The 70,685-nt window shown below is 34.9% G+C and overlaps 7 protein-coding genes and 2 long non-coding RNA genes across 20 annotated transcripts in view; 2 read left to right on the top strand and 7 right to left on the bottom strand.

The window, feature by feature from the left end:
* Positions 1–1,220: 1,220 nt before the first annotated feature.
* LOC136224429 (uncharacterized) lies at positions 1,221–3,879 on the bottom strand. Its single transcript, XR_010686422.1, has 3 exons — positions 2,980–3,879; positions 2,742–2,897; positions 1,221–2,664 (listed from the first exon to the last, which is right to left on the bottom strand). It is a non-coding gene; the product is annotated as an uncharacterized lncRNA (long non-coding RNA).
* A 1,841-nt stretch (positions 3,880–5,720) lies between these two features.
* LOC136223164 (protein SRC2 homolog) lies at positions 5,721–7,154 on the bottom strand. The gene has a single exon (XM_066011032.1). It carries the CDS (start codon positions 7,016–7,018, stop codon positions 6,122–6,124), a length of 897 nt encoding a protein of 298 aa, XP_065867104.1. The 5' UTR covers positions 7,019–7,154; the 3' UTR covers positions 5,721–6,121.
* Positions 7,155–7,356: 202 nt separating this feature from the next.
* On the bottom strand, positions 7,357–9,600 carry LOC136223162 (pentatricopeptide repeat-containing protein At3g26782, mitochondrial-like). The gene has a single exon (XM_066011029.1). The coding sequence runs from the start codon at positions 9,467–9,469 to the stop codon at positions 7,361–7,363; it is 2,109 nt and encodes a 702-aa protein (XP_065867101.1). The 5' UTR covers positions 9,470–9,600; the 3' UTR covers positions 7,357–7,360.
* Positions 9,601–15,593: 5,993 nt separating this feature from the next.
* LOC136223163 (probable magnesium transporter NIPA8) lies at positions 15,594–22,103 on the bottom strand. 2 transcript variants are annotated; one of them, XM_066011031.1, is made up of 14 exons: positions 21,776–22,103; positions 21,183–21,457; positions 20,664–20,751; positions 20,494–20,555; positions 20,201–20,286; positions 20,013–20,086; positions 19,255–19,357; positions 18,987–19,115; positions 18,791–18,890; positions 18,541–18,660; positions 16,642–16,732; positions 16,507–16,567; positions 16,085–16,181; positions 15,594–16,014 (listed from the first exon to the last, which is right to left on the bottom strand). In XM_066011031.1, the coding sequence occupies exons 2-14, from the start codon at positions 21,273–21,275 to the stop codon at positions 15,892–15,894; spliced, it is 1,227 nt and encodes a 408-aa protein (XP_065867103.1). In that variant the 5' UTR covers positions 21,276–21,457; positions 21,776–22,103; the 3' UTR covers positions 15,594–15,891. The 2 variants fall into 2 exon arrangements, with proteins under 2 accessions (XP_065867103.1, XP_065867102.1); XM_066011030.1 differs by having other exon boundaries at positions 15,594–16,004; positions 21,776–22,100.
* A 7,897-nt stretch (positions 22,104–30,000) lies between these two features.
* On the top strand, positions 30,001–33,390 carry LOC136224823 (DNA cross-link repair protein SNM1). Its single transcript, XM_066013252.1, has 9 exons — positions 30,001–30,595; positions 30,705–30,885; positions 30,969–31,208; positions 31,293–31,437; positions 31,863–31,997; positions 32,081–32,147; positions 32,238–32,315; positions 32,568–32,620; positions 32,750–33,390. The coding sequence occupies exons 1-9, from the start codon at positions 30,118–30,120 to the stop codon at positions 32,846–32,848; spliced, it is 1,476 nt and encodes a 491-aa protein (XP_065869324.1). The 5' UTR covers positions 30,001–30,117; the 3' UTR covers positions 32,849–33,390.
* LOC136224824 (uncharacterized) lies at positions 33,091–33,918 on the bottom strand. Of its 2 annotated transcripts, XR_010686631.1 has the most exons (3): positions 33,793–33,918; positions 33,525–33,659; positions 33,091–33,215 (listed from the first exon to the last, which is right to left on the bottom strand). It is a non-coding gene; the product is annotated as an uncharacterized lncRNA (long non-coding RNA). The 2 variants fall into 2 exon arrangements; XR_010686630.1 differs by lacking the exon at positions 33,091–33,215 and having other exon boundaries at positions 33,296–33,659.
* Positions 33,919–36,214: 2,296 nt separating this feature from the next.
* Positions 36,215–38,378, bottom strand: LOC136223916 (uncharacterized). 2 transcript variants are annotated; one of them, XM_066012087.1, is made up of 3 exons: positions 37,137–38,378; positions 36,612–36,680; positions 36,215–36,507 (listed from the first exon to the last, which is right to left on the bottom strand). In XM_066012087.1, the coding sequence occupies exon 1, from the start codon at positions 38,215–38,217 to the stop codon at positions 37,315–37,317; it is 903 nt and encodes a 300-aa protein (XP_065868159.1). In that variant the 5' UTR covers positions 38,218–38,378; the 3' UTR covers positions 36,215–36,507; positions 36,612–36,680; positions 37,137–37,314. The 2 variants fall into 2 exon arrangements, with proteins under 2 accessions (XP_065868159.1, XP_065868158.1); XM_066012086.1 differs by having other exon boundaries at positions 36,215–36,680.
* Positions 38,379–51,806: 13,428 nt separating this feature from the next.
* On the top strand, positions 51,807–59,576 carry LOC136222342 (large ribosomal subunit protein uL14mz-like). Of its 9 annotated transcripts, none has more exons than XM_066010005.1 (7): positions 51,807–52,062; positions 56,763–56,828; positions 57,030–57,108; positions 57,386–57,437; positions 57,529–57,589; positions 58,730–58,817; positions 58,935–59,576. In XM_066010005.1, exons 5-7 carry the CDS (start codon positions 57,579–57,581, stop codon positions 59,307–59,309), a joined length of 474 nt encoding a protein of 157 aa, XP_065866077.1. In that variant the 5' UTR covers positions 51,807–52,062; positions 56,763–56,828; positions 57,030–57,108; positions 57,386–57,437; positions 57,529–57,578; the 3' UTR covers positions 59,310–59,576. The 9 variants fall into 9 exon arrangements, with proteins under 9 accessions (XP_065866077.1, XP_065866073.1, XP_065866071.1 ...); XM_066010001.1 differs by having other exon boundaries at positions 58,726–58,817; XM_066009999.1 differs by having other exon boundaries at positions 57,366–57,437; positions 58,726–58,817.
* Positions 59,577–67,542: 7,966 nt separating this feature from the next.
* Positions 67,543–70,685, bottom strand: part of LOC136224767 (syntaxin-22-like) — a 3,739-nt gene continuing 596 nt past the window's right edge. Inside the window, exons 3-7 of the mRNA XM_066013186.1 lie at positions 70,556–70,685; positions 70,366–70,437; positions 68,629–68,786; positions 68,416–68,516; positions 67,543–68,107 (exon numbers count right to left, since the gene is read on the bottom strand). The exon at positions 70,556–70,685 is cut by the window's right edge and continues 10 nt beyond it. Coding sequence (XP_065869258.1) covers positions 68,042–68,107; positions 68,416–68,516; positions 68,629–68,786; positions 70,366–70,437; positions 70,556–70,685 — 527 coding nt within the window. The 3' untranslated portion in view covers positions 67,543–68,041. The remainder of the gene's footprint in view (positions 68,108–68,415; positions 68,517–68,628; positions 68,787–70,365; positions 70,438–70,555) is intronic.

Here is a 70,685-nt window from a genome sequence, read left to right as displayed (position 1 = left end):
ATCCCTAAATTTATTTAAAGTGATTATAAAGTGTTCATACAAGCATGAAGTGAGACAAAACATTATAAAAAAACTAATAAACTTAAAACCACCCCAAGTCAAGTAATATGTTTTGAATAAGGATTGACATAGTACTGTTGAGACTTGCATGTAACAATGTTTTCTGTCGAGACAGAGAGCTGATCTCACAAGCTTCAAATATGCAGATATCTGGACAGTTACATGAATCCAGTGAAAGAGTTCATTAGGATTGGGGACCCGACTTGAGATAATAGGATGGAGAGATTTATCCTTGTCACCTGTTCATCTCATTGGTATTAATAGGTATAAGTAATCCTCAGACTCAAAAGAATGTTAATTAGTAATTCTAGATTATGGAAAGTGATGCTTTGATCCCGTTGTAACACGATCCATAACAGGGATGACTCTGGGATGTGTACGGCAGACGTTGGGTATCACAGGAAGTAATTGCAGGATAGTTAACATTGGATTCAGCATTTGTCACTCTTGATAAATGGGAGATACGTCTAAGGATCGCTTGTGGAAGACTTGACTCTAAATCCTTGCAAGGTGATAGCTTAAGACTTGAAATTAAGATTTCACTTAACCTATCTAATTGGAGTTAACTCGGCCTGTACAAGTAAAACGAACGTCTCGCTATATGTGACTTGACATAATCCATAGTCATAAGATTCTGTTCAAGGATGTAGTTGATAAAGGATCGAATTATACTGTAACTAATACGGAAAGGTCAACCACGGAATCAACCTGTCTTCTTATAGCTCTGGGGGAATGTTTCGGATCTGCCAATCACAGTTCGCGCACTGATTCCGTTATACAAAGATTGAATGTAATTTTGAGAAATTAATTTAATAGTTGTATACGGCTAGAAGCAATAAGAACCTAATGGGTCACACATGAGACTTGGAACCAAAAAGAGGAATGGATATTAATTAATTGCTGGAAGCCCAACTTAGTCCACTAAGGCCCATATATGGAGGGGGCGAAATTCATGTGTTAGGACACATGTGGGAATTAATTTAATTTCGATAATTTTAATTAGATTATAATTATGGATTAAATTAATTATAGGATAATCAAGTTAGAAGGTTTATTGAGATTAAATTGCTTCTAATTATTATCCTATTAAATAAGTTAATATTATCTTTATATATTTAGATATAATTATAGATAATAATAACAAGAGTATTATTCCGAATATAACTCTTAATAGGTAACCTAATTCTATTTAACTAGGGTTTAGATACAAGAGGTTATATATACCCCCTCCCATTGCAAATTTCGGCCAACCCTAGTCTCTCCCGCAGACTGAGAATTTCGACCCCTACAGTAGAGGACAGAATTCCACCGATTGCTTCCATTCGATAGATTTTATCTCTTCCTCTTTCTCCTTGATCTTGTGTTGATTAATTAGAGGCAATCTATCTTGATTGCTATTACTTGGTTGAGTTCTAATCGTTTACTTATATGTTTTTATTATGTTCATGAAAGTAGAATACACATACAAAAGGAGAAATTCGTTTTGCTCCTCCTACATCGGGTCAGTTCACGATTTCGCAGATTCCCGGAGATTGAACCGTCGGATCGTCACGATTTTTGGACAGGAGCTTCTAGACATATTCTTCCTTGTTTTCACCGTTGGGATTGTCGTTCGGAGGTCTATAAGGTCTGTTCGGGTATGGGAAGATTGGTAGACAGTTTCTATCTCTTTTGAAGTTGTGGGCACTTCGTTTGCAACGGTAGATTGATCGTCATAAAGGTATTTATGTTCAATCCCTCCTTATATGAAATAACGATTAACGGATCTTGGGGAAAGGAAATAGGTAAAAAATTTATATTTCCGCTGTCAAATGTTTGCCTTTTTTTCCTTCAGAATTCCCCTAGAAGATGAGCTTCAGGAACATCCTCATTATCTTCGAGGGGGAATACCCTTACCCAAAAATCAAAGTCTGCTTCGGGATGCTTTTCCCGAAGAAGACGAAGGAACCGAACCCTGAATTTCAGGGAACGGCTAAGTCCTAAATCCTTCACTTGCACAATTACTCTTTGCATCTCTTCATTAAGATTAGAGATGGTGCGAGCAAAAGAGCAGTGTCTAAAAATTTATCTTCTTGAAAGGCTTCAATTTTGGCACGAAGGGTAACGATGGATTCTTGAGCAAGCTTTATGCCTTTCTTCAGGAGTTCAGTTCGGCCTTTCTCTGCATCTGCTTCGTCATGAGCCTTGGCCCATAATATCTCAAGACTACCACACTTCTCATGGAGAAGGTTCAAATCAATGGAGAATTGGGTAAGGTTATCTTGATTGGCATTGTCTCGAGCTTGTAGCTGATTGTAATTTAATTGAAGAGTATGAAGCTGCTTTCGGATAGTTTAGTCTCTTTCTCTTATGACTTTGTTCAAGTCATCCACTTCATTGGCTTTTTGCAGAGCAAGCTTTTCTCTCTTTCGTGCAGTGATCCTCTCAGTCTTCTCCCTTTCAACTTCTTCTCGTGCTTCGGCTAGTTCTTTTTTCAAAGAAGCTAAGTTGGTGGCTTGTTGTGTGTTCAGCAAAATCTGTTTTTTGCAACTCTTCATGTTGCTCATTGAATCTTTCAGCCGTCAGTCGGTATTGTTCTACCAAAATAGTGGTAGCAGCTTGATCCTGCCAGAAAGAGTTCATTGAATAGAGGGTACAAGTCAAAAATGAAAGGAAAAAGAAGTTAAAAGAAATATACTCACTACAGCTTTTCGTTTGAGAACTTCTTGACAGGCAGAAAGGACACTTAGCTGTTCAAAATGTTCTGCATCCTTCGGCATCACCAAAAGATGAAAAATGTCCTCAAGAATCCCGAGGATTTTAAGAGAGACACTCTCGCCGAACAACTTGTTCCAGAGCTACAAAAAACGAAAGTATTTAACAAAGAGCGAGAAATTGAAACACCCAGAAGGCAAATCTTAATGTGCGGTATTTTTTTACCTCAGGACGATCATACTAATGGAATCTTTGCAAGTCATCCAGGCTAACAGAATCGGTTATTTGATAAACCGTCCATAAGTTTACTTTAGAAGAACCTTGGCTTCGTTCTCCGGTCTTCTACTTCATCTCAACCTCCCTCCTCTTGGCATCCGGTTCTTTGGTCGAAATGGTAATACCTCTATTCGAACGTTTCGTGGAGATGGCACAATCCGAAGGGAGAGAAACTACCATTTGATCCAAGATTCAGCTTTGCTTCACTTCCCTTTCAGTAAATTACTCAAATCGAAGCAATCGTTCAGTATCAGATATGTCAGAGTCCGTATCCGAAATTGAAGGATTGCTTCCTTCAATAGCTGGCTTGGAAGAGGAAGAGGCAATTTCTTTCTTCTGAGGAATTGCAGAGGAGGCCATTCCTTGAAAATTTTCTTCCGAAATTTGGAATGTGGAAGGAATGTCTGAGGATGAACTTACCTCAACATGTGGAATTGAAGGAATCACTTCAACTTCTGGGATAGTGTGTGTGTAGCCCTGAATGGTCCAAGAGGAGGAGTGTCCACGTGAGTTCTGCTTTCAGAGGGTGGAGTAAGAAAAGAAGCCTGAGGAATTATGCTCTCAGGTATGAGGGGCTTTGGAGCAGATAGAGGAAGTTGTTTTGATTTTTGCTTTGGTGCTACCGGAAGACCTTGTTTCAGTTTTTTGTTCGGCTTTGACTTTACAGCACCCGAAGAAGTTGGTTTCGGCTTCAGCTTTCGAGCATAAGGGTCTTTGGAAGTTCCCATTTCCTCAACCACTAGCGGACGATGTTCAGAATTCGGCTCTTTATTCTTTCGGGCAGCCTCTAGTGCTTTCTCCATTTCCTTCAGACGGGCTATCATGGCAGCATGAATAGACATGGTCAGAATTGCCTACAAAATAAAAATTCAAAAACGAAATTAAAGTTCGAAATAAAAGATCATCTTCGGCGTCAACAAATAGCTCAGTTCCGGGGTAGATGAATCATAACGGCCAGAATAAAAAGAAGTCTTTTCAAAGTTCCGGAGGAATCTAAGCATTTCCTTATATTCCCATTGATGGGTGTAGGCTTCGATCCGAAGGCGAGCAGTATTTTCAATTGGAAGCAAAGCTCGTTCCAGTTTCAAGGTATATGAGGATTTTGGATCGGGATTCCACTTTGTAGGAAAGGGAAATCCACCCAAGGCATAAGGGTTATTCGGATTTACGCCATTAGGTTCAATCTAGAACCATTTCGGCTTGAAATCCTTATGACTCTGGACTTTGATTTTAATAAAGGCTTTGCGTTTGGAGCTCTCCAATATATCATGTCTTCGTCCTCTTTTTTCATCGGCCGCCAGTAAAACCGAAATAAGGGGCCTGTTAGGTCAAATCCAAGATCAGTACATACTTCATTGAAGCTAAGTAATTCTAACCAGGCGTTTGGGGTAATTTGGCAAGGGCTAATATTAAACTCCTGAAGAACCGAAACGACACCATCGTGAAGAGGAAAACTCATTTCCCAGTCTAAAAATTGGAGGAAACCCTTAATTTAAGTTCAGATAGGGGATTGTGGGCTCTTTCGTTCGGTTGGGGAAGAGAGATGGTCATCGTATTTAGCCATTCATATTGTTCTTTAAGTTCTACCAAATTTTCCTGAGTAAGGGAAGAAGGTTGGTTAGGAACCCTAGGGTTTACCTTTTTGGGTTTCCTAACTTCTTCGTTCTCTATAGAGGGATTTGGAATGGGATTTGGAGCTTTAGTTTGGCGTATTTCTTGGTGGTAGCTTTGGTATGAAAAATAATTTGCAAAGAAGAAAAAGAGAACTTACAGATTAATCGAAGGTAGCAGAAGAAAGAAGAGGCTGAGAGAGTTTTTCTTCGGTTATATGCTTTAGAGAGAATGAAACGTTTTTCTAGGGTTTTAATCATTAAAAAGTTAATGATTCAAAACGGCGGAGCAGCTGAAGAGTTTCAAAGAACTGATGTCATTATTAGCAGTAATGAGAATGACAGTTCGTTACTCGAGAAAGTCCTAAAGGACATTTTTTATCACAAAAAGGGGGGGAGCTCTTGATATGGTACAATATATGGAATGGGCTTAAGAAAGTTAGTCCGAGCCCATTATTCCGTGCCATTGGTCAGCCCACTCAGGATTCAAAGGGCTTTTCCGGAATCAAAAAGGAGAAAAGACCTTGGATCTCAAAATACACGCCAAAGTCACTCATTACTGGAATTTAGCTTCCGAACCAATCTAATGATGACACATGTATCCAAGTACAAACTCAAATATCTATAAATAGCGTCAAGTCCAAGAAGGCAGGTACACAATTCTAAATACCAGAATACTACTATATTCTTCCTAAATTACGTATTCCCTATACTGATTTAGGTATCGGAGATGGTTCAACGGTCTCTAGCCCCTGTCTGACTGTTTTCTCTCTTTCGGGTCTTTGGAAATAGCAATCATTAAATCATTAGAAATCATTATTTTGTAGAACTGTGTTGTGTTGGATTTAGAATTCATCAGAAATCATTAAATCAAGCTAAGGCTATTCCAAAGAAATAAATAAGAAGAAGAAGAACTAGAATTGCAGATCAGAGAAGAAGGTGAAGCAAAAATACAATCGCAGGATCAGAGAAGAAGCAAAAAAGATGACAATGAAAACAACTGAATTGTTGTTGAATCTGGAAATGTAAATTTTGAGCTCCAATGTTGCAATAGAGATACTAAAGAATCTGAATTGAAAGTGAAGAAGTTTTACTGTTCGGAACAACCACAGCCACAGGACAATCTTTTTACTTTACTAATTTAAGGCAGATGCAGATTGGGGAAGTAAAAGCTTGTCTTGACAGATTCAATTTGGTAAATTACTTCATTGTTTTTTTTTTTTTATGTGACATTAGGAATCATTCTCTACTATTATTTATCACTTACTGCTAATTTCCTATCCCAATTTCTGCATCTCATTATACAATTCACAACAATATTTGCTAACTCAACTTATTAATTAAATAGATTAAATATGTAGTATACAAATCAGTGCAAAGCTTAGCTAAATCTTCTCACCTTGCTTGCTGCCATAGAATTGTCTGCAAACCACCCATAAAACCATCCAAATCAGCAACAATCTGCATTTCTTTTTCCTCACCTACCTACCGTTCCAGTGATCTTGAAAATCATTTCTCCCTCTCTCTACAGATGGTCCACCCGTTGGGCTCCAGTTCCTGCCTGTGCTGTAGTCATAAACCAAACCTGGTGGCCAAGGGCCCAACCCAGGCGGATAAGGAGGGTGGTAACATGCCCCATATGCCGGATTATGCTGCAATGGAGGTGGCACAGGCTGTGATGGTGGATAATATCCATAAGGGTTGGGAGCATAATAACTTTCTTGAGAGGAATATTGGGTTTCATTGTATGGGTAGCTAAGTGGAGGGTGACTTTCCTGTTCTAATTCCAGTGATGGATACTGAATTCTAGGTGATGAGCTCTGAACTTCCGGTAATAGATTTTGATCCTCAGGGGGCGAGTGATGTTGATGTTGATGATGATGAACAACTACTGAGTATCCTGTCATCCCACTTGTTGGGAAATCAATTCCCAAATCTTTAACCTTTCCATTCACTTTATAGGAGAATTTCAGAATCCCATTAGGCTTCCCATCCGGAGTCTGGACCTGATAATTCACAAACCTCACAATCCCACTGCTCTGTTGGATCATATCCTTCAACGGAACACGAACTTCCCCAATAATTTTATCTCCAAAATAAAGTCCTTCATGGCATAAATCAAAACGAAGAAAGAAATGATCACAATCCACAAAAGAAATCTCACTCAGATCAAATTGCATCTCATGCTTCCACTCAGGATTCCCATCTCCTTCTGAATCAGTGGGCGTTCTCTGTTGCTGATTCTTGTCTAACTTCTTCTTTGGATCATCGCTAACAAGGGAAACAAGGACGTACACCAACAGTTTCTGGAAAAAGTTGAATGCGTTCAGATCTTTGCAGTCCAGGATTTTGAGCTCCAGCGATTTTGTTGAATCCATTGATTCTCAACCTCAGATTCGCTCGATAGAAATTCAAGAAGACAAGAAAATAATTCGCCCAATTGTAAAAATCTCAAGAGTAACATACCATATAAAGCAAACCCCAATAAATGTGTGAAGATGGGCCAATTTCACATATTGGAGAAAGCTTTCAAATTGATGGTATTCAGTGGGCCTAGATGTGGTTGTAGATGAAACTTCCTGTAGTTTCCATCTTTGGAGATAGAATGTCAGACAGAAGAATTCCGTTGAAGGTGGCCCCACGTTGAACAGATCCTCATTGGAAACACCGACAACAAACTTTAAAAGGTAAAGTATCAAAGCTAACGGTCTTGGCTCATTTCACCAATAATCTCCACAAGAGCATGCTCCATCTTTGAAATGGTGGAACCTACGTGCATCTCTCACTACAATTTCCCTTCTTGTAACCTTAGAGATAAACTTGGTAGCAGTATGGCAATCCCCACAAACTCTGAGATTTTTCCTAATTCTAATCACACTCTCTGCCCCTGAATTCAAGAGCCCAAAAACAATGGCCAACTTCTCACTATGAACATACAACATTTTCTCCTTAGTCTCTTCCTCCACATCATGCAAAACAAAATTTGTATCTGGGGTGTACCCTTCTTCTCGAATCCTGTCCATTAATCTCTCCAACTCTAAATAAATCAGACCTGTTTGTGGTTGAGACCTATCCCCTGCCACAAAAGTATAAACCTTGTTTTTAACCTCTATAATTGTGTGGCCGGCAATTTTTCTTATCCCTCTATCCTTCATTACACTTCTGATCCTATTAGCATCCTTTATTTTGCCAGATGATGCATAAATGTTGGACAAGAGAATGTATCTTCCTGGGTTACGCGCATCTAAATCAAATAATGCTTTTGCTGCCATCTCAGCCAGGTCTACCTGTGAATGTGTTCTACAAGCCCCAAGCAGTGCACCCCACACAGCTGCATCTGGCTTTATAGGCATTCTTTCAATAAAATCATGAGCTTCATTTAGCTTTCCAGCTCTGCCTAAAAGGTCAACCATACATGCATAGTGTTCTGTTCTTGGTATGACCCCAAAATCTCTAGCCATGGAATTGAAGCAATCCCATCCTTGATCTACTAAACCTGCATGACTGCAAGCTGACAATATCGATACAAATGCTATATGATCTGGCCTTATTGAAGTTTTCATTTGATTAAAGAGATTGAGAGCTTCTCTCCCATCACCATGTATCCCGTATCCAGAAATCATGGTGCTCCATGAGATTATGTTTCTGTCCTGCATCCGGTCAAACACTTTTCTAGCATACATTAAACTACCACATTTCACATATAGATCAATAACGCAAGTTTGCACAGCTAGTTTATCACTGAAGAATCCATCAGTTACAACAATGATTCCATGAGCTGCTCGGGCACGCTGAAAAGATGCTACAACAGAACACGCTCGAACCACACTACGAAGGGTAACAGAATCAGGGAATATTCTTCGTGAGATCATTACTTTAAAAAGGCTCAAAGCTTCAAGAGACATATTATCAGTTTGTGCATAAGCTTCAATCAAAGATGACCATGTCACTAAATCCTTATTAAAAATCCCATCAAATATATTTCTAGCCAAATCCAATCTTCCACACCGTGCATACATTCCAATTGCAGCACTAAGGACAAACTGATCAACATCCAATCCATTTGCTACAGCGAGTCGATAGATGTCATGAGCCTGCTTCTCTCCTTGAATGCAAGTCATGACGTTCAAAATGGCAACCCTGTTGGGCCGAAATCCCTCTCGCAACATCCGCCAGAACAAAGACAGGCCTTCTTCATAACGAGCGTTAAGCGAGCAAGAACCAATAATTGCATTCCAGCTAACGACATTTCTGTGAGGCATTGTATCAAACACTAGACGAGAAATTTCATAAGTTTGACATTTAGCATACATAGTAATAAGCGAATTGGCAACAAACAAATCCAAGTGGTAGCCAAATTGGAGAACATGATGATGGAGCTGAAGAGCAAGACGAATATCTTGAAGAAAGGCACAGGCCTTTATAACAAAGGGGAAGGTGAAATTGTTGGGTGGAATTGCAAGGTGTAACATTTGATGGTAGAAATGAATGGCACGATTGTAGTAGCCAAGGTCGACGAAAGCACGTAGAAGAACGTTCCAGAGGAAAGGATCAAAGGAAAGGGAGGAAGAGAAGAGGGAGTAGGCATGAGAGATGGAATGAAGGGAGATGTATTGAGAGATAAGGGTGGTAAAGAAGAAGGGGTTTAGGTGAAGGTGGGATCTGAGCATGGAAGCGTGGATCATTTTGAGGGAGGTGAGAGATAAGCATCGCTTGATCACTGAAATACATGTGTTAGGTTTCAGTTCAACTTGCTTCTTCTGTGCTTCTGCCCATAGAAGACGACACTGGTTCAACTTCAGCTTCTGCTTCAAATTTACAAATTGCATTTCACCAACCAAATGAATTATATTCTCAACTTACGTTTTTTATATTTTATAAACCTTACCTTACATTACATATTACATGTTGTTACTCTTCACTTTAATTTGGTTTTATTAAATCTCTAAATTTTACATGATTCAAATTCATTCTCCTCAATTCAACTTTATATCCTTTATCTAAATTGTTTTTCCTTAAAAATAAATAAATCATTGGCTCTAATTTTTCTCTTCATTTTATTTCCTTATCAATGTCAACTCAACTCTATATGTTGCAAGTAACATTAGTTAAAATCTTCTCAAATGAGTGTACTTTACAAAATTATAAAATTAACTAAATTCTAAAAATTACTTATTTATTTATTGAATAATTAAATCTCAATCGTAAATTTTAAAATTATTGATTAATATATTTTTTTAATAGTTTATCCGATTTTTCAGTTTGAGGCTCGTGCACCTTTATATAGATTTTTGCTCAATTAAAGCTTTTTACATACATTAAAACTCAAAATCAATATTTAACTTAAACGACGTGAGACTTTTAACCACTCAAACCAGTATGAATTTGTTTGATTAATATATAGTAAACATAACCAATTTGATTAATTTTCAGCTTTTATAATCCTCTTGATTTATTATTATGTATTAGTTTTGCATAGCTTTTCTCCCACCTGATCGCTTTTCTATTTTAAAAAATTCTAATCATTGGCTGAAAATGAAATAAAGACTAAAATGTTAATCACTAACTTCATTAATAATGGGAAAAAATAGTGGTTTATGTAACAGGAGAGCCTGTTACAAACAAATGTGTTACTGATCAAGCTTAAACAAGAGGCAAAGGTAGAGGGGTCGCAGAGGATCGGTCGATCCTTCAGCTCTGATCCCATCCCAGTCTACCATTGTCATTAAATCCAGCCCCAATTTCCCACTTCTAGTCCCGTGAAAGGACGAAAGTACCCTTTGAGGCTTTGAGGTGGGAAAATGAGGAAAAAAACCTCTCCCGACACGCGGACGTGAGGTAATCACGCCTCACCACATGGTGAGGCACGGTGAGGCGTGATAGCATCACGCCTCATCATGTGGTGAGGCGTGATTACCTCACGCCCGCATAAATAAATCACAAAAAAAATAGTTCATAATTGTGGTTAAGTCGAATTATCCGTTTAGAAATAAAATTACGGCATTTTAACTCGGATTACCCTTTAACAAATAAAATTTAAAAACATAAACATTAAAATAAAAATTAATAAACATAAAAATTACTAAACATAAAAGAGTACATATAATATCAAAAGTGTTAAAATGTATGAAGTTCTACAAAAATAATTTAGTTCGCCGACGTCACGCCTCCATAAACTCATCCATCTCCCTCTTAATGCGTGGAGCATCCTCGTCAGATCGGTGGGTAGCCGCTAGTTGGGTGACACGCCACAACCAGCTAACCCACTGCAAAAAAAAATAAATAAATAAATATTAAAAAATAAACACATATAAACTAATACTAAATAATAATATTAAATAATAATAAACTTACAAATTCGCTGTTAGCGCGAGCATGCTGGACCGGTCCAGCCTGTGGTGCATGAAGGAGATGAGGATGCAAATATCGCATATACCAGTCCATATAAGCAGGATCACAGGCAGTGGGATCGTATCCAACTGGTCGGCATCTCCTCCTATCAATGTCCCGAGCCGATGGAAATCTCCGTCAGGTATCCTCAATTGTGACAAAGGAATGCGTGAGCTTGTACGATAAAGATCTCCATGGTCGTACTGCTTTATCAGGTCTAATACGCTCAGGTGGGATAGGCTGAGTATATCTGACCTGTCGCAGCGCTCGATCGGGCATATACGGCTCGAAGATGTCTCTACACCGTATCCAACCAGCGTAGGACACTCGAAGCCGATCATCATCGGGGACAGGACCATAAGACAACCACGTCACCTGAAAAAAATAATACTCAATAATAAATAATAATAATATACTATAAATAATACTTAAATTAATTCTAAAATTTTATAAAAATACATCTGCTGTCGTCATACGGTCTAGCTGCCCGCATATGGTATCTAGTCGGGCGGTCGTCTTGCCTGGTACCCCGACCTCCCATCTCAGTGCACGGGCATGGTCAGCTGGGTTCACGTGAGCTAGTCTATGCGGCCGGAACACCAGAAAATACTCGTATATCCACGTCTGTAGTAGGGTCAAACATCCGCATATACCAGAACAGTCTCCTTTGCTCGCTATCCCCAGCTGTCGGTACAACGTGGCAAGTGTAGCAGACCCCCATGAAAATCCAGTTGCCCCTCTGACACCGCCGTAAACCTCAGCAAGATGGGCCGGCCTAATCCTATCTCCACTCTTGTCAACAAACAAAGTGGATACAAGCATAAGCCACATCCACGATGTGGCCTGAGTAGCGTCATCCCTACCCTGGATGACAAGCCTGTGTACAGCCTCAACAAATACACCTCCACCACTCCAGAAACGTCGAGTCGGCGACACAAGCTGCTCCCGATCCACCCCAAACATCATCATGCACATGGCATGAAGCCCGTCAGTAGTGGGAGACTCGGACACCATCGGACCGTCGATCGGGATCCGAAGAATCTGCCATACATCATGCAGCTGGATAGTCATCTCCCCGAACGGCATGTGAAAGGAGTTCGTATCGGGCTGCCACCGCTCCACGAACGCAGTCAACAGCGGAGTGTCGAGGTTCCTAAACATGATATGTGGAAGGTGAGACAAACCAGTCTTCTCGATCATCTCCTTCAGCTGTAAAATGACACATATACAATTTATACAATTACTGAATGTTTTTTATGTTTATAGTTAAAAATACAAATTACAATAAATGTTGACAAACTAAATTATTCTTACCTCGGGTGACGCACCAGAAAACCACACCCACAAATCTCGACATGTTGTTGATTTGTTGTAGCATGTCAGAAACGACCGAAGCTCTCCTCCCAGCATCCGTGAGGCAACATGTCCTAGAAAACTAGGAATCACGGAACCATCAATGGGGCCACCATCCACCGGACCACTAACTAGCAAGCTCTCGTCCTCACTAGCTTTGGGACGTTTGCTGGTCCCTGAAAGTTATAAAATTGTACTAAAGTTATACTCAAATTATACTAAAACTATACTAAAGTTATAAAATTATACTAAAGTTAAACTGAAACTATTAAATTATACTAAAGTTATAAAACTATACTAAAGTTATAAAATTATACTAAAGTTATACTAAAATTATAAAATTATACTAAAATTATACTAAAATTATAAAATTATACTAAAATTATAATAAAATTATAAAATTATACTAAAATTATAAAATTATACTAAAGTTATACTAAAATTATAAAATTATACTAAAGTTAAACTAAAACTATTAAATTATACTAAAATTATATTAAAGTTATACTAAAGTTATAAAACTATACTAAAGTTATAAAATTATACTAAAGTTATACTAAAATTATAAAATTATACTAAAATTATACTAAAGTTATACTAAAATTATACTAAAATACTAAAATTATACTAAAACTATACTAAAGTTATAAAATTATACTAAAATTAAAAAATTATACTAGAATTATAAAATACCTGTAGTCGCAAAGCGACCTCCTATGCGCTGGATCGGCTGTCTGACCGGGGTCGGCTGCTCATCGATATCCTCACCCTCGCGCTCACGTGCAACTGCAGACTGTCGCAGTACCTGGGCTACCACATCCAGGTAGTCCTCCACAGAATCTCTATCAGGCTCTCTGTCACCAAAATCAGTCGCCCCCTCCGATCCATGAATATCGGGCTGATCCACAATCGGCCCCCTCCTCACTTGCTCCGTCTCCGTCGCAGCCCCTCTCCGCCTACGAGTAGATAGATCAATACCACGCAATCTCGTATGGCGTGGTGTATCATCCTCGTCGTCCATATCTAGACGACGAGCAGATAACGGGATGGATTTCCCACCCCTAGTAGGCCGCTCCGTCTACAAAAAATTACACTAAGTTAATCTAAAATTGTAACATATAAATTATAAATACACTAAATTAATTTAAATGTAAATAATGTAAATATAAATTAAAAAAAACGTTGAGCGTATGAACATCACGCCCGCACCACTGGTCGGGCGTATGAACATCACGTCCGACCTATGGTGCGGGCGTAAGAACATCACGTCCGACCAGTGGTGCGGGCATCTGGCTATCACGCCCGTACCACTGGTCGGGTGTGATGTTCTTACGCCGGAACCACTGGTCGGGCGTGATGTTCATACGCCCGACTGTGATTCTGGTGATTTTCAAAAAACGCCAAACAGATTCAAATCAAAGCGAAATTCAACAAAATAAAACCGTAAATCTTACCATTTTCGCTTTCCCTTTACGGCTTTTGTCACCGTCCATGATTCGGTTCAAAAATTAGTCCGGATTTGATCGAAGATTGTATAGGGTTCTTGAGAGGTTTTGGGTTTTTTCAATTTTGGTGCAAAGGGTAGTTCGGTCTATTTTCGAGGCTAGAGGAATAAATTAGTGGCTAGGTATAGTAATTCACTTTTTTAGTTGCTGGGTCTTCTAAATGTTGGGACTTTCATACTTAATAATATATACATATAAATAGAACTTATATATACTGCACTTTCATACTTTATATACTATATCCCAAGTATTTTTTTATAGATCCATCATAAGTAGGTTTTTTTAAATTCTTTTTAATTAAAATTTCATTTTAAACCCTTATATATACATATATTATATATTGAATTTGGTATTGGATTTATTTGAAATTTATTTTTTAATTGATTAAAGAGAAATTTGGTTGTCATGTTACCTGTAGAATTTCTTTTTCATATGCATGGCTAAATTCAGCCCCCTACTGTGGGATCCTGGCTCTACTATTGGCTTAAACCTATTACGTAATGGGCATTTGCAAACTACGTGATACATTTTTATTTGTGCCCACTACAAATTACGCATTATTTAACAAGCCAAAAACCACAGGCTCCAAGACTCTTTGAATTAATGTTTTCTATTCTCCAAAATATAATCATTATATGAAAATATGAATGCTTTTATTTTTTGAAAAACAGACGTATTTCCTACTCTCTCCATGAAAAACCTCTACATATTCCCTCTCAAACAATTTGCACAGCCAATTTCCAATTAATGTTTACTCTTTCCAATTAAATACATTCGAATAAAGCAATAACTAAAAGAATAAAATTTTGGATATTCATTGTTAATCTTTGCTATATAAATAACTGGAAGAATAAAATTTTGGATCATCGATGACGTTGCATATAATTATGAAGAGGTTAATCATGATGAAGTAGGAAACAATGAAGATGGTATATTGCCGAACGAAAATGATACTAAAGCATATATCAATACGAAGATTGGTGTTTACTAAGTGAAGATTACACTGAAGTATATAACAATACAGATATGGAAAAGTGTCTAAATGTAGATATGACATATCTGAGTTTTGAAACTTCGGAATATGCATGTAAGAATATGCTAAGTTAAAAGGTTTTTGCATTGCAAGGCCATCATGCTCCAAAAATGGAGGTGACTTTGTCAAATATAAGACACTCTTGCTATCACATAGAAAGGATAATAAATATTTAGAAAAAGACTAAAAGGATAGGTTATCCAAAAAAAAAATTAAGAGAAATGTTTAAAAATGGTCTTTGGAAAGTTACTCATCTAGTGCATGATCACAACCACGAGTTGCATCCAGAAATAATGAGAACAATGTCGAGTCAAAGGAATTTGGGTATTCAAGTTAAGAGGCAATTAGAAGTGAATGATACAGCAAAGTTAGTTTAGAGCGGTGGACCAAAATATACACATTACTCACAAAGATTGCAGAAATTTCATTGAAAGTAAGAGATGGAACTTGAAATTCATTCCATTAGCAAACAGAGTCTGAAAATGCTAATAGTATTAAAAACGATGATATGACAGTCAAAGTTAGTTAGTTAAAAGAGTCAAATAGAATGATGTTTATCATGTTTAGAAAAACAGCAGGATTTATTTTTACAACTTTCCCTTGTTTTTATACATTCATTATATGTAAAACGAGATAGGGATAAAAAAAAATTAAAAAAAAAAAAAAAAAAAAAAAAAAAAAAAAGTTCCATTCCATTCCTTTAAAAAGAATATACAATATTTTGGCGTTTCAATACTACAAATATGCTGCAGACTTTCCTAAAATTTCTACATTTGAACATGACAATTTAAACGGACTAAAATAATAACAATAATGATAAGAAAGGCACAAAAAAATCCTGGAAAATGTGTAATGTTCCTATCATAAACTTTGAGGAAGCTCTGGGTTTGAATTTAATACTTTTACACCATCTTCATCCATTGAGATCTTACTCCAACCAGAATTTCTCAGGGAAAAAACCTTTGGCCGATCAAACACATTTCCTCTGAATCCTGTAATCTTTGATGAAACCATAGGCATTACAAGTACTGCAGATGCATTGATCGACTCTTCTCCGATACCTAGAGATAGAGAACACGCAGCCTGCCAAATACTACAAGTCATTTTTCACTCATTTCTGTTCCATATTCATTCAAGTTTAGCAATCATGAAAATTAACCAACCTTGGCCTTGTTTAGCATCTCCAATACCTTCGCCATTGTTCCTTGCACAATGGATCTTGGGTCTTTACTTTGTGCATCTTCAGATGAGTTTATCAGTCTGAACCAAACAAAAGATACAAATTCTAGTCAACTCCAGAGATAACTTCCACTTTAACAACTATAAACATCTCCTGTTATTGTCCGATTTCAGGATGAGTGGTTTTAGATTTAGTTCTTTTAAGATTCTTTCTACAAGCTCATTTTTTGCCTGATTTCGGAGTAAATGGTTCTTCAAATTCGACTATTTCGAATTACAAGCTGCACTTCACATGAAAATGCATATCATATTCATATAACTAGAGAGTATCATCTGCACAAAGCTGAACTGTAAATTGGTGATCCATACTTTCTGTGAGGAATTAATTTCTGTAAGTGTATTGTACCTATGTGATTCACTTGAAGACACAACTGAAACTAGAGACGCATTATCTTTGATCTCACCACCTGAAAATTTCAAACATAAGTTTTAACTTTTCATCAGTAGAACTACAGTTAATACAAAACCTAATCAAAAATACCTCTTGACTCATCAGGTGCCAGCAAACAAATGCCTACAAAAACACACATCATTCCAAGGATGAACATTGTTATCCTCAGGGCATCAAATACCTGTCATAAGAAACAATAACCTTAGAAGTTTAATCAAATCCCTGCCTCAGATAATACTGGTGTCCATGAAAGAAAGACAGAAAAATAATAAGACAAGTTTAGCCACCATTGGGAAATGGACAATACAAATTTAATTGCAGATCACTGCTAGGTTATCTTGCACGGAAACTCTTCTTCATTAGCGTTTCTGCGTTTCATATCCATTTGCATTTCCATTACCGTTTACTAGCTACTTTTTCTTAGAATAATGTTTCCCGGTTTCCGTTTCCGTTTCCATTTTGGAACTATGGAGACAAACTCTAGAATCTAGAGGCTTTAAGTTGAGCCGAAGTAAGACAGCATATTTGGAGTGTAAATTTAGCGGCCATAGGAGTAGGGAGACATGGACAATCACCCTAAATGGGAGAGTTGTTCAGGCATCGGATTGCACGGTATTTAGGATCTATTATCCAAACGGATGGAGAAGTAGATGGAGATGTTGCTCATAGGATTAAATCTGGTTGGTCGACGTGGAAGAGTGCTACGGGTTTCCTTTGTGACCTCGGCATGCCTAATAGATTGAAGGGAAAATTCTACCGCACGGCAATCAGACCAGCATTGTTATATGGTACAGAGTGTTGGGCAGTGAAACACTGTCACATCCATAAGATGTTGGTGGCGGAGATCCGTATGTTGAGATGGATGTGTGGTCATACGAGAAAGGATCGGGTGGGTAATGAAATAATTAGGACAAAAGTAGGGGTTACATCTATTGAGAATAAAATGAGAGAAAACCGACTAAGGTGGTTTGGCCATGTGAGACGTAGAGCGCTTGATGCGCCGGTTAGGAGGACCGAAGAGTGGCAAAGGGACGTAGTGGTGAGGGGTAGGGGAAGACCTAAGCAAACTTGGAGGAGGGTGATCGAGAGTGATATGAGCTTACTGAGAATTGAGGAAAATATGGTAGTGGACGGAGTGGACGGAGCGAATTTGTGTTGCTGACACGACTTGATTTCACGGTTTTATATGATGGTTCATGTTAGCCGACCCCGAATCATTTCGGACTAAGGCTTTGTTGTTGTTGTTCCGTTTCCGTGAAACATAACTGCTAGGACAATTCCAGAAAATTCAAGGAACAAAATATCTCTCAGGGTGTATGTTAGCTAAATTTTTTGCATGGATAGAGGATATGCAATAGAAACCAACAGAAGACACACAGCAACAGAAATATAATTTTATTGATGAAAGTGTAAAGAAAGATTTGAAAATGGAAAATAAGTACAAATAGCAGCGGAAGAAACAAAGGTAGAATGGATTGACCCTCGGGAATTTACAATTCCCAACCTACCAAACTGTGCAGAGGCTACTGCACTAATGCAGAACAAACTGAAGTTCTACCTCTACCCTCCAGCACACTGCCCCTATAGGTCTGCTAGGAAAACTAACCTCCCTTATATTCCTGCTGAGCACCTACATTTTTTATCCCCTTATTTCTTCTAGCATATACTATCCTAATTCTCAGCCCACTACTAGTTTGATCCAATAGTTGATCCTTATTAGCTCGCTCTCTATCAATAAGTGGGCAAAAGAAGATACAGTTCCCCACAAGAATTCGTACAAGAATTCCTACAGTCAACAGGAAAACTTCCATTAAGGAATAGATTTTTTTCATATGGTTAATATTGACAGTCCAACCTGCAGCCTCATCGCAAAGATCAATAATGAAAGTTGAAAAACTTGATTTTGAAACTTGTCAAACTTGTTGGCCCAACAAGAGAACAATAAGTACCACAACAAACAGGAGAGAGAGAGAGAGAGAGAGAGAGGACCTGATATTCCTGAAAGTAGACAAATCCTGTACAAATAGAAAAGAAAGTCCAAACAATCTGAAACATTGGAACAATAAGGATTGCATCGAACAGTGACAATCCTTCATTCAACCTCGTCAGCTGCACAAATACAAAGACTGAACCTGAGTAGAAGTTTGGTAAATCATTATTTCAATGAGGAAGAGCAATTTTGCATTTAGATACATTGAGAAAGAAGAAGAAAAAGATCAAACTTCCACTACAATCTTACCCAGAATCCCGCTGTACTGAAAAATAAAAGCAGCAATGAGTATGTGAACCAGCCATGCAACTGATAACCATTAGACATGGCCAATCTTAGCAGATTAGATCTGTAAGGAAGAAACTCACAATCAGATTAATATAGGTGCACAACTTTCACTGTGCGTCTTAGAAGCAAAAACTGCTATCCACCGAGGCTAACGTACAGAGATTTTGCAAACAGCACAGAGCATGATCCTATTGCACCAGAAACCACAGCATATGAAAAAGGAAGAAGCATCTGCCAGTAAGGTCGAATGTCGTGTCCAGAATAAGCAACCAAAATTTCACCTCTCCTACACGTTGGATAAGAGAAATAAGAGATTAATAATATGAACTTGTCCCTGAATGGAAGAAGAAAAAGAGTAAGAAAAAAGAAACAGAATCAAGAACGTGGAGAAAATAACGAAACAGCCAAAAATAACAGAATGTCACCTGTAGATGTAATGATGTAGGGCAACAACTGTGACCAATATCATACAGTAAAAAAGGAATGTAATATTGCTGTATTTCTCTGCCAGTTGCTCTGGTGTGTACACTGATAAGGATAACAATCTATGAGTTCAAATTTGGATATACCAAGGGCAGAATGTTAAGAATTTGTTTAAATTCAACTTATAGAAGATAGACTTGTCATTACAATTTTTTATTTCAGTAACATATCGTTGCAAGGTGAAGGAATATTGTGCACTTTCCAGTCAATGCAATCAATTCAATTGCGATACAATGATTTTTGTTCCAAAGGAAAATAGAAGGCACAAATATATATATATATATATATATATATATATATATATATATCATGAATAGTGTGTGTGAACTAGAGTGTAGCAGAACCCTTTTCCTGTATCTCATTTCATATTAATATTTAACCAGAACTTACAATGATGAAAGCAGATTAAGCCATCTCAATATGAACACAATGTGAGCAAGCATTAGCGCAAACAAAACTCACCAGCACGAATTAAAGTGTTTTCTGTTCACAATATCTCACTTCTAATTATTCATTCAGCAATGCAAATAACTTCCCATACATTTGCATTTTCATGTTCAAATATTGGGAAAGTGCAACACATGTTCCATTTGATATTTTTGGATGACAATAAATATTGTTAAGAAAGCGTTGGCACAAAAGTATGCCTGCAAGGCTGCAATAGAATCTAACCGTGCCATGTTTCAAAAGCAAAACGTACCAGGAGACTGATGGTTTCCATAGGCAACAAGAAAAACATTCCCCAGGACAATGAAGGCTGTAGCAACAAGGACTCTGTCATAAAGAAAAGGAAGCCAAATGTTTGAGATTAACTTAGAATAGAACTGTGGCAAATGAAAGTTCATATTGTTATTGTACTGGATAAGCATGTCAGGCTTTAACACATACTTAACAGACACCATTTTGTTCAGCACAAAGTATGCAAATGCAATATTGGATACAAATTGAACTGATCCCAAAGCCGCAAGAAGAGACTGCACAACAAGAAGAAAGGTGTAAAAATAAATAAAGGAAAAGGAGTGAAATCTTGTCCAACTGTGTGTGTGTCTAAGTTTGGCAAGTATAACAATTCTGCATACGCCACCCCCTAGACTAGAACTCCAGAAAAAGCAGATGGCAAATCCTAGGAATATTTAGATCAAAAAACAAAAATTTCCTAGGAATATATTACCCAAACTAACCTGAGCAGCATATCCAAAGGAAATGAAATTAAGACAATTTCCTAGAAAGAAAAAAAGAATACCTGCATCAAGAATATGACTAATTAAAATGATGAAGAATATCACATATGTAATTGTACAGAAAATTAAAATCTTCTAGATGATTTAGCACCAGTAAAACAAGAACTAACCAATTCTCCAAGACTGGAAGTATATGATAGGTTTCAAGTGACTCTTCCCACTTGTTCCATTAAGGTCTAGTGTTGAATGCCTTTCTCTCTGCAAATAGTTTAGCCAGACATGATGTCATGATATAAAAGCATCACAATCAACAGTTGATAACAACAGGGAAAAGAGATTAATAAGAAGTAGCAGGTAAAATCTGTTTGTATCCATAATAAAGGCAAAAGTTATCAGCTCAGTGGATCTAAAAGCCATACAGCCTTAAGCATAGAAAGCCTAACAAATTTGGCATTTTGCTTGAAAATCTGGACATAGAACAGTAATGCAGATGGCAATCATAGCATCAGAATATAACTGGCTATAATTCATCTGGCGAACTTATAGCATGCAAGTACTCCATACATATACTCAAGCATGCAAACTTTATACAACCTAAGAGCGCTATGAAAATGTCAACATGTTCCCCATTACTAATAAGATACTAAACATTATAGAAGTGGTGAAATTAAAACAGAAATATGATATACCTCTGTATGACCCAATTTAAGAAGGTTAGTACCAAAGTTGATGGCAATGCTGCCAAATAGATTGATGAAAGCTCCAATGATCCAATCCCCCATGGATTAAAGCTTGTGAAGCTCCAAAGGAGCGCCCACATGCAGTTGAAAACCCAAAGCTACTCCAGGACCGAGAACTACAAATTCTCAAACCACAAAGTGCTGGAAGGAGGAGGAGTTAATTCCTCTCCTGGATTCAGAACATAAATTGCAGGTAGTGGCGATCACAAATTAATTGGCTATGCCTGCATATATCAAAGATGTCATAAATTGAGCTGTGCAGATGCAGAAGTGACAAAACATTTAACTTAATTACAAAGCACATACAAGATACCAGTAACAAGATCTCAAAGAACAACAGAAGGAAGTTTATGCATGCAAAAAGAAGGCAGTTGACAATAAAATCACAGATTAAATGAAAGAGAAACTGAAGCCACGAGAGAGAAATTCAAAATGGAAAAAATGGGGAAAGACAGTTCCTGATCTGATGAAATGCAGATGAATCAAAGGTAGGTTGGTGAAGATTATGTCAAAATGAATAAGAATGAAGTTTCTAATTTTACCTCGATATCTTCAGGGGAAAAGGAATTGAAACTGAAACAAGTCCGTTTGCGTGTATGTAATAAAATAGAGACGCAATGGATCAAAAGGAGAAGAAGTAATAGAAATGAATCAACTTAGTTGATAGATAAAAATGAAAGGTGGAATATAAATTGGTTGAAAACAGAAGAAAATGAAAGGAACAAAGGAAAAGGAAGAGAAAGGACGAAAGAAAAAGATAGAATTTTGACAAGTCTCCTCCGGCGTCTAGAGGAGGAGGAAGAAGATTGAAAAAACAAAGAGGAAGAAGAAGAAGAAACAAAGAATGGTAAATTAAATTGGTAATGGGTCAACAGCAGCATAGGATTAGGCGTGATGCTTTACCATATGCCCGCTATTGCGTACTGTCGGTGGAACAATCTGCTACATCATTCCCATTCCATATTTATAAATTGTTGGATGTCAACCGTTGGATTAGTAAATATGAATTATTTTTCTTACGAGTGAGTAACCATTGTTATTTGGGACTGCCCTAACAGTATGGAAATTTGGAGACTTATTTTACCATCGAATATTGCTGAGTAGTTCTTTATCTTACTGTCGTCGGACTGGTTTAATCGGTGCATAATGGATAATACGCTGGCTGGGTTGGAAAATAAAGACGAGTTGTTTGCAACGACTTGCCATCAAATTTGGAAGCTGCGGAATCAGCTAGTGTTTGGGGAAGAATCTACACCTATCTTCATTGTCAGGGATACGATTTTGCTGAATCTCTTGTGGTTTAGGGAAAGTTTTCAAAATGACAGAATCGGGGATAGAACTGCAGCTAAGGATGTTGTGTGGCTTGGCTGATCGAGACCTAGGGTGGGGTGGTTCAAACTTAATTCTGATGGCTCTTGTGGGTTATCGAGCAATATCGCGGTAGGATGAGTTATCAGGGATGATGTGGGGAATTGGGTTTCGGGGTTTGTACAGAACCTGGGGATCGGTTCTTCGTTTGTGGCTGAGCTTTGGGGAATTCTAGCAGGGATGAGGAGGACTTCTAAGCTTAGTATAAAATGTTTACAACTGGAGTCAGACAGTCTTGAGGCTATTCGGATGATTACCGATAATCAAGATTCTCGAGGTTTTTCGCACAATCTGATTAAGGCAATTTGGAGGATTCAGCAGGAGTTCGATCAGATTGAGTTTTCCCACGGTGTCTACCTTGCTTCTAGAGGATAACGTGGGAGCCTGTTTTCCCAGACTGATGTCTGGCTAGTCTTGTTGTGTTTGTTTGTTGCTTTCTTATCTTACCAAAAAAAAAAACCATTGTTATTTGGGAAAATTATAAAAGTGGATGAAATGGGAGGCGCATTTACGTATTTAAACCAATTATCCAAGTTATTACATATCTAGACTATTTATTTTTTATTTTTTCAAAATACCTCAAATATTTCCTCTTCCCATTTCTTTTATATCGTTTCATCATTTCATCTTTCCTTTCTTGTCTATCGTTTCATCTTCCCCTTCCTTTGTATTGCGCGAACGGTTGTCATTTTTTCATCATCTTATCTCTTCTTCCTCTCTTTCTCACTATGTTCTTATTCGAATCATCTTTCTGTTTCTTCTTCGTCACTTTTTTTTTCTTCTTGTGCGAATCGAAGGCATCATTATTCGATGTTCTTCTGCATTTATCATATGTTTATTATCAATTTCAATGGTAAAAGGCGGAAAGAATGTAAGTATCTACTGTATTTTTCCTGTTCCATCTTCATCTCTTTCTAGAAAATGGCTTCGCAAAACGAGTTTGCTTCACATTTTGAGAAGCCTGCGAAGCAAAATCATCCTCTGAAGTAGTATTTTCTCCAAAAAATAACTTCGCAGAATGATTTTGCTTCACATTTTGTGAAGTTTGCGAAGCAAAATCATCCTTTTTCAAGTTGTATTTCTCTTTGCAAACTTTGCGGTTTCGCTTTCTGGGAAGCATTTCTTTCATTATTTCCCTAATTGACTTAATTTTTGTGAAGATTGAATACAAATGCATCAAATTCAAGTATCAGTTTAGTTTGAATACAAAGGCATCAATCATAGTGAGGGGTGATTGAGATGTGATAAAGATGGTGATATCACGTTGATTTCTTTACACCGGATAATATCCTTGTGGGGTGCCGTTGTGCTCGGTCGGGGGCACTCCGATGCCTAAGTTAGTAATTTCTTGAATGAGAATAATCTGTAATCACAAAGGAAAGCTATAATTATGTGTACCTTTTGATGCCTTATTACATGGGTATTTATATAGGATTAAGTGATAACCATAATGGCTCCCCTTTAATGTCTTTAACGAAGTGTAATGCCCTTTTAATGTGACTTAACTCTGATCTTTACCCCCAAGCCGTTATTATCTTTAAGGGGTCATTAATGTTTATTAATGATGGTGATTCCGTCGTGTAACGGCTTAATGTCCTATCTTAGCGGATCGAGTAAGGACGTATCCCTCTATGTGGCGGACCCCGGATGACCAATGGCGTATCATCGTACAGGTATCATTCATCCGCCCTTATACTAGAAGTACGTCGTATATCCTGAGCTGGCGAGTCTCTTGTGGCTTTTCTTCCTTTGGATCATTCTTTCAGGGAATATTCCCAGCGAAGCCCTAACGATAACATTGCGGATGTTATCAGATAGTGAATACCAAATGTTCTAGTTCCTTTTGTTTATGAACTTCTTGACAAATGTTCTAGAAGCACACTTCCTTCCAAATATTCTGGAAGCACACTAGGAAGTATGCTTCTAGAATATTTTACTAATCATTCCTCCCAAATCTAGAAGCACACTTCCTTCATTGCTGAGGTTTAGGGTTTGAATTATTGTTGTAATCTTATTGTAAATTTTGATAATGTTATATTTTTTTGTCATTTTGCTAATCATGTTGTTTATTTATGTATATTTCCATCAAATAACAAAATATACCACTTCGCATTTTTTGAAACTGTGAAGCCTGCGAATGTAAATACTACTTTAGTATATGAATTTACTTCGCAGTTTGGGAAAATTGCGAAGAAAAACTCATTCTGTGAAGTAGTATTTATCCTGGAAAAACGTATAAAATAATAAAAAATGGAGTGTCAAGTTCGCAAGAAGAAAGATTTTATATATATATGAGTCGATAACTAAAAATATGAATCGATAATTAAAAACGGAGTGTCAAGTTCGCAAAGTAAGAAAGAAGCGAAGAGATAATGAATAAAGAGTAAGAAATTTCTAAGTTGTTATATATATATATATATGAATGACATTTTAGGAAATTCATAAATAAATAGTCTAGATATATAATGGTTTGGGTAATTGGTCAAAATATGTAAATAAACCTTTCGTTTGATCCAATTTTATAATTTTCACTTGTTATTTTTTTGATTCACAAAAGTAGTTATTCTACTTCTGTTTTTGGTAATATTTAGGTAAGTTCAAGCTCAAATATTAAAATGTTTAAATTGTAATTCTTCAACTTGTAAAAATAAGTTTTTTTTTTTACAGAAATTGGGACGAGACAGAACTTGGGCGGGGTGAGCACCCATGATCCAAGAACTGTCAAACCTGCAATATATTAAAACAGGAAAACGTGAGTGTTTAAACAAGAGAAGATGAAGGAGAACAAACAAAAAGAAGGGGGAGAAGAAAAGATAGGAAAAGTCAAGAAAAACGCAAGTATGAAATACTACAAATGTCATCATTGATAAACCTATGGCAAAAAAACAGGAGTTGAAGGCCACCAATTGATCACTGAGGAAGAGACTTCAAACTTTGTCAATGCATCAGCAACTCTATTTCCTTCCTTAAAGATGTGTTAAAAGAGAATGTTCATCTTATAGCAAATGCTGAGACAATGCAACCATTTTAGTCGAATACTCAAAATAAGTTTTATTTTAAATATTCCAACTTATTGACATTAATAATTATTTATTTGAAATCTTCTATATATAACCTTATGATTTCATAAACACCTACAATTATTATTTTATTTTTCAATTATTTAGTGAAAATTTGGAAAAATTTAAATATCAAATTCTCCTAATTTTAGTGAAAACGAAATTCTGAGAATAATAAAAAATTATTATAAAATTTAGAAAGTATCTATTAAATTCACTTGGTTATTAAGGTGAATATGAATATTATTACCTTTAACAACCATCAATTGTAATATATATTTAATATTAATATCTGGATTAAAATTTTGTATTCAAAATTATTCAGAATTTCAACGATTGATCTTCCTTTAAAAAAACATATATACTGTCATATTTAGGCTATAACAAAAAAATATTTATTTAAGTAGATAATTAAATCGGTAAAAACTCTTTATCACTCACTCTCATATATTTATTTGCTGCTTTTTATTTTAGGGTTAATTTCAAATATAACCCCTGTGGTTTCAATTCTTGACAAATAAATATATGTGGTTTGATTTCGAGTAAATGAATTGTTTTTCAAAAATGCAGAAATGGATGATGACGTCGTCTATATGCTGACGTGGTCGAGGGTAATTTAGTCAATAAGAGTTAATTTCAAATAAATTGTTGTGGTTTGCATGTTTTTGCAAATAGGTACCTATGGTTTAGATATTTTTACGAATAGATACATGTGGTTTGGATGTTTTTGCAAACACAAAAAAAAAAACACAACTTCAAAAAATAATTATTTTGTCTTGATAATTGAACTTGTAATCTATTATGCGGCATAAACAATAACTGGCTGCTTTGCACACCCACTTCCGAATTCAAATGCTCATTTAGCTGAGCTGCAAGCAATCATCTTAGCGGTTAATGCTGCATGAGAGAGGAACTGGAGAAATCTATGGATTGAATCTGACTCCACCTATATTGTCAAGCTTCTGAACAGCTTATCCTGGGAGGTTCCCTGGAGAATCAGGAGGGACTGGCGCAACTATCTTCACAAACTCTCCAGAATGAATTGGAATGCAACAAATATATTTAGAGAAGAAAATCAAGCAGCGGATCGTCTTGCAAGTATTGGGCAATTAGCAAATTCTCCGCTATGGTGGTCTCAGGCTCCGGACTCTTGCCAGAGTTTCGTTTTTGATGACGTCTGCAACGTAGCTCACATTCGTTTCCTTTAGTTTTGTTTTGTTTCTATTTTTCTGTTATCATTTTTTAATTTTTGATTCTCCCTCTGTATTCTTTTTTATTTTTTTAATAATATTCAGGTTGTTGGCTGTGCCGGGGGTGCCAACCTAGTTGGGATGTCCGGTCTGCCTTCGCGTCCCAACTTTCATTCAAAAAAAACGTGGCATAAACAATAAAGTCAGTTGCCGCATAGTTAAGATTTTTTTGGATAATGTGTGATCACTTGTTGATTACATGTTTTTATATCTGTATTATGACATGGAAATGACAAATTCTCTGGTAGCTATTTTGTGACAACTCATTAGTATGGAATTGTCAAAGTTATTAAGCTTTAGTTTTTGGACAATATTTGTCTAAATTAAGCGTTTGTTTATGGTTTGTTATACCACATGTACCTATGTGCAAAAACATCCAAACCACGGGTATCTATTCGCAAAAATATCCAAACCACATGTACCTACTTGCAAAAACACGCAAACCACGATAATTTATTTGAAATTAACTCTTATTGACTAAATTACTCTTGGTCACGTCAGCATATAGACGGCGTCATCATCCATTTCCGTGTTTTTGAAAAACGGAGCATACCACAAGTATTTATTTGCTCGAAATTAAACCACATGTATTTATTTGCCAAAAATTGAAACCACATGGGTTATATTTGAAATTAACCCTTTATTTTAATGGTATATCCTTCATATGTTTTGGAAAGTTATTTAAGAATCATAAAAATGAAAATGAAAATGAAAGTGAGTGGTTCACAAAGGAATGAAAGTTGAAATTAATAATGTGATACATGATACTTTAAACATTTTGGGTATATATAAAGGGGAAAATTATAAAATTAGGTCAAATGGGAGACCCATTTATATTTTTAACTCATTTACTCAATTTATTACATATCTAAACTATATTTGTGTGACTTTTCCAAAATACCCTCACTCTTTCATCTTCCCCCTTCCTATGTCTGGCTACGCGAAAACGATTGCTCTCCCAGACCTTTGATCTTCCGCTCTTCCTTTAAATTTCACGAAATCTGTACTATTTCTCCACATCATCATGTATTTCGTTTCTTTCTCTCTTCATCTCTCGATTCTTCATCTTCCTAATCCTAGAAAACGAAGTCATGGTTCTTCGTCTTCCTGTTTCTGCTCGTTCCTTGGTTTATTTCTTCTTGTGACCATCGAAGAAATGGTTATTATACGTTATTTTCATCGTTTTTTCCAGTTTATCATATTGTTATTATCGGTTTTAAGGGTGAAAGGCGCGAAAAATGTAAGTATCTACTGTTTTCTCTGCGTTTTTTCAGAAAATCAGTTCACGTAGTCGATGATTTCGTGAAGATATGTGATGAGAAAGAGTCTGAAACGTGAAGATCTACTTCGCGAATCGATGATTTTCGCGAAGTCGGCAAGTAGAACAGTTCATGATTTTTCACTCGCAGACTTGGTGAAATAAGCGATTCGCGAAGTAGATCTTCATGTTTTAGGCCTCGTAGACTTCACAAAATCATCGATCCGAGAAGTAAAATCATCATCTTTCCTTCCATTTAATTTTGCATACTTCGCGGATTATCATTTCGTGTAGGCAAATCGTCCTTTTTTTCTGCCTAAAATGATTTTTTTTAAGGTGGTTGAATACATAACATCCATTTCTGGAAGGCGGCGTACTGGGGTGCCATGAGAAACATCTATCCCAAACGGCCTGAGACTTCCACTTCAAGATTGGTCACATTTACTTTAAAATGATTCGTTAGGCAGCTACTTAGAAAACGAATTCAAAATGCTCTTTCAGTCGCTAACCCTTCCCAGCTACGACTGGGGACATTGTAATAATACAATAAATAATAAAATAGGAAGCAACACTGCTAATCCTAAGTACTTCATTCCAGCAAAAGGGGTGGAACCTTGTGAAAACGGACCCTTGTTCTCTCTTCTTTGAAGATGTGCCCAACTCTTTATTAGACCAGGAGGTGTAGTTAGGATTATTGGCTCAACCAGTGCGAGGGATGTGGAGCTAGAACTCTTGGAATGAAATCTCGATGAATTGAATGAAGGCATCTGATAGGTCCGACTTTACTGAAGGTCCACCACCGACTTTTGCAGTCTTTAAGTGGCCAGAGAAAAAAATCCTAATAAAGAAATAGAAAACATTCCAATCGAGAGCCTCGCCCAAAGGAGGGGGATAAATTGGAACGAAAAGCCTAAAAAAAGAAAAATATATACACCTCTGTTAGGAAAAGGACTGGCGGGAAGAAGCATTTACACTAGTTGGGCTTTATTCTCTCGCTCTTTTATAGTTAGAATCGTCGCAAGCAATTCCATATTTCATGAAAGAACCAAACATATTGAATTGAATTGGCATTTTTCTTAGAAAAAGTTGGTTGCAGGACTTATTCGACCATTATCAATTTCTTTCGTGAATCAATTGGCTGATGTCTTCACTCAAACTTTACCATCAGAACGGTTTAATCCAATTTTAAGCAAGCTCTAAGTATTAAACATATATACTCCAACTTGAGATGGTAACAAATTTATAACTGTAAAATGTTGCGTTTTGCATATTATATGTAAAACACACTGTTTTTTTTTTTTTTTTTTGATGAAAAAACACACTGTTTTGTGTAACCACTAGATTATAGAATTGGTGGATAATTAACACTTGTAAAGAGACGTTTGATGTGTATAAATGAAGAAAGGGTAGGTACTTGTATCAAATTGTAAAGTTTTAGTGTGTAATATTCACTAAGTTTCCATTAGATTCAAATAATTTCATTTTGTTTTTCATCAAATCTGTTAATGACATGATATAAGTAAAAAATAAGGATTAAGGAAATTTAGTTCCGTTAACAATTGGTCAAACTCAGTAACAAGAGTAAATGTTAATCTTGGCTGCTACATCCATAAAATACCTTATGAAGTTGTCCCAAACCAATTTTGTTGGAGACAATTTAGGTCTTTTATTCATTCATGTTTGACTTTAGCGGACGCCGAAAATGGTGGCTTTACTTTTCCCGAATCATTGGTATTTTTCGGCTATGATCAGATGTGCTCATGTGTTTTTGAGCTCACACGTCTGATCAAAATCAAGTACTACTATTTTGCGGGAATTTTTATTCGTTTTTCATCCAAATAAATATCAAACAAAAAAATTGTTTGAAATTTGGCGCTTAGATAAAGACGAAATAGGAGAAACAAAACCTTTTTGACCCATTAGTTAGAAATCGGGTGTCGCCGGAAGACATGAATGTCGCTGCACAAGAAGATCTAGCTGATTACCCCGATGCTTGGGACGACAACCTAGAATGGCCGGAGTTAATGGATGACGTTGTATTAGACGAGAGGAAGGGAAGCTATGAATTTGCTCAAGAGGAGGGAGAAGAACACCTATCAATTCGTCAAGAAGAAAAACGCGGAGATGGAGAAGAAGAGACTTTCGCTGCCGATTTCTATCGCTCTGGAACCGATTGGTCTTGTTTGTTGCCTGCTGATGGACATTCCAATGCTAATAATCACCATACACAAAGGAAGCTTAAGCAGGGAAATCTATTTGACATTTGGGGATTGAAAAACTCCAAGCCTCCTATTACATCTCCGCCTCCGCCCAAGAAATTGAAGACTCAGATTGGCCCTCTACATTCAAACACTGCTTTTGCCAAATCTACGGAGTCTGTGCAAAAGAATCGGCCTCGTCTTTGCCCTTTCTACAAAAGAATTCCTGGTCAGTGTCATACTCACTCAGATTGCCTCATTTTGCGGTTCCGCTTCTTATATTGCTGAGTTTTTTTATCATTTTTCCAATTAAATGTGTTGAAAGTTGCTGCTGCCAGGAACACCTTTCTCTGTGGACGCATTCCGTTACGGTTCAATTCAAGGTTGTTCTGCGTATTTCCTTACCCATTTCCATTATGATCATTATGGCGGTCTTACTAAAGGATGGTCTCACGGTCCTATCCATTGTACCCCTCTCACTGCCCGCCTCCTCAAGCTCTGTCTCTCTATCAATTCTTCGTAAGAATGCCGATTTTTGTTACTTCAAAATTTTATCCTTTTTATTCAGATTTGGTTTTTGCTTGTTTTTATGGCTGTCACAGATTTATCCGCCCTTTGGAACTGGATACGGAGTATGTTATTGAAGAAGTTAGAGTAACATTACTAGAAGCCAATCATTGCCCAGGTGCAGCTTTGATTCACTTTCGTCTCCCAACTGGAGTGTGCTACTTGCATACTGGAGATTTTAGGGCTTCTAAGCTTATGGAATCTTATCATCTTCTTTTAAACCACAGAATTAATGTACTATACCTGGATACAACATATTGCAACCCAAAGTATAAGTATGAAACTTGTTCTATGTTGACTTATTATCTTTACTGAATCTGGCATCATAGTTCTTGAATAAGTTGTTATGTTGGTTTCAGGTTCCCTTCCAAAGAATATGTGTTAAATTATGTTGTTGGAGTTACTAAGGAATTCCTCAAAAGACAACCCAAAACGCTTGTTGTTGTGGGGGCATACAGCATCGGGAAAGAATGTGTTTATCTTGCTATTTCCAAGGCATTAGGGGTATGTTTGTTTTTGGTTGCAATAAGATGGTCCTTTTTAAGCTCATTTTTAGTATTTGGTGAACTTTGTCTATGAAGAGTTGTTGTGTCCAATTTAGAAACTCCTTGGTTCGAAAATACCTGACCTTATGACATGAGCACTGTACCAGCAACGTGAATGATTTCATCTGGTCATTCACTTTCTTGTTACCTCAAAACATATTTTGCATTGGTTTGCTCATTGTTTGGTAGATAATATTGCTTCTCAGGATCTATAGACCAAACTTACAATGGACAATAACACGAAAGCCATAAGCACTACGCTAGGATGTTGTAGAAAAGAGAAAGCAATAAAACTCTTTTGATTCTGTTTTCTTCGTTCAAAGGAAGCAAAAAGACAAGAAAAGCATTTTGATATGATCACGATTATGTTTCTATTTTCTTTAGGCTAAAATTTATGCTAGTGCTTCAAGGAGACGGATTTTGGAATCTTTTGGTTCGTCTGACTTTGCAACGAGTCTCTGTAAGAAAGGAGAGGATACGCTTCTCCATGTGTTACCCATATCTTCCCTCCGATTTGAGGTCTATATTTGAGCCTTCTTTCTCTGGTTTCAAAGATCTTTTTTTGTCAATCTGTGGTTTACTTTATCTTCTCTTTCCTCCAGTCCCTAAAGAATTACTTGAAACAGTACAAAAATCAGTTTACTTCAGTTTTGGCATTTCGACCAACAGGTGAATTGTCACAATTTTTATTTCATTTTATTTATTTATTTTTTGCTTGGGCATTGTAGATTGCTGAAACTTTATATTCTCTTTCTTCAGGTTGGACTTACTCTGAGAGTGTTGGCAAACAGCTTGATTTGATTAGACCTAATTCTAAAGGCAATGTCACAATTTATGGTAAGATCATTTAGTTTTTCATCCCCTAAAAACCATTATATGATTGGAATATCATGTCAAATTTTATTTTCTACTATATCTTACTTGTAGAGTTACAGTAACACGGGATGCTGGTATTTTTTTCTTAACTTCACAATGTTCTATAAGTAATTCTTTACAAATAACTGGAGACTTTCTCCTCAAGTTCAATTTTTTTTTAAACCAACTATCAAGGAATATGGCTTTTGAAGTTCCCTTCCTGTGTTGACCCAGGGGTTCCATACAGTGAGCACTCCAGCTTCACAGAAATGAAGGAGTTTGTTCAGGTTCATTTACACACCTTTTCATCTCATGCATCTAACATATTTTTAGACAATCAATTTATTCATCCATATCCTGCTCATATTGTTTGCACAAATATAATTCTTATCAGAAATTTTATATCTACGGTGTAGTTTTTGAAACCTGACAAGATTATACCTACTGTCAATGTTGGGAATCCTGCAAATCGAGACAAGATGCAATCTTATTTCCGGGAGTGGCTGAAAGGTTGATGACCTTCCAACAGTCAAATGATTCAGATTTGCTCTTGTTTAGGTTTGAAGAACCCCTCCTAGATGCGGACAATATAATTGACACTCAACTTCTTTGACAGAAAGGGTTGTCTCTATCTATTGATAAGTACAAAACTATGTCAATGCTCATATATTTTGGAAGGGTCTTTTAGGCTTCACTGGGCTATTGAAATTATCAACTTCTGTACAGTGAGGATTTCACCAAGCAACTTCCTGGAGTTGTATTGGTTAAGCTGGGATGGCTTTGGAGCAGTCTCATGCATAAATGGTTCTCTTTTACCAGTTCTCTAAGCTTCCTGTCTCGAGGAAAAAAGATGTAGCAGCACTAAAGCAATTCTTTTGTTTCCTGGTAAAATTGTTGTAATATCTCGTTATGATCTAATAGAATTATTTTAATTAATTTCAAAGATATAAAAAGAAAAGGTAAGAAAAGAAAAATACTTTCTTATGGCTAACTGGAACTTCATGAAAGAGAAAAGACTCGCAGTTAATGTTTTCCTTTTTTTTACCAGACAAACAAGTATAGAAAATACCATAGGATTAGATTTGCAGCGAGATTCGACTTGTGAAGTACAGCAGTTCATTGGTAAACGTTATCAGCCTGAATTAAAAAAAAAAAAAAATTGGTGGTTATTCCAGAGGTGTAGGTAATTACTTGTGCTTGGCTGCAGAGGAAGTTCCTTGAGTCTGAATATGATGTTTTTGTTGCTGATTTGATTGGTCAGAGTAAGTGAGCAACTCGCCTTCCCAGATTGCAGCTAGGACCAGAAGAGGTAGAATGAAAAGAAATCTGCAACAGATACAGAAAAAAAAAGGTTAGAAAACTTGATCCTTGTTTCAGTATGGAATTTATTTTAGAGTGAAGAGTTTCCTTGGTATCATGATGGAATAAGCTAATGAATGTCTCTGGATGAAGCATATACTTATTAGTGTTGTGTGAAGAGAAGTTTTGATGGTTGAAAATGAGGATGGAACTTTTCTTGAACGGTCTCCTCATAGGCTTGTCTCAATCTTCTTCATCTCCATTACAGGTGAGGATTGGGAAGCCTATGAGGGAGAGAGTTCAAGAAATAGGTGAATCTCCAAAACCAAATATGGTGCTGCAATTGATTTAGGATTTAGGATTATAGCTCCCATTTTGCAAATTCGAAAGAGAGGAGGGGAAGCTTATTTGAAGAGATGGATTTAAGGTGGTTCATATGAAGCCAAGAGGAGAGGGAGGGATTGTACAAGAAAATCCCATTAAATTTCGTGTCATAGGAAATTTGGAAGAAAATGTCACTGTATGCTCATCCTGCCTACCATCATGACTTGCATCGCTGTCTACATTTCATTGGTTACAATTTCTATAATTCATTTTTTAAGATTACCTCTTTTTTTTAAGTAGTTTTTATATTAACCACCCGGTTACTTGGAGGACCCCAATTCATATTTGGATACGTGTATTGTGATCCAATTGAATAAATAAAATAATAAGGCCTCTTATAATGTGTGAGACCGCATTACACATGTCAAAATATATATAAAAAGTTCTCCGTTTGACATTGATAATCGGATGTTTCTAATAATTTTCTCTTTTTTAGACATTCTTTCAAATCCATTGTCTCGCCATTTTTAAAATGTATCAAATTTAGAACTAATTAGATTTAAACTATTTATCTCATCCGAAGTTTACGCCTTAATTAATTGCTCTTTAATGTTAGTGAAAACAATAAAAACTACATATATAAAGGAATAAAAAGGAGTTCATCATTACCCCCTAATGTTACAAATGTATTATCGAGGGCTTGTTGTTGATAAACCGTGCCAGACATTAACAAAATGTAGATATTTTTTTAACATGTTTTTCACTTGTTGCTTTTTAATTGGTTCATAAAGAAAGAACATTTTTTTTTGTAATTTTAGATTCGGAGATGAATGTAGTTACTGACGAGTGATAATATGAGGATTCGTTGTTATTGATATGTGAAATTGGATTAACCAATGATAGACTCTTAATTGTACCATGTATGATATTAATGAGTAATATTAGAGATATTTTTAAATCTGAAAATTTAAATTAGATAAAATAATAATTGTAATATGTATTTAATGAGTTTGATCTGCGAGATGAAAGATAATTCAGTTAAAAAGTGTGGAGCATGAAAGTTGAATCTGAAAGTAAACAGAGATTCCAGCACGAACCAAAATGAGTTAAATTAAGGATTGAACCCTCTAGGAGTAGGAAGGGGCAGTTTGTGAGTGGGACGCGGTGGGCATGATAAAAATACCTCGACATCATCTTACCCCAATTATTATTTGATGCATTTGAATACAACAAAAGAATCTTTGTATTTGGTGAACTTTTTTTTGTATTTATCTTTAATGTCAAATTCTAAAAAGCTCCATCTCTACCTAATCGACAAAATATAATCATCACTCCTTGATCTAACAGCGATCTTTGTTTTGGGCCAAAACAAAAACCCATTAAATGGTCCTCTTCCTCGTCATCGTGTTCTACCTTTAAAATGTTCTACCTTTAAAATGCACTTGAACGGGATATTTATTGAATTAGCAACTCCAAACCCAATTCATCCCATTACCATAAGGGACAAGTGCCAATTATTCATCAGTACATAACCAATTACACAACACTTTGACAACCTAATTTTCACAATTGGCACAGCAAAATAGCATTCAGCAACTGACAAGTTGCAAAGCAAAAAACATTCCCTGAGAACGTGCAAGAAACAAACAAAATAAATACAAAAATCAACCAATCAAAAAGCTTGACGCCATATAGAAAAGGCTGACCCGATGAGAATCAAGATATATGATCTGTTGTAATGTAAGATCACAAATAAATAATCGTTATGATAACTTTCACAAAATAACATTTTGATGCACACAAAGTCGCTTGTTCCAAAAATTCAACCAGTCATATTCTTCTTCTATGTATTCAACCTTCCTAAAATATGCAATTCGCAACGCTGCCACTAGGATGACTAACCATTAACATGCCTATGTCAAGCCTATTGCATCTCAATCTCAACCAACATGTCTTCAATTGCATACAAATCCTATTATGCTTGTACTAGTTACACTAACCAGAAATACTTGTGTTTTGTCTGAATAGCTCAACTGCCCAAGCAACAAAAAGAGTTATTCTCTTGTGAAATAAGGATAAGTCCCATCTTATACAATGGTCGTAATTTGTAGTCTAGCTACATTGGCAATTTCTGCAGCTCATAGTTGCTCCTGCGACCTAGGGAGAAGCTAGACGGGTTAAGAGGAATTGAAGGGCAACAAACACACTAAACAATAAGAAAGTAGGTAACTAACAAAACCAAATAAACAAATGCACGGTTGTATCATCCAAAAAAAAATATAATATTACAATAGCATAAAGAAAATCTAAAAATCATAGAGATGAACTACCAATTGAATATCAAACATGACTGGTCCGTCCAAGCACCCTTCTTCTGCTGCATCAGCAGTTTGCGACAAAATTTAAATAGTTCTATCTAAAATGATGGTAGGAAATCACCCGGGGACAAGGAAACATAACAAGTCATTTGATAACTGATAGGCCGCCTTGTTATGCAGCACAGAGCAATTAAGCCGCCAGATCAACATGCTAGCTAAATTTCCAGTTCCAACTAAAACGAAAGTGAGTACAACACAATTCATAATATTTCAATCCCCACATTACAGTTTTAATGAATTTGCAAACCAAAAATTTCAAGGATAGCTGTAGTTGTACCTAGTAATGTCCTTCAGATTGATCAAAAACAAGTTTTTTGCAGGCTTCTATGTGAGGAAGATCGCTAGTCTGCACATTCATCATCACTAAACATAGTTCAAAGCCCAAATCAAGCATATAAAAGGTATCAATCAGACCCAGGACAGAATATCTCACTTCTCTCATTTAGATCATAAAATATGACAATTAATCAACCCAACAGTTAGACCTTGTTTGGGAGGAAGGAAGTTAATGGAGGTAAACAAGAATACCGTAATGTAAAATATCAGGTTAACCTTATTCGGCAATTGTTTTTGGAGAGTAAATGAATGTTAATTTTTAACTTTCATTTTCATCACTTCCTTTTCCATTATCTAGTTTAACTCTGGCCGTTAAACTACAAACTCCCAAACAAAGGTTTAGGGAAATAAAAAACTAAAAGCCAGTCGCAAACCCACAACTGTAATAAAAAAATCGTCAACAAATTGCACGAGTTGAAAAAGGTAATTGTGCGAAGATAAACGAAAACTAAAGGAAATGAAGCACCTTTTATGCACAAAAGTCCTCGGAGTTCCAGGAGGCTACAGTGTTGGAGTTAAGTTAAAATAAGTGATACAAGTATTCCTCGTATGATTCCCCAAACGCATAACAGAAAGAAAAATGTAACAAATATGGAGTAAAAGAGAAGTAAGGAACAAGGGGAAAGCAATCAAACTCCAAAACATCACTCCTGAGTACCAGCCAAAGCTTTCATCTGAATATGATTATGATTAGAATCAGCAACAGGCAAAGCTTCATAGGACCCCAATCTCCTTATACCAATAGTCTTAGCCATAACAGCGTAGGTAACCATGACAATAAGCACAACAAAAGTAACATGAATAACAAACAACAGGTCCAAAATAGCCACCGCCCTCAACCTAGATTCCTCCAGATCACACTGTGTGGAACCCTCAACTCCACTAACCACATCAAGCAATCGATGACACCCTTCGGGAATAAACGCCTCCACATAAAGCGAAAGGCCAGTCTGAAGCACCCAAAGCCCCTGCAAACAAATGGCACCACCCAGTCCCATATCGGCAATAAACATCCTAGGCTGGAACGCCAAAGTTAAACAAAGAAGAGCAGTGAGAACGGAGATTTGGGCAGATACAGAGTCACATTTGGCTTGAAGGTCAGAGGTCTGAACGGAAGCAGCACCAGAGGAGACAGAATATTGCAAAAAGAAAAGAGCAGAAGCCAAGGCAAAGAAGAGATCGGAAGGGAGAGGTAGAAGAGAGGTAGATTCGGAAAGAAGAAGAGCAAGAGATAGAATGAAAAAAAGGAGAAGAAGAGCAGCAGACTGGAGAGAGGTAAAGCGATGAACAGGAGTACGACCTTTAATAAGAGGATCAGAATCAGAGGAAATTAGGGTTTGGTGAGCGAAAGCAATAAGAAGACAGAGAATGAGAAGGTGAAGTTGGAGATGGCGGAAGCGAGAGGAGGAGAGAGGAAGAGGATGGTAGGGTTTGGCGGTGTAAGACTGAGGAGATTTGAGGTAATTGAAGGTTGTGGAAATGAGATGGTAAAGACCAAGTGAAAGAAGCGCAGAAGATGAGAATATCTGGTAAATTAGGGCAGCCATTATCTGTTAACGGTTGATTTTCATTTGCTGGAAGAAGAAGAAGAAGAAGAGCATTGAAATTCCATTCGACGATTTTCAGGTAAGCTGAATAGAAGCAGAGGAGACGATGATCCCGTTTTTGCCCACTCCGTCTGCTCTCTTCTCCCTCCCAAATGGGTGTTGTTAAACCCAGTCCCAATTTCCCATCCCTAGTCCCATGAAATTATCAAACTACCCTTATTAGTTTTGGTCTTTGGAATTTTTTTTTTCTCTCTACGAAACACGGGCGTGTGGCTATCACATGCCTCACCATGTGATGAGGCGTGATGTTCACATGCCTCACACGTGGTGAGGCATGTGGCTATCACGCCTCACCACGTGGTGAGGCGTGATGTTCACATGCCCCACCACGTAGTATTTTTTTTTTTCAATTTTAGATTTTAATTATTATTATTCTAAAAAATTCTAAATATTATAATTATTAACATTATAATTTGAATCATAATTATTAACATTATAATTAAATAATGTGAGGCGTGATGTTCACATTCCCACGTGTGAATTTTTTTTTCCAATTTTACATTTTAATTATTATTATTCTAAACAATTATAAATATTATAATTATTCTAAAAAATTCTAAATATTATAATTATTAACATTATAATTTGAATTATAATTATTAACATTATAATTAAATAATATACATTAAGTATCAAACATGTGTTAAAAACAATAAGTTCTAAAGAATTCTAAATATTAACAAATTACAACAAGCCAATTCGTCCGGTTCCATTCCTCAATGAATCGATGTGTGATAGATTTAAGAAAGACTGTTCACATGCTCACGTGTGAATTTATTTTTCCAATTTTATATTTTAATTATTATTATTCCATGGAACCGGACGAATTAACTTGTTGTAATTTTTTAATATTTAGAATTGTTTAGAACTTATTGTTTTTAGGGTTAAGGTGCAAAAATACCCTTAACGTTTTGGGTCATGAGCAATTTTACTCCTAACGTCTAAAATGGTACAATTGTATCCCTAATATTGGAAGCAAAGAGCAATTTTACCCCTAATATTGATAAATTGGGTCAATTTGAGAAATAATTCATCAAACTATTTTCTCGGTCATGAATCTTGTCATCTACACTTCACACATGCGTTATTTTATCAGTAACAAATCACAAACATATGTTGGGATGTGAAAAAATAAAAGAAAAAATATTAAAAATATACTGTCTTTTGTACGAATTAAAGTAAAAAATTTAAAAAATTCATCGAATTTATAAATATTAATCTCCAAATAATATTTACAATTTGTTAGAATAATTATAGTATTTATAATTGTTTAGAATAATAATAATTAAAATGTAAAATTAGAAAAAAAATATCCCTAATGTTGGAAGCCAAGAGCAATTTTACCCCTAACGTTGATAAATTGGGTCAATTTGAGAAATAATTCATCAAACTATTTTCTCGGTCATGAATCTTGTCATCTACACTTCACACATGCGTTATTTTATCAGTAACAAATCACAAACATATGTTGGGATGTGAAAGAAATAAGAAAAAAATATTAAAAATATACTGTCTTTTGTACGAATTAGAGTAAAAAATTTAAAAAATTCACCGAATTTATAAATATTAATCTCAAAATAATATTTACAATTTGTTAGAATAATTATAGTATTTATAATTGTTTAGAATAATAATAATTAAAATGTAAAATTAGAAAAAAAAATTCTCACGTAGGCATGTGAAGAATATGCCTCCACCACAGGTGGGACGTATGAACATCACGCCCCACCATAGGTGGAGGCATATGAACAATATGCCTCCACCACAGGTGGGGCGTATGAACATTACGCCCCATTATAGGTGGAGGCATGTTGTTCATATGCCTCCACCTATGGTGAGGCGTGATGTTCATACGCCCCACCTGTGGTGGAAGCATATTCTTCACATGTCCGACACCGAAAATTTGATTTTTAAAAAATCATTCGATTTTACTTATAACAATCGTAAATAAAACATATTTTTAAACAAAATTATGTATTATTAGTCATTTCCCATGTTTTTTCTTTACCAAATTAGTCCGGATTAGATTTTGGAGAGTTTTGTGTTTTTTGTGTTTTTGAGAGGATTTGAAAATTTGAGAAGATGAGTGAATTTGTTGAAAGGGCAATTTAGTAATCCACATTCCAAATCCAATGTTACCTGTTTTTCTATTTTTGTGATATATTAATTCTAATAAAATTTAAAATTTCATTCTCTATATAAATATAGGTATGTAATTTTCATAGTCAATAATTAAAATATTGCATTTAACAAATTTTCTAGAATACATTTGATGGAGAATCGAGATTGCTGCCAGAATCTTTTGTTCTACGACGGAAAACCGTCATCTAAATACAATCGGATAATCAAATTAGAGAGCAAGAACAATGAACTAGTAAAGAGAGAAAGAGATCATATCCTTCAATAGATATCACAAGTTAGCCTTTGTAGACTTTGCATAGTGGTGATAAACCCATATTACCCTTAGGCATCGGTTGGCTCGAGAAGCCAGAGTGCCAAGCATGTTCGGTAGCATGGCTTTGAGTGGGCCTCATATGGATGAGAAGTTGGGATCCAATATGCATTTGCCTTCGTCTTATGTGCCTGTGTCTATGTTAGGAGCTGTCCATGAGATACACTCTGACAGTCAAGTTAGTAACTAAGTGGCATAAAGAGAATAATAGTAAAGCAGCGAGAGTAGATCCTTTACTGTGGGGGGTGAGATTCTCATATTAATAGGCCTAAACTAAGGATGACACAAGTCTTTACTGCCCTTAGTGATTCCTAGGCCGCAACCGCTTCAGTGACAAACTTATGCACAATTTTCAAGTTTTCATCTTGCCTAGTATTGTCCTGAAGGGGTGTCAGATGTCTCTGAGTTTCACTTCCTCAACCTCATCACATCTCCTACTTAGTGCCCTTATCTTTTTGTTGCACTTTTTAACAACTGCATAGACATCACGTAGGACATTTATCATTTCTTTTCGGAAGACATGAAGAGATATTACCTTAAGGTTATGATCTTCATTTTCAGAGGCAATTGACATCTCTGCTTCATCAATGATTAGTTCCTCTGTCTCCGCAGCCATTCAACACACATTGGCTGTTTCAACAGCATCACCTTCAGAGGAGAAAGATTCATCACTGTCACTCCACGTGATTACTATTGGATTCTTCCTAGACTTATCGTCCTTCTTTAACATTAGGCAATTTGACTTAATATGTCCAGGCTGGTGACACTCAAAGCATGTAATGAGTTTGGAAGAGTCCTTCCGAAATTTGATGTCACCTTGTTCCCTACTTGGGCGTTCAGACTTTCTGCATGGCTTCTTATACTGATCATTATTTCTAAACATCTGCTTCATCTTGTGGGTGAACATTGCCATCTTTTCATCATTAGTAGTGCTTTCTTATGAGGAATCAGCTTTCAGCACTATTGATTTATGTTTCTTATCTTCCAACTTTTCCTTAGCTTCGAAATTCTTCATGGAGCTCATCATACTTGTACTTTGTTAAGTCCCGAGCTTCTTCAATAACTGTCTTCTTAGCTTGCCAACCTTTCAGAAGGCTTTTGAGAATCTTTTTTACTTGCTCCTCTTCCAAAAAGACTTTTCATAGTCTCTTGAGCTCGTTTATTATGTTAGTGAATTTGGCATTCATCTCATAAATACCTTCACCCTCTTTCATTTCGAAAAGTTCACAGAGCCTCATATTCTGGTTGACCTTCGATTCTTTGACCTTTCTGGTTCCCTCATAGGTGACTTCCAACTTGTTCCATATCTCTTGTGCCGATTCACAACCTGAAATCTTATTATACCCTGCAGCATCCAGAGCATAATGAAGCATATTGATAGCCGAGGCATTATTTTGAAGCTTCTTTAAGTCATCCTCTGACCAGTTTTCTTTAGTTTTGAGAGTTTTCACTCCTTCAACTGTCTCCTATGGTACATAAAGGCCTTTTACAATTGCCAGCCAGACACTCATGTTTTGTGCTTAGATGAAGTTCTTCATTCTGTTCTGTCAGAATGTATAGTTCGATCCAAAGAACAAATGAGGTCTGGTGGTTGGCAATCCTTCTAGGAGGATTTGAGTTGTCTCATTTCCCGAAAGGAAACGTGTGCTGTTAGATGCCATTTAGAGATCTAGCTCAAGATAGTTTTATCTTAATGAACAGAGCTTAAGCTCTGATACCATTTGTTGGTCCATTATGAGTTAGAGTTTAGTTCCCAAGGAGGGAATGGAACTATCGGGTAAATTTAACCATTAGAAAATTGTTCTCACAATTTAATTCAATAGCACAAGACAAAGGCAAGTTCTGAATCAGAGGCAATCTTCATTTACTGCGTTATACAGATAAACGAAGCTTGATTCTGCTTCTGACCTTTCTTAAATAGAATGCATCTCAACCAGAGGACCTTCTGTTATGACTTAAGGTTATGCGATCTATTGTGTACAATAATCGGAAGCGCTACTTAGATATTTCAATACAAAGCAAGCAAATATCAGAAGAAATAAAGTAAATGGTTAGAGAGAAGTTACTCATCGATTTATACTAGTTCGGCCTCCTACCTACATCTAGTCCCTAGAATACCTTCTTCTGGGTTTTACTCCACTAATGAAATCCTTCAACGGGTAGAACACAAACCTTTACAATAGACTCGGAGGCATTGCAAAGTACTGGCCTTTGCACACTACACTCAACAATCTATCTACCTCTCAAACTATTCACTTATAACCGAAGTGCACAAAAGAGCTTCTGATCTTTTTATCTATTGATAAATTTGTTCTAACTTAGAACACAAAATAAATTTCTACAAGCTATTACACGAATGAAAAACAATGAATGTGTATGAGCTTTTTGCTTTTTCTTTTGGAACTTGGAAGATGATTCTTTTGATTTTAGTGTTGATGATCAAGTCCAAATGAAGCTTTTGTTGGGGCTTTTATAGTGAAGCCTAGATAGAGGTCATTTCGAAATTCGAAAAACCCGTTGGAGGGAAACGCTCCTTTTGTTGCTTTCATCCTTTGATTCTAGTACAAAAGCTTACCATTGAACTAGCTTTTCCTTCGGCCTTCAAGATACAACACGTTTCTGATTTCTGCTTGAAGTAGTGTGTGTTGGGGATTAGTCATCGAAAATTAACCAAGTGCAGCGGAAAACTACGGTTAGATTTTCTACAATCCAGTTAAGATCATGACAGACTGCCACGGAGTGAACTTCAAAACAAAATTAAAACAAAGATCCAGGAACTTATGGGTGATGTCTCTTCTAAAGACGGCTGCAGGAATCCACAAGTCTAGTGAATCTCCTTAATCACGTGCACCAACCGTATAGGAACTGAACCGGTGCTAGCCGTAATCGATTCAGAATGACCACAACACGAAGAACGCGAAGAACTTTGTGCAGAGACTGAGGGGGGTCGAAATGTTCAAGGAGGAGGCAAGTGATTATTAGCTTACTAAACCTAATGAATAAATACTTGTATCAATTAGGTTTAGGTTAAGTGGCTAATATCAAATTAGTCCCTCCTTGGTCCCTAACCATAAATATAACCCTACAGATTATATTTAATTCAATTAGGTCCAAATAGGCCCAATTTAATTACCCCACTTTAGTTGGCTAATTTCTAATTAGTCCCTTCTTGATCCCTAATCATAAATATAACCCTATAGATTATATTTAATTCAATTAGGATCAAATAGGCCTAATTAAATAATTCCACATATATATTTATGACCTATAGAATTTAATTGCATTATGGTTCAATTAATAATTTATCCTATGCAATCTAATTAATCAATTGATTAATTAATTACATTTGGAAACTTAATTAATTAACCATAACTAAATTAAATATCAAATTGATTAACTTGTTAAATAACAAATAATCCATTTATCCATTTATTAATTAATTAACAATTAATTAACATATTCCATTCTGATTAAATACATAACATGTATTTAAGATTATACCATTATTCAATTCCACGAGTTGTGTGCACGATCCTAAAGGTTCGTCCTCAACCAGACATGGGCCTAAAGCCCAATGACCATAAGTGGGTTCTAGCAAACCATTAAGGTCCCTGGCTGATATGAATTACTTCAGCCGTCTATAGAAAACACATGAAACCCAGTAGATGATCTCCCAGTATCTCTTACTATTTGCATATCCATAGTATAAACCAGAGACATGGTGGCTGTCATTCTCTATACGGTTTATTATATTTCTCGATCTAAAGTGAACTGATGAATCAGATAAGTAAACTACTTATCAGGGTGTGGCCACACACTTCTTCAGTTCCACTTCTCAAGTGACCGGTGATATCGGCTCACCGTTAGGTGAGTGGTAATCCCATCACTTCATCTATCCGCAATAATGTGTTCAACGATCTAGCCAACATACCCATATTTGGCATCCTGTTACGGACTTGTTAGGCGCATATCAAAGTGAACCACATCCCACGTCATTTACTATAATGAAATAGGTCTGGAGATAATAGAGTTCTACACTTAGAAAGATCAATGACATGTTCACCATGAATCTTTCTAGAGCGGATCGGTCCAGTCCCACACTGAGCTACATCAATGCGTACATGTATCCATATCTGACTATACAAGTGTTGTAGTAGTGCTTCCTACACAACTACACATATACTAGATGCATAGACCTTTAGTTATATTCGTTCCCACGAATAGAACAAGTCTCGGACGTTTTATGATTATCAATCAACGGATACTCCATACATGTTTCATAGCACAAGATATAAACATTATGAATTATTGCCTTTATTCATATAACACATATACAATGTATTCAAACAATATACAAAGTGTCTAATACATATTGCAGAACCAATGCCTACGAACTAGGGCACACCAACAGTGTGACGGTTTGCACAATTATGGTAAAAATTCCAAATTGTCCAGGGGGACAAGCAACCTGTTGCTTATACTTCTTTCTCGATATAGAGGTGCAATATCAGAGTGAAAAGTCAACGTTGATCTTCCTTGATTTGGTTTGATTGTTGTCTTCTGGAACAATCAGCCTTTTGAGATTGGACTAAGCTTCTAGATTCTTCCAGCTATTGGGCCAGAATCAAGCCTTGGGCTTTTAGTCCATCTCAAGGCCTTTCCTTGATTTTATTTCTTTCTCTTATTTATCAAACACACTTAACAAACAATTACTCTAATTAAATCAACATTTTAGTTTTATATTTAAACTATTTATGGAATATTAATTTTCTTATAATATTTTTGTCAGAATCAAAATTCAGTGTGGAAATTGTGTTTCAATATAGTTTGCCCTTCAGTTTCCTCAGGAAGGATAGCACGCCCTTTAGTGTGGAAGTGAAGAAAAATTAAGGATGAAATCATGTCATAGAAAGAAAAAGCAAGAGAGGAAATTAGGTACTAACTTCTTGTTTTTAATGAATTTAAAGAGAATAAGCTTATGAAAATTAGGAAAAAGAAAATAACAATCCAAATTGACACTAAAATTTGACTCTGATATGAAACTAAAAGAAATTGAACAACAATACCCTAGCTCCAACCACAAATTTCATTTTGCTAAAATATGATCTGAAATAGAGGAGTAGCCGCCGCAAATGATTGTTCTTCTTGCTTTGCCATTCGTAAGGGTTTAGGGGTGGTTTACTTTGGTGAAAAAGAAAAAACCAGACAGAATTATGAATGGACCTGGCAGAGGAGAATGTACAATGGGAGATTTGTCAGTGATGAAGACTGGTGGAAGAGAACGAACAGGCAGAGATCGATTTCATGCATGCATAGAAGATTTTACTTTTTTACAGATGCAGATGAAAAAGAAAATGAAGGAGAAGAGATCTCGAGGAGAGAAGGACCTAATTTGGAAGTATTTTTATTTTACAATTATATTACTTATCTGTTAAAACAAATGTCAAATTATGAATGGACCTGACATATAAAATTAACTATCTCAGCTAGTATGCCAGACACATTGTAAATTTTCTCTAGTTTATAGAGTCATGACACTATTCAAAAGATATTATTATTATTATTAGTATTATTAGTATTATTCGGCTTAATAAATCAGTTGCCCATTGACCTTGTCCAAAAAGCTTGATTGACCATTTGAACTTATATGGTGTCTCATTAGTCCGCTTAAATTTGCTTAAAATGTCGTGATTAAGTTCCTAAATCTATAAAAATGACATAAAGATGTACAAAATATAAAATTAATTTGTTTTAAAGACTTAGAATCACGATTTAAGACTTTATTTTTTAAGTTTTGAAATTTTTTACGGATTTAGACAAATTGAAATGTATATCATCTTAAACAAGTTCAAGGTGTGAATGGATTACCGCAAACAAGTTCAGGGTGCTAGTATATCACTTTAAACAAATCCAGATGACTAATAAGGGCTAATGAGACATATGTTTCAAGTAGTCAATCAAGCTTTTTGAACAAGTTTATTATTATTATTATTCTAAATTAGCCTTAAAGAAATAGAGATGATGCAACATGAGTTGTTAAATTGAAAATGAATCATGACTATTGTGTAATAAATTTCACATTCAAAGACTAATGCCCGGGTCTGTGGGTTAAACACCCAAATGAGGTTGATTATAGAAATAATTTTCAATCTAGGGATAGTTAAAAATTATTTCCTCAGAAGAGGCTATTTTTTTTAACTCTAGTTATAAGTAGTCTCATTACAATGGCTGTACCATGATGAAAAAAAAGTAATTTGCCTAACCTCATTACGGCACATACATCAACATTGAGGCAAAGCTTGTTGCAGGAGGATTCCTGCAATGATGGTAGTGGCTTCAAGCCACTGCCAACTCGTTACTGCCAACCAGAGCCGGTTCTGACAATTTAGGAGCCCTAGGTAAAATAAGTAATAAGAACCCCTTTAATAATAAAAAATTTATACATAACAAAATAGGTTTTTAAATTTTTTTTATGAATGGAGTTTCGGAAAGAAATAGACCCTCCTATATAATTTTATCACTATTTATATTAAAAAAAATTCATATAGACATATAAAAGCAAAAAAAAAAATTTTGGCCCCCCCTCTAGCCATGGGCCCTAGGCCGGCGCACCCCGGGCCTATGCCCAGGGCCGGCCCTGCTGCCAACTCTCCTCCTTTAGGAGATAATAATATTATTTTATTATATAAATTTTTGTGGGTAAATTATTATAAGGTCTCTGTGTTTATATTTAATTCGCTAGTAGGTTCCTTATATTATTATAAGGTCCTTAAGTTTTATCTTAATCAACTCTTTAGTCCATTTATTTATTTTTATATATAAAAATACAAAATTGCACCTAATTATACAAATAAATAAGGGAAATTTAACAGAAATTCAGATTTAAAAAATTATTACAGCTATGTCAAGTACTAATTTAAAAATATCAAACTAAAAAAATCATTATTTTTTTTATATATTTTAAGAATTATGTTTTATGAATTAGGGGTCTAAGATATATTTTGTAGGGTTTAGGATTTACGAATTGAGGTCTAAATTTTTTAAATTAGGACATAAAATCATTTGTTATTTGTGATATATAGAAAATAATGACATATTAAGAATTAAGTTTTGTAATATGATTTATTTGTAATTTTATAATCAGATGTGATTTTCATGTAAATAGCCGAATAAATAACTTCTCATTCTAGTTTTCAAATTGAATCAAAATAATCGTAATGAAGTTTGTGTAGTATATATACACTAAAATTCTTATACTTGTATATATTAATTATAAAGAAATATATTTTTTATTCTCTTAAAAACCACTTTTATAATCTATATCTATATATAATATAAAACAGTAACGATGGAGCTGAGGTGTCACTTCCTCCTTTTTTACTGATAAAAAATATAATATAATATATAATATATTAACTTTAGTTATATTATTATATTTATTTATAAAAAGATTATTTTATCTGTACTATATCTAAGAGATCTACATAATTTAAATTAATCCCTAAAATCTCTCTAATTCTCTGCATATCTATATCTAAAAGTTATATATAATTTAAATTAATCCCTAAAATATCTCTAATTCCCTGCACATCTATATCTAAAAGTTCTACATAATTTAAATTAATCCCTAAAATCCCTCTAATTCTCTGCATATCTATATTCTATATAAAACAGTAACGATGGAGCTGAGGTGTCACTTCCTCCTTTTTTACTGATAAAAAATATAATAAAAAATATAATATATTAACTTTAGTTATATTATTATATTTATTTATAAAAAGATTATTTTATCCGTATTATATCTAAGAGTTCTACAGAATTTAAATTAATCCCTAAAATCTCTCTAATTCTCTGCATATCTATATATTATATAATATAAAACAGTAATGATGGAGCTGAGATGTCACTCCCTCCTTTTTTACTGATAAAAAATATAATATAAAATATAATATATTAACTTGAGTTATATTATTATATTTATTTATAAAAAGATTATTTTATCTGTACTATATCTAAGAGTTCTACAAAATTTAAATTAATCCCTAAAATCTCTCTAATTCTCTGCATATCTATATCTAAAAGTTCTACATAATTTAAATTAATCCCTAAAATCTCTATAATTTTCTGTATATCTATATCTAAAAGTTCTGCATAATTTAAATTAATCCATAAAATCCCTCTAATTCTCTGCATATCTATATTCTATATATAATATAAAACAGTAACGATGGAGCTGAGGTGTCACTTCCTCCTTTTTTACTAATAAAAAATATAATATATTAACTTTAGTTATATTATTATATTTATTTATAAAAAGATTATTTTATCCGTACTATATCTAAGAGTTCTACATAATTTAAATTAATCTCTAAAATCTTTCTAATTCTCTGCATATCTATATCTAAAAGTTCTACATAATTTAAATTAGTCCCTAAAATCTCTCTATTTCTTTGCATATCTATATATAATATAAAACAGTAACGATGGAGCTGATGTATCACTTCCTCATTTTTTATATCATTAATTGTAATTATTAATTATATTTTTGTTAATATTTATATATTAAGATGAATCCGTGCATCGCACGGGTCAAAAACTAGTTTTATATAGTTATACTCCTATTTTGATAATTTTGACAATATTTGTTATTCATTTTTAATGAATAAGTTCTACACTACTAAATTAAAATTTATAGTTATAGAAAAATCAATAAAACAATTAACTAATAGTGAAAAGATTATTATTATGAAGGAAAAAAACATAAAATAGAAAAAATAGATATTTTATTATTAAATCATATAGTAAAGGGTAATTTTGGTATTTTAAATTTTATTTAGTCTTATTTGACCACTCACTCAAATATAAGGAGTAGAGAGTTGACAAAAATAAAAACCAAGGGACTATATAATCATTTCTAAAAATATAAGGACTAACTAGTGTATTATGTAAAAACACATGGACCTTATAATTATTTACCCAATTTATTTTATATAAAAAATTAAAATGGTAAATAAATTAAAATGGTGTAATTTTATTTTTTTAGGGATAATGTGTAAAAGTACCCTTAACGTTTACCACCAAGAGTAATTTTGCTTCTAACGTTTAAAATGGTACAATTTTACTCTTAATGTTGACAACCAAAAGCAACATTACCCCTAATGTTGGCAAGTTGGGTCAATTTCAGACATAATTATGAAACAAAGAATTTTGTTCCTTATTTTGGACAAATTGCATATCATTTGGTTTTAAAAAAATGATTTCATATTTTTTATGATTTAATAATAGAATTGGAGATTCATATTTTTAAATTTGACAAAACATTTGATTTTTTTTTCCAACACGTAAAAAATACAGTATATTTTTTTTTTATTTTTTTTTCCACATCTAATCATATGTTTGTAATGTGTTACTAATTAGTGATAAAATGACACACATATAAAGTGTCATGACAAGATTCATGACCGAGAAGACAGTTTCATGAATTATTTCTCAAATTGACCCAACTTATCAATATTTGGGGTAAAATTACTCTTGAAAGTCAATATTAGGGGTCAAATTGCACTATTTTAGACGTTAGAGGTAAAATTGCTCTTGACCGTCAATATTAGGGGTAAAATTGCTCTTGAGTGTCAATATTAAAGGTAAAATTGCAACATTTTAAATGTTACGGATAAAATTGCTCTTAACTATTAATATTAGAGGTAATTTTGCACTATTTTAAATGTTCGGGATAAAATTGCTCATGCGATAAATGTTAGGCGTATTTTTGCACATTACCCATCCTGTTCAATTATCCTAAAGGATAAGGGTATAAAATTGACATATCCGCAGACAGGGATGACTCCAGTATTTTAGAAGTCTTAGACGGCTAGTTTTTATATTATTTTTTTATAAATTAAATTAATTTTTTTTCTGAACCAAGAAAAAATCAAATAAAAATCAAACTTTTTAGGACAATTTACAGTCAACGAAACAGTTAACAACTGTATTATTGTTAGAGTAAAATACAAAAAAGACAGAGGTTTAACCTTTTCAAAAACACAATCATGTGGTTTAAAAACTATTTTTGGATAAGGTGTAAAAATACCTATGACGTTTGTAGTTAGGAGCAATTTTACCTTTAACGTCTAAAATGATGTAATTTGCGTCATTTATCATTAATTAGTAATAGACTACAACATATGATTAGATGTGAAAAAAAATTATACTGTACTTTATATGAGTTGGATAAAAGAAATATTGATTTGACTGTTATTTAACTATCATATCGGATCTTCCAAACAAATTTATTGATAAATTGAAGCATTTCGTATACTTTTTCTGGTTTAACCCCGAGTCCGACTTCATAAAAAAAAAGGGTTAAGGTGCAAAAATACCCCTAACGTTTTGGGTCAGGAGTAATTTTATCCTAACGTCTAAAATTGTACAATTTTACCTCTAATGTTGGAAGTCAATAGCAATTTTACCCCTAATGTTGATAAATTGGATCAATTTCAGACACTATTATAAAACATAGATATTTTTGTTCTTTATTCTGCACCAATTGCATATCAATTCGTTTTAAAAAAAATATTTCATGTTTTTTATAATTTAATAATATAATTGGAGATTAATATTTATAAATTCGATGAATTTTTTAATTTTTTTTGTCTAATTCGTACAAAAAACAGTATATTTTTATATTTTTTTATGTTTTTTTTCGCATCCCAATATATGTTTGTGATTTGTTACTGATAAAATGACAATGTGAAATTCATATGATAATATTCATGATCAAGAAGACAATTTGATGAATTATTTCTCAAATTGACCTAATTTATCAACGTTAGGGGCAAAATTGCTCTTCGCTTTCAACTTTAAGGGTAAAATTGCACTATTTTAGACGTTAGGGGTAAAATTGCTCCTGGCCCAAAATGTTAGGGGTACTTTTGCAAAAAAAAAAAAAAAAAAAAAAAAAAAAAAAAAACAAAAAAAAAAACACACACACACACACACAAACCCAATCCGCCACATTTGTTTGTTTCATCTTAAAACTACGTAGTTTCAATATAATGTATAAGATTGAAAATGGTGAGAACCCTAGTAACCAATCTGCCAGCATCCAGCCCTATTTTATTTTCATATGTCCATTTTGCCCTTACCTCTGCAGCCTGTCCATCCGTCAGTTGCCGATTTACCGTTATTACTAGCGGGTTCGTGTTCCTGCGCCGCTGTTGGTTCTTCCAGCTCCATAGATTTTCCCTTCGATTCTCTTCCAACCATCGCCGCAGCTAGTTGGTTCGCGTTGCCGATTTGCCCTTCGATTTCTTCCTCCCTCCGGTAGTTGGTTCAAGGTATAGTCATTACTTTGTCCTTCACTATTGGTTGTTGGTTCATCTCCATTGCTGTGTCCTTTATTGTTGGTTTGCTGGTTCAAATACTAATGTCACGATCGCACTCCCAAGTAATAGTCTGTTCATAATTCGGCCACGGTCCTCATTCTGATGATTTGTTTACTCATCTTCAATTTTATTCCCCATTTGTTATTATCTATGGTTTTTTTTTTTTTTTTTTATTTCTCTCATCCGTTTGTTTCTACCACTGGAGATTAGGAAATTGATTTCATGAAAGGATAGCAGCTTAGGTCCGACTGGTATATTTAAGCTTAGGTCTTTCTTGATGATGGCTCTTGTCAATGTTTTATTAATTTATTTGTTTTACATTGAAATTGAGGAAAACAACGTTTAAGTATGTAAGACTGAGAGCTTTTAGAGTTTTTTTGCTGCCTTTAACATCAATAAATGGATTTATTTAGCTATTAATTAATCTACTGCTTATATAATATATGTTACTTAGCTGTTCATTTGTCCAGAATGGGTGAATGAATCACTGAAAAAGATTTTTTTAGCTGTTATTGATTTAATTTTGTGTATATTGTTAAAACATTTGATAACTGTTTCTTGTTTATGCTATTTACTTTGTTTTCTTGGTCACTATTTCTAGTTATATTTTCTCAATGAAGTACTTGGCAAAGGAATAAGTGGGTATAAGATAATGGATTGAATTATTTTGATTTTGCAGTATAGGAACCGGTTACTATGCTTGCAGTTTGATATTGAGTTGATGATTTATAATGCTAATGAAGTGAATTTCAGTTTATATAAATAAGATGTTCAACTTTATTTTTTTTAGTTAGTTTTAGTTTATTTTATCACTTCAATTTTTGAACAGTTATGGGTTTAGGGTACTCTACACGGATTTGGGATGAGTAAGGGTAGTTTAGGTGTCCTCTTAAACAGATTTAGGACGAGACGGGTACCTTACCTAGGGTTTGCGAATGGGTAGGAATGTAGGATACTTTTTGCAGGTACTCTACTCATTGACACTCTGCATCTTGAATTTTTTTCCTCCAAATACCTTGCAAAAGCGAAGCCGTTTTGCAGTTTTCCTTAGGGTTAGGCTTTCTCAAATCTTCATGCTTTCCCTCTTGCTTCTGCTCTCTTGCCTCTCTTCTTTCTCACCTTGGGCAACCAAATGTGAGGTTTCATATATCTATATATATATATATATATTTTTTTTTTTTTTAATTTTTTTTTTGTATTTACTTTATTTGGATTTTGGCTGTCCTTAATTTATTTTTTGCTTTTTTATTTGGGCTAAAAGTTGAAGTAGAATCAGTCATTTCACCTTTACATCGTCAATTCCTCTCTAAACCTTGGCCTTTTCACACTCTTAACATATTTTCCTATTTGAATTCACAAGCTTCTCGAATCTAATGAAATAGTTGTGAAACTCGAAGAGTCGAAGGTGAGCCAAGGCGATAAGGGCAAAATATCACCTCGAGGCGAGGTGACCGCCTCTCGCACGTGAGGCGACACACAAATTAGAAAAAAAACAGAAAATAAAACCATAACTCAAATTGACCAGTTTAACTTCTAAAGTTGTAAAACAAAATAAAACTTCTAGTCTAATAATAAGATCCTAATTCCTAATAACACATCAGACATCATCATCAGAATTACTAATACTTCCCTGCCTTGTCCTCTTGCACATACTTCCAGCAAGGATTCGTTCTTGTTGTCGCTTTCGATGTATTAGAATTACTAATACTCATGTCCAAAAGCCTGCCAAAATTTGGAAATTAGACACTAGTAAGCTACTGTTTCACAAACTTCCATACAGTTTCACAAACTTTCATATAGTTTCATACTGTTTCACACACTTTCATAAACATGCATAAACTTGTAACCTCCATAAACTTTCATAAATGTAAGTAATAATAACAGAAAAATAATAGCAGCAACATCATCAGCATAACTTTCATATTTCGTTTCATCAGTAACAGTGGCATAATCAACATAACTTTCATAAAAATCCCAAAAATTGGGCAGCATAACAGTAGCGTCAGTCATAATAACAGAAAAAAGAAGAAGAAAGTAGAAGAGTAGAAATTTGGGCAGCATAACCGTAGCATCAGCAGGATGAAGAAAATAAAAACAAAGGAGAAGATTAGAGAAAAGTAAAAAAGAACAGTACCTTAGAGTGCAATGAAGTAGATCGGTGGTGATGGTTGGCCGGCTGAAGAAGATCGGCGGTGGTTGTGGTGAGAGTTTCTTTCCAGGAGAAGTTTCTTTCCTTTTTCTTCTTTTCTTTCTATCGTTAACTTACAAATCTGACCTAAAACAACATTATATATTTCTTTTCTATTTTTTCTTCCGATGACCAGAGATAAAAGGAGGACCTACGACCTTAACTACAAGAGGCGACCGCCCCTCGCATCCGACCGCCCCTCGCCTGAGTTGGAGAGGCTGTCGCCTCTTGCAAATTGCCCGCCTTCCAGCACCAGAGGCACTGGAAGGATCGCCTGGGTCGCCTCTTGCCTCAGGCGACCCAGGCGAACGCCTTTCACAATTGCATTTGTTTCTCTTGCTTTCTTCATTGCATTTGAGTTGCATTTTCATCTCTCATTCTTTTACTCCTTAAAACTGCACCTTGAGAGATTCAAATTAGCGTCCATTCAATCACATCTTCAGATTTACTTCTATCAGGGTTTATAAAGATCTCGGAAAGTATCGATTTGTTTTTGTGTGTTTTTTCCGTAGTCGATTTGCATGATATTTTTGTGGTTGTGATGACTGAGAAGTGGTTTAGTGTCAAAGAGATAATTTTGCTGTTGTGTATATTTGCTTTAATTTGATTAAATAGTATGGCAATTATCGTGGATACATAAGGTTCTGAAAATTGGTTTCTAATTAGTTTTTCCATATAGGACAGGTTATGAATGTATATTCCAAATCGGTTTAGCTTTTGTCTTTGATCTAAGTTGATGTTCCTTTCAAATTACCTTGACCGTGTTATTGTTTCTATGATACTTTTTTTGTTCCATGTACCATCATGTTCTAATGTAGGAAATATATGTGCATTTTTTTTTGGTCTGGATTTTTTTTTGTGTTTTTTCGATTTTCTTCATGGAGAATAGCAATCTTAATAAAAAGAATTAAAAAAAAACTGATGTATGCTTTTCCGAAGTATTTATTTGGTAAAATAGCTATTAGACTAGACTATTTTATTTCTCATTGATTTTGTAGTATGTAAAATGGAAAATGACTATGCGATTACTTACTTGAATGAATTTTTGACTTCTTTTATTGTTATCTTCTTTACTGGATTTTTAAGTTTACCTGGCAATTATCGTGTTTCGTGTCAAAATCGTGTTATCTCATATTTATGTCCCATATGGTTTTATATGTTATAAATGCTAGAAAAATGATTTTCGTGTCAATCGTGTCGTGTCAGTCGGGTTGGCTCTGTAATCGTGTTTTCGTGTCAGAAATTGCCACCTCTAGTTTAGGTGCAAATTCTTTTTCTTTGCTCTATAATTTTTTAATTCCGTTGTCATTTCTTTATTTTATTTGTTATTGATTTCTTAATCTTGGAAAATGGATGAGGACTATGATTTACATGGTTGGTTGTATCAAATTCTTTACTTATTTTCTGTTGTATCAAATCCTTTACTTTTTTTCTGTTGTTGTTGCTTAGATTGATGCTTGCTTTCTGAGTGTTTGTTCTTCACATGCAGTGATTTTTGGCTTTGCTTAAAAAAGTGTTTCTCAATTGCTTCTCCTTAAATTTGTGGATATTTGTTAGACTTTTCTTGGTATACATGTTGCTCAATTTTATTTTCTAAATTCCTTCTTTGGAAATTTTCATGGTGTTCTGCACTATGTTCCTTTGATTTCTTTGAAGCATTGTATTTATTTATATTCTTTATGTGAGGATGTTGAATGCTGTTTGTTTGATAAGAACAAATACTTTTTTATCTTAAAAGTTTTTGTTTACCTTAGGCCTTAGCATTTTTATGCTGTGAAGATTATGATAAGTTTGTTGATAGTTACACTTGGTTGGCAAGTTTGCATTGTCCCTGATTTAATAGGTTAATTTAAATCAAATTTATAAAGAATTACATTTGTTGCTGAATTATTTTAAACTGGATTTTTAGGTTACAAAAGTTATTCTCTTCCCTCTTTGCTAATTTCCTTCTAATTGTGTTCGAATTCCTGTATATTTCAATATTGCTCAACCTATCCAAATATTGAATGTTTGTGTTGTCGGCAATGTTTTTAGCTGCAATTTATATTGAATGTGTATGTTGTCGGCATTGTTTAGCAGCTGCAAATTTTTCTCTTTGTTCTGTGTACTGATTTTTTCTTCTCCACCTGTATTTTTTTCCCTTCATAAGTGCTTTATTCTCTCATTTCATCTTCCTAATTAATTCTGGCCTTCTGTTTCCTGTAATGGTTAGTGCTGTTTCTTTTGATTACCACTAACTGATTGCTCTGTGTGATAGCTCCTTCACTATTAATGAAATTTATGCTTCGGGTTATCAGCTACATAGAGTTTAGTATTAGTTATTAGTATTTTATTTTTTGAGTTGCTGGTTACCCTTTCCATTTATTTCTTTTCCACTGAAGTTGAACTGTTTCATTTTTTTGATGAATTTTTTGTTTAGTTTTTATGTCTACTTTCCTGGAAAATTAATTTTGTGAGGATGAAGGTACACGAGTTGAGACAGCAAACTAGGACAGAGCTGTTGAATGAGGTGAAACATCTTAGGACAGAGGTAACCACTTTTCATTCTTAACCGTTACATTTTTTTGGCTTTGGTTCAATTTTATGTTTTATAAAATGTTTAGTTACTTTCTTAACCCTTTCATTTGTTTGGGGGATTCTATTTGTTTCGTTATTCTTTTAAGTGTTTCCTTGAATAATCTTGCATAGAGATGATTTATTATAAGGACATTAATATATTTTTTAACTTCAGATCTGAATATCTGATGGTGAACCAATTTTTGACAAAGAAAATGTCCTTGACTTAAGCAATAAAAGAATTATGAACTGAGGTATTCAACTATATTGTAAATATGTATTTCAATGTTATAAACAATTTAGTCTTCCTCATTGCTAATGCATTATAATGTCTGCATGTATTTTTTAACTCTTTCGTTTCGTTAGATCTGAAGCAATGTGAGGTTACGCTTATAATATATTAAAGATCCAACTAAATTTCACGTTTTGAGTAGAGATAAGTTTCTAGGGGTTTCCTATGTAATTTGGGCCCAAAATCAGTGGATTTTATGCTGTGTTTTTCTGGTCTTAGTGTTTTTCTCTGCAATTCAGTGTTCAACCTCCTCAGAATTTTTGAAGCCTCGGAGGTGGACTTGAGTTAAGGGTATTTACTTCCTATTTTCATTCATTTCATATAATTTAGTTTGCAACATAGTTATAGGAATCTGAAAATGAATTGGTTTTTTGTTTTCTAGTGATCAAGCTTCAAGCTTGGAATGAATATGGCTGCAAGCTTGGTTTCTAAATGTTCCCACGGTATGCCTTTTTATTGCAATTACCTTACTGTTCATTTTGTTCGTGCTTCCTCTATCATAGGTTCTTGATTTAGATGCCTATTTCTGTTTATCAAAATTTTGCTGGTCGAGAGGCTTTATTGGTGTTTGTTTATAATTTTATTGGTGCTTTTACTCTCTGAGCTTTGAATTTTATTTTCTTGAAGGCAATTGAATTAAGGTAAAATGGTAATATAAGAATGTGTTAGAAGTTGACATGTCTATTTTTGGATGTTATTTTGGTTTAGACAATGAGGTGCCACATATTTCCTGCTATAGATTAAATCTTTGTTTCTTGTAATGGATGAAGATGTTAGTTGTTCACAAATGGTTTCGTTTGCAGATATACACTCATGGGCAGTCTATAGTGAGATTGGGTTTCATATAGCCTTTGTGGTTAAAATCCTCGTTCTCCCACAAATGTGAACTTTTATCCATTTAGTGTTTTTGTGGATGGTCCAGTTCTGTGCATTGCGACCAATTTCGTGTAGTATGGTTCACATGTAGGAAGAGGATGGTCTTTTTGAGAATAGTGAAATATGATTCTTGTAGGATGTAAGTTAGGTGAGCTGAGTCAAAAATTTGGATGCATAGTCCCTAGTTTCTATGCACAAGGTAACTTGTTGGGTTGGGGCATGTCTATGATTCATTCAAAATCCCTTTAGTACTATATTTTGGACATTAATCGTTGGAACTGAAAATTATATTGCTTCATTAACAAGGTAATTTGTTGGATTGTGGCATGTCTATGATTCATTCAAAATCCCTTTACTAGATTTTGGACATTAATGGTTGGAACTGAAAATTGTATTGCTTCATTAACAAGACATTCTTCATGTTGTAAAATCATGAAAGTTAGAGGAAGACATCAACATGGATAATGTTACTTTGTATGGCTGTTAGAATGCATAAGTCAATAAGGTCTTTTGGATTTATGAAATTATATGTGAAACATATCAATTTTGGGATTATTTCGTGTTTCTTGAATTGCAACTCTGTTGCATTTTTGTGTTTCTTCCCTGCAATATATTATTTGAGTTTTTGGTTCATTTGCTTGAATGGTAGCAGATGATTTTTAACCTAATTGGATTTCATTTAATTTGTTGGACCAATGACTAGCCAGCCGATCGTTGTTGGGAGGTCTTGGTAACAATGTGTTTGCTTTATTGGGCTCATCACATCAGATTACAGGAAGTAACTTCATGTCTCAGGTCAGTTAGTGTTTTTTTCTGGATTAAGATACTCTTAGGTAACATCTATTTGCTCATTTAATTTGTTACATCAATCAAATCAAGTGATTTTTTAAAATTTAAAATGAAATTTTGCAGCAAGTAAGGACTTTCATACAAATGGGGACTGTACTCAAAGTTGTGGATAATTCTGGTGCGAAGAAGGTGATGTGCATACAAGCATTGAAGGGAAAGAAAGGGGCAAGATTGGGAGACACTATAGTTGCTTCAGTGAAGGAAGCAATGCCAAATGGAAAAGTAAAGAAAGGAAAGGTTGTGTATGGTGTAGTTGTGCGTGCTGCCATGCAGAAGGGGCGTTGTGACGGGAGTGAGGTCAAGTTTGATGACAATGCTGTCGTGTTGGTCGATAAACAAGGTCAGCCAATTGGGACCAGAGTATTTGGGCCAGTTCCACATGAGCTAAGGAAGAAAAAGCATGTCAAGATCCTTACTCTGGCCGAGCATATTGCCTAATGAGCTAGCTACACATCCCCTTCTGCCGAAAATGTTCAAGTAATGGAGACTTTCCAATTGTGTTACTGGCAGAAAACTGAGAGAAAACGAATTGTTGTTTTTATTATAGAACAGAAGTCGTCGATCATACTGATTTTCTCGAGTAGATGTAAAAGTTATGCTGCTTTTAGACATCCGTCTTAAGCCATTCCTCGAAGAAATTTTGAGCGACATATGCGTGTGAAGATTTTGCATATAGTTTAGAAGTGAATTTCTATTCATTTGAAATTGTTTCATTGCAGAAATGCGAACTGTTAGTTGAAAGGAAAGCAGGTAGTTTAGTTAGATTCATTTTGACTCAGTAGCAAGAAGCCTACTCTTTTGACTGGTTCCCGCTTCTGCTGTTGCCTGTTAGTCTCTATGCGATATGTAAGTTTCTTCCAAAGTTTTCTTAAGCCGAGGAGATGTTCCTCTTACTTCTAATTTTTAAAAAATAAAAAATAATCTAAAGCTTTAAACAAAAACAAAATATTTCAGTACTTGTTTGCTTAGGATAAGAAGTTAATAGAAAAATATAGGGATAATGTACTAAAATAGATCTAAGGTTTTTGGGGAAGTATCAATTTAGATTTCACGTACAAAATAACATTGATAAGTTTCACGTTTAAAAAGAATACTAATTTAGGTCTCGATAACGGAATGTGATATTTCATTCATATCATTCCGTTAAATTAGTACTTTTTTTAAACGTTAAGCCCATATTGATGCTATTTTGTATATGAAGCCTAAATTGATACTTTCCTAGAAATCTTAGGCATACTTTAGTATGGGTCAAATACATGAATATCATAATTAAGTACAAAATTACAACTAAGTCATATCATCAAACTTAATTCTTAATATGTCATTATTCTTTATATATTATGACTTTACACCATAATTTAAAAGATCTAGACTCCAATTTATAGATCATAAACCATAGAAAATATATTCTAGACTTCTAATTTATAAATTCTAATGCTTAAAATATATTAAAAGTACTGATTTTACTAGCTTACATAATCTAAAATTATGACTTACATAGTTGTAAATAGTTTTTAGAATATGAATTTCTGTGTAATTTTTCCATAGTATTTTATCTATAAAAATATATGAAAAAAATGAAAAATGATTGTCACACTTTTTTGCTGGAATTGTAGTAAAACATCAGAAAATATCTTATTTTCTAATAGTACCATTTTTATCCAATATTTTTGGATAAACGAAAGAGACCTAAAATTTATAAAAACCGTTAGAACACCTAATCTACAAATGAAAGTTGACGGTGGAATAAGTATTGAAAATAAATTTACAATGGTTTTCTTTTTCAAAAAATTTTCATAGAAGCATTTGATGTCAATATTACTTTTTGTTAAAGTTAAAATATTAAGTTGTTATTTAAAAAATTAAAAATTAAGAGTTGAAATCATTAAACATTGAATTTTATTTATTGGACATCATGAATATTAAAATTATTGGATTATTGAGTTGTTTAATACGTGAAATAATGAAAATAGTGTATTAATTTAAGGTATGAAGTTAAAAAAAAATAAATTTAAGATAGTAATTTTTTTTAAAAAACAAATTTAAGCTGTTATTAAATATCTTGTTCGATAACTGATGTTAGCGAGACTGGCATTACAACTGAAAAGAAAAAATTAGCATTGGAATGAGATTGCGTAGCCACTAAATGAACAATTCCGTTCGCTAATCTAGAAACATAAAACACCGACAATTTTCTATTGCTCGCAAGAACCTCTCTGCAGTCTTGAATAATGATACCGTATTCAGTCAAGTTATTGGATGTTGAGTGTATAGCATTCACTACTACCGGTGCGTCTGACTCGAGTTCTATCCTTGCCTGCTGTTTGAAGTAGACCGAAGTAACCCATCCTGTATTGCCAATGCTTCAATCATCTTTGGTGTAAAATCTCCAGCGTATACTTTGCTACTGCACTGGACGAACTGTCCTGTCCCGTTCCCCCTACTGCCGGATCCCGGAAGATTACGCCGTCCACATTTACTTTGACGAATCCCCACCACGGCCGTCTCCATTTTTTGTCGATTCGCTGCTGCCCCTCCGTGACTTCTGCTGTGATCTGCCCCGTGACGGGTCTGTCAATTTCCGTTTGCTGTAGCTCCATATCTCGGCCTGCTGCAGATTGCTCCATCTTCTTCTTAGTTTAAAGTTTTAGCCCTTGTTTGGGAGGAGGTTAACGGGGTAAATGAAAGTAATGGAAGGTTAAGCAGTAAGTTAACCTTGTTTGAGAGTTATTTTTTGAGTAAATGGAGGTTAATGGGGTTAAATGTTTACTTCCTCTAACCTCCAAATTGGAGGTTAATGGGAGTAAAGTAATTTTTTTTTAAAATTTCTTGTCTCTACATAGTAAATTTAACCTTGCTTCCCCTCCATATTTAAACTCGCAAATGAAGTTAAACATTTAACCTCGTTTACATCATATAAACTCCCAAACAAGGTTAATTTTTAACTTTCCTTTTCATCACTTCCTTTCCCTTTCCATTACCTCTTTTAACTCTCACCTCCATTAACCTCCAAACTCCCAAACAAAGACTTAGTTAAATATTGCGGTATATATTTATTGATGAAGTATTTGGGCACAAGCCCATTAGACCCTTGCTTTAGATGGATATAAGAGCAACCATAGGGGTTGTAACACACCAAAGTTACAAAAGGATGCCATCTAGGCATAAGAAACACCTCTAGAAAACACACCACTATACAATGTTGTTTCAAAAATAAAATAAAATAAAAGGATGTTTTTTGTATAAAAAAATAGCAGTAACTTTGAAATAAAATGATAGTTTTTATAATTAAAAAAACAATGCAAACAATTTAAAGAAAAAGGTGGCAGACATTGGGTTGTTTGTCTGCCACAAAGTTGCAATTTCGTGGTTTCTCAAGCGCTGAATGAGGTGCATGTACTACACAATCCTCAAGCAGCGCTTATGAAGCCATGTGTGGCCTCTAGTCATTGTTAATTTTTTGACTTTTCTATTTTTCAGCTCCTACTTTTGTTTGTTACTTCAGTAAGTAACTTACTGATTTTAGTAACAGAGTTGTAACAATATGTCTAATGGATGGGTGTTACAAGTAACAAACTTGTAACACCCATTAGACTTGCTCTAAGAGCAAACTAGGACGGGTTAACATGGACCACCCGAGAAAGCCTCATAGATTAGATATGTAAGGATCCTACCAGGATATGACATTTTATGAGCCCTAATAAGAGATAAATGACCCTTAATAAAACAAAATGAGATGTAGCCAAATTTAACCCTCTAACTTTTCAAATTAAGTGTAGATTTAGCCCTAACGATGAAATAGTACAAATTTAACTCTAATGTTTTTAAGGAAAATCAATTTTAGCCATGCGCTACCGAAAATTGGAAAGACTAGTTTGACTGTTATTTAACCGTCACATCAAACTTTCTAAACAAGTTTGTCGATAAATTAAAGGAGTTTCCCACATTTTTTTGTCGGTTTTTTGTAACTATAGTAATAATGCAATAAATATTTTAGACAGTTTGATAAAAAAATTGTAATTAACTTATATATAGCAGATTTAGTTTTTAACATTTTAACAATTTTTTTGTAATTTTGTTAATAATACACTATATATCTTAAATAGAATTGATATTTGGAATGTCTGAAATTACAGTTAAATACTAGTTAAATCAATTTTTTCTAATTTCCTACAACGTATGACTTAAATTGATCTTGTTTGAAAATGTTAGGGTTTAAATTTGCACCGTTTCAGTCGTTAAGGCTAGATTTGAACTCCACTTAAAACGTTAGGATTAAATTTTTCTTTATCTCAAAAAAACTCGTACTTAAAAGTTTAAAATAGAAAATTGGGATCATTTTAAACCTAATATATTATATTATTTAATTCCTTTTAGGCCTAAATGAGTATGGTAACTACATTTATAATAAAAAAGTAGTAAAAAAAATAAAATTTAGGCCCCTTTTGGCCTGGGCCCTGGGTGGCTGCACTCTTGGTCCATACCGAGGACCGACACTGGCTCCCACTGCCACAAATAAGCATAATATCCAACTGCACCCCTTCCATATAGAGAAGGACATTATGGATATTTTACATACTTCCAACATCTATGGATACACCACAACATCATTCAAGTAAAGGTTCCTATTCTTGTCTCTATACATGCTTTCTCTCTATTATTCCATCACTTACTTGATCATCGAAGTGTTCCTGAGGAACTGTTCCCAATATAGGTCAACAGAACCCAACAAGATTATTACTGTTCAGTCCCCATATCTTATCATTTGGTGCGGTGAGTGTGGATCAACTGATATTACAAGTCCTCCAATTCATAAGAAGTAAAGCTGCAATTATGAAAATTCTAGAAACCCTTCCACCATTAGGAATCACCTTTGTAAAAGAAGTCATTGAGTCCATTAATCACGCTAAATGAAAAGAGACAGAAGCGACAACCGTCAACATGAACTTTGAGCATAATGTTAAGGTAGAAACAAACTCTGAGGATGAATCTAGAGATCCCACCATCAAGCTGATGCAAACCTTCATGGATTTCCAAGCCGCATAATCCCAACATACCGAAATGCAGTGAAAAATGATAGAAATCAAGCTGGAAACCCTCCGGAGGCCGCACCCAAGAAACATGGTAGGAACTAAAAGATAGTAACCTCCACCCTCCGGGAGGGAAACTCTCAAATAAGCATGCTACTATTGACACTCACCGGGTTTCCAAGACCATGGAGAAGTCCCCATCCGAGGAAATGGATGATTGGGAGGTTAAGTTGTAGAGATTTTTGGATAAAAAGGCTTTAGGCGGGGCTATTGGAGGGAAGGTCATGTCTAGTAACACTCCTTTGGCCCAATGCATTATAAAGGCTAGTTTGCCTAAAAATGGGAAGACCCCCCCCTCCCCGACTCTCCACATATATAGGTATCAAAGATCCCAACGTGCACTACGCCACTTTCATGAGTATAATCTACCTATATTCCAAGGAAGACCACGTCATGTGTAAAGTCTTCCACACAACACTAGATGGAGTGGCCCAAGAAAGGTATCAGGGTTGTAGCCCAAATCCATCAGTTCATTCGACCTGCTGAAGGATTTTTTTGTGGCACGTTTTGTGCGGGTGGTAAAGGCCAAGAGATTAATCTCAGACCTAAACAACGTTAGACAATGGACAATTTAACCTCTATAAGGATACATATCGCGTTTCTACCAAATATCCTTCCAAGAGTCGATGGCCATCGATCAGAGCTTTGTCCATTATGACGACAGCACGAGGCACACAAAATATGAAGAGCGGGAAAAAGATAGGAGTAGAAAAGAATATGACAAAGAAGATAAGGGCAAATAATTTGTTGAAAACAACTCTCGCAGTCGGAGAGATGAGGGTCCTATCTATCCATTATCTCCCTTGAAGAGAGGAACCCGAGAGGAAAGGGGAACACGTCGCAGTTAGAGTAGGGAAATCCATTACTCTAATGATTCCTACTTCCAGCAGAGGCAAGATTCGCATATGAAAACACCTCGATCCTACCTCTCTCGTGCTATCTCAGAAGTCCCCCCAAAGATTGCACAAGGAAAAGATAAATATTGCAAGTTCCACAAATGGAACAGACACAATACCGACGAGTGCAACTCTAGAGGGTACAAGACGCTGATACTGCAGGGGACGAGCATGAGTGTTAGTCCTAGACAGGAAGGATCTCAACGTAAACGAGACCAACCCCCCTACTTCCACTTGACACCTATCGTAATGATAAATGGCTCGTCTCGTCGTGAAATCCAGGTCATCTAAGAAGGGGCTCTGACATACGCTTATGAAGCCCTCATAGTTTCCCTTCTGATCAACAACTTCAAAGTTCACCACATCTTAATGGACACAGGAAGCTCAGTGAACCTTTTTTTTATCATGGGTAGCACTCGTTGGGATGGGACTGAACAAAAAAGACTACAGGAAAGGACCTTTCCCTTAGTGGGTATGTCCGATAGAGGAGTACTAATAATAGGAACTATATCGCTCCTAGTCGTCTTTGAGGAGGAGGAGAAGCTGGTGGAAATCTAGGACGATTGGTTTGTGGTGGACATTGCTCTGGCATACAAAACCATCATGGATCGACCCCTTTTTTCAAGCATTAATACGATTATCAACATCCACGGTCTCACATTCACCATTCCAATGCCTTGGCCCCCCTAACCATAACAAGGAATATGTAACTAGACAAGGAGATACAATTAACATCAACTGAGCTTGCACGGATCACACCGACCATCGACACCTCAGGCAAGCGAAATGATTTTAGCGGCTACACACCATAACCATTAGAACCCCTATAGGACTTAAACCTAAAGGTCGACCACACTTTGAAAAGTTCAACCTATAGACATGCATGGATTATGTCAGAATATTCGTGTGGAAATGTTAGACATCACTGGGATGTCATCTGATCATGCAACCCATTACTTGAACACGAATCCAAATAAAAAACCCATCCTACAAAAGAAGCATCTCCGTTCCCACGACAAACAGGAACCCATAGGCTTTATTAAGACAATCTATTATACCCAGTGGCTTTCGACGAGTTGGATACCCCAGGGCAAGATGTAGCCGACCACTGAAGGCCAACTCAACGAGCTAGCCACCATGAGTTTACTCTCCCTTCGAGCAGAGACCAGCTTGACGAGCTAGCAGTCCGAACTGCTGCATGTTGACTCCTTCTCTTGTATTTGAATTTGACAATCTAGTTAGACATACAATATTATAACTGTTGTAAATATTTGAATTGAGTAGAATATGATTTGATTTTTTAAAGACCTTGGGATATTCAGGCATCCAGAACTATCTCTAAATTTCTTATCACCCTTGAGAGCAATTTGAATTTCCTTCTTTCCACCATTTTCATTTGCAAAGCTTCCATCTTCCATTGAAGCACAAGCACTCAAGGTTCCATGTCCAGTTCAGAACGACGACCGATCGAGTCGATAGGTTTCAAAAAGCAACTTTTACCTTTTATTCTTGTTTAACTAGTGAGATTTCTCTAGATTTTGAATTGGTTGTAAGCCGTGACATTACCATCTTTAATATAAGTTTCAATTTAATTTAATTTCTCTATTTATGAGTTCTTTAATTATTGTGTTTGAGTATTTTGATTGAATTATTCATAAGTCCGAATATAGTTTAAGTTTTTTTTTTTTTTTATAATGTGAGTCTAATCCAGTCTTCTATAGCGGAGATTGTAGGTATTGCCAGCACTATAGTATCAAATTCGAATTTCTGAACTCTTATAGTGTTTCTTATACCAAGTCCAGCTCTACGGACAATGACTATTACAATGCTCCACATGACATACTAGAGTCACTCTCTCCCTATTATTACATAGTGTGATTATAAAGATAATCCCCCTTACACTTAGCATTGTCTTAGTGTTAGGGTTTTGATTTTACTTGCTGTGAAGTTGGATGAATTATACAAACATTCTTACAATAAGGCGTAGTAAGAAGGTAATCCTCATTCGAGTCAATTCTAAAACTTTCCTCTTAGAATGTTTGGTTTTGGTGCTTTTCCTCTCAAACAAAGCTTAAACAGAATATAATTTTCCAATAACAACTAAGAAGATTGATGTTCTCTTATTTTACTAATTAATTAGCAAGGCCACGTTGTAAAAAAAGAAAAAAAAAACATGTTTTGTTTATTTTGATTAATTTATATGTTTAAAGGATTTTTACTAAAAATCCTAAATGATAATAATAATTATAACTTTATCAGATTGATAATTTTATTTGCAATATATTAAAATCCTTATTTTTATTTTAGAAATGTCATAGTAAAAAAAACATTTTCTAACTTCCATCCTCTTTCAACCTTCTTTAAAACAATCATTTATTGATAACTTCAAATATGAAATTTTACCTAATTAATAAAATTCAAAATAAAATTTGTACTAACTATAAGTATTTATGATATATACGTAGTTTCTTCTATGTTTAAATGTAATCCGACTAGTAAATGAATTATTTCAATGTTAACTATGTAATTCATGTTAAATGTATTATTTACTAAACGTGTTATATTGTTTTGTTCAATTGCGAAACAAATAGCCATTATAATCCCTACCATCTACGATAATACACTCAACCTCTTAAAAAGAGAAATGTATTCACTTCAATTAGAAAATATCGGTGTTAAGAAAAGTGCACAAATAATTGATAAGTATATTAATGGAGGATTATAGTAGAATTTCTCACTAACACTCTAGAACTGCCACCGACACAATAATAATATACAATCAGCCAGAAAAGAGTCAGTATAAAACTTAGGATTCCTACACTACACTACATACAAAGAATGAATATGAATGCCAACTCCTTCCTTGTTAAAACTTTCCCAATTAGGAATAGCATACAACTGGAAACAGAGTCTCTCTCACTCTCTCTGAGATCACTAAAATACAAACCACCATAAATATACAGAGAACAAAGCCAAATCAAACAAAACCTAAGAGCCAAAAATGGATAAGGGAAAAGAAAGGACCAGCTTTGCACTTTAGCACTTCTAATCAGATAAATTAAATTAAATAATAAGAAAAAAAGAACCATCTGAATTCCAATTTGACAAGAGACAAAAACAAAAAGGTACTAGAAACGCACACCAGTACTCCTGCTGCCTGCATATTTGTGTGTCTATTTGTCACCTATATCATGAGGATGATGAGAACAATGACTACTACCAATATAAAAATTCCCAGAAGCCACCAGCACTGCAACAAATCAACACCATTTGTAACACAATGTTTATTGATTCTTATATAAAGCCAGAGCAAAAAATACATATCAACTAGGAGCTTCTTAAAGACTTTCAACAGATTCTGATAACTTTCTTCTATTGGTTTCTCTTTAGTTGACATGCTTTGTGAGGCTTACTTGGAAAAGGGTTTTTACAATTTAAGCATACGAATCAAATGTTCACTTTGCATTAGTTTGATTATATTCACTTTTGATAGGCTCACTACACACCACCAGTGCTGACATATACACGAAATTCATCTTATTAAGATTCACAACATACCCATGAGGATCTGGATTTCACGCTTTTTGAAGCTTTTGCCAGTTGCACTCTTGCTTGGGTTGATGCAGCAGCAGATGAATCAATATTGGATTGGATATCATCTACAAACATAAAAAAGAAGAGAATGAAAATGAGAAACGTAATAAAGGTCCAGAAATGCAAGGAGACATAAACTTAGAGGAACACAGATCTTCAAGAGATTGGTTAATTTACCAATAACTACACCCTGTTCATGAACTAGAACAGCAAGATCCTTGAATATATCATTTACTTGCCCAATTTGTTCTTGTATGTCTCTAATGCCCTGTTCCCTTTCATCAATTATGGCCTCGTTGAAGACAATTTCATTATCTAGCAGCAATACCTCCTGCCTGCATGTAATATGGACGAACAAAATCAAGCATAAACCAAGATTCTTACAAATTAGACCAAGATATTCATACACCCTATAAGATAAGCCCGAGAGGTCCGGATTTACTCGTTAATTCAGGGGATCAAGTAATCTAGAATCAGAATCCTATATATGACAAAAAAAAAAAAGAAACACATAACATTCATGACACTAGCATCTCCTGCTGCAAAGAGAACCATTGAGAAAAACGATTCAAAGAACTGAAAGTAGAAATGGAGTCACTATCAGAATTTGACAACAAAAGCCTGCTATATTTGTAGAAATAATACGATAAGTATAGACTAAGCAAAAATATATGGAGAAAGAATAAACAGACTTGTTGTCATCTATGTTGCAGGGAACAGTCAGAGAATTGGAAACGGATGCCGAAAAACATTATTTCTAATAAAACATAGAAAATGGAAATGTAGGGGAACTTGTAAATATTAAAAAATAAGAACATATTTATAAAGATTAAGAAGTATAATAATAAAAAGATTTGGTATTTATACTCTACAAATGATTATAACACTGAAAATTAAATAAAAACAATCAGAGAGATCGTAAAAGACTGTCATACTCTACAATTAATAAGCTTTAACTAAAGAGGAAGTTTCAATCAGCAAAACTATTATTAGAATCTTGCGAACCACAATTCAAATCTTATGATTTGATTCCATTCAGTTCTATTTCGAACCGAATCTATAAGACAAATCTAAATTATAACAGAATCTTACTATTCGTGATTCGAATCATACAATTGGACAGCTCTATTTCGAGCACGATCTTCATCACCATTCATCAAAAACTTCAACAACACTATCTACTAAACTCGCTCTCCTTTTATTTATCAAATTATCAACTCAAACTAGCTTCATTCCATCGTTATCAAATTGACAACAAGGCAAAAAAAAAAAAAAAAACCAGAGTTAGATATTCAAACTCTCTCCACTAAGTTTAATCTGATTTATGAATTAGTTTCATTAGGATTGCATTTACATTGAATTTGAATTTTAAGTACTTGATTGATATGGTGTCTTTTTTGACATTAAAATTACATTTCTAAACTAATATTTGACAATATTTTAAGCACTTGGTTGAAATTATGAATTTGAACTGAATGGTATGATACAATTCCATTCACGAATCAACAACAACAACAAAGCCTTAGTCCCGAAATGATTCGGGGTCGGCTAACATGAACCATCATATAAAACCGTGAAATCAAGTCGTGTCAGCGACTGACACAAATTCCATTCACGAATCACAGTTCATAAAATGGAAATTTCGATTTAAGTGACAACTATTGCAATAATCGAAATTGAAATTTGATTAATAAGTTCCAATTAAAGAGGAAGTTTCAATTAGCAAAAATTATAGCCTAAATTGAAATTTGATTGTGTTTGTTGAAGGAAACTCGTCGGAAACTTGTTATACTGATTTTAGGAAGTTTATGTCTCGCAAACGGACACGAAAAACGAAATTATACTGAAGAAATGGGTATACTGCAACATAGGTTATTATAACCAGGTGAAAATATTGCATTACTCGTTATTTACCTTTTCTGTTCCATAACAAAGGGATGGGTATCCTGGTCCATGCTAGGTGCCACATACTCAGTGGAGCCAGACCTATACCCATAAAGGCAAACAAGTCCAATTATAAAGGGATAATAAGTTAGTAATCAACAAAGGAATCCAATAATTTTTTTTTTCTTGAAAGAGAAAAGGAATTTAAAATAGCGGATACCCAGCAGGCAAAGAAGATGCAGGAACAGAAGGGGAGTAAGTGGATTCACGCTCGGAGGCAAGTTGTTGTACTTTCTGGAACTCTTGCAATGTGGTTTGAAAATCTCTTGCAAGCTTAGCATCTTCAATTT

This window comes from Euphorbia lathyris, chromosome 3, assembly GCF_963576675.1.
Source record: "Euphorbia lathyris chromosome 3, ddEupLath1.1, whole genome shotgun sequence".
Lineage (NCBI taxonomy): Eukaryota > Viridiplantae > Streptophyta > Magnoliopsida > Malpighiales > Euphorbiaceae > Euphorbia > Euphorbia lathyris.
This window is presented reverse-complemented; position numbering and strand designations above follow the sequence as displayed.

What these genes read in the sequence shown, in the direction of transcription:
- LOC136222342 (XM_066010002.1), top strand. Translation starts at nt 57,550, where the DNA reads ATGAATATGGCTGCAAGCTTGGTTTCTAAATGTTCCCACG. An exon ending in GGTTTCTAAATGTTCCCACG is followed by an intron (nt 57,590 to 58,725) that starts GTATGCCTTTTT and finishes ACCAATGACTAG; the next exon opens with CCAGCCGATCGTTGTTGGGA. An exon ending in GAAGTAACTTCATGTCTCAG is followed by an intron (nt 58,818 to 58,934) that starts GTCAGTTAGTGT and finishes GAAATTTTGCAG; the next exon opens with CAAGTAAGGACTTTCATACA.
- LOC136224823 (XM_066013252.1), top strand. Translation starts at nt 30,118, where the DNA reads ATGAATGTCGCTGCACAAGAAGATCTAGCTGATTACCCCGATGCTTGG. An exon ending in CTATTTCCAAGGCATTAGGG is followed by an intron (nt 31,438 to 31,862) that starts GTATGTTTGTTT and finishes TATTTTCTTTAG; the next exon opens with GCTAAAATTTATGCTAGTGC. An exon ending in AGGCAATGTCACAATTTATG is followed by an intron (nt 32,316 to 32,567) that starts GTAAGATCATTT and finishes GTGTTGACCCAG; the next exon opens with GGGTTCCATACAGTGAGCAC.
- LOC136223916 (XM_066012086.1), bottom strand. Translation starts at nt 38,217, where the DNA reads ATGGCTGCCCTAATTTACCAGATATTCTCATCTTCTGCGCTTCTTTCA.
- LOC136223163 (XM_066011030.1), bottom strand. Translation starts at nt 21,275, where the DNA reads ATGGGGGATTGGATCATTGGAGCTTTCATCAATCTATTTGGCAGCATT. An exon ending in TGGAAACCATCAGTCTCCTG is followed by an intron (nt 19,358 to 20,012) that starts GTACGTTTTGCT and finishes TATCCTTATCAG; the next exon opens with TGTACACACCAGAGCAACTG. An exon ending in GTGCTGTTTGCAAAATCTCT is followed by an intron (nt 18,891 to 18,986) that starts GTACGTTAGCCT and finishes TCTTCCTTACAG; the next exon opens with ATCTAATCTGCTAAGATTGG.
- LOC136223162 (XM_066011029.1), bottom strand. Translation starts at nt 9,469, where the DNA reads ATGCAATTTGTAAATTTGAAGCAGAAGCTGAAGTTGAACCAGTGTCGT.
- LOC136223164 (XM_066011032.1), bottom strand. Translation starts at nt 7,018, where the DNA reads ATGGATTCAACAAAATCGCTGGAGCTCAAAATCCTGGACTGCAAAGAT.